At 34.9% G+C, this 72,089-nt stretch overlaps 1 protein-coding gene across 1 annotated transcript; it reads left to right on the top strand.

The window, feature by feature from the left end:
• The first annotated feature begins 18,242 nt into the window (after positions 1 to 18,242).
• On the top strand, positions 18,243 to 65,181 carry LOC131875862 (probable truncated L-gulonolactone oxidase 7, mitochondrial). The gene is made up of 3 exons (XM_059220561.1): positions 18,243 to 18,341; positions 18,771 to 18,852; positions 64,349 to 65,181. Exons 1-3 carry the CDS (start codon positions 18,243 to 18,245, stop codon positions 65,179 to 65,181), a joined length of 1,014 nt encoding a protein of 337 aa, XP_059076544.1.
• The last annotated feature ends 6,908 nt before the right edge of the window (positions 65,182 to 72,089 follow it).

The following is a 72,089-nucleotide window of genomic DNA, read 5'->3' as shown; positions in this document are numbered from 1 at the left end:
AACTGCTAAAGCTATTTGGGATCACTTGGAAACATTAAATGAAGGAGATTCCACAGTCAAAATTGCAAAACTTGAAAGCTTCCGAGTCAGTTATGAAAATTTGAAAATAGAAGAAGATGAAAGGATTTATGCTTTTATGGAAAGGGTAAATGAAATTGTTTTGGGTATTAAATGTTGTGAACGAACCTTAAGTGAAGATGAAATTGTTTCAAAAATTTTAAGAGGATTGCCACCGGCATATAAAATGAAGGTTACTGCTATAAATGAGTTAAGAACAATGCCTAATACATCAGTAACTAGGGATACATTGATTGGAAAACTTTCAGCTTTTGAAATTGAGGAATTTGGTCTTGTTGCTACTATAAAGATAGATTTAGCTTTTAAGGCATCAACATCATTTGCACCATCATTTGACAAGTCTGATTGGAAAGCCTTTTATGCAAGAGAACTTGAAGAAAGCAGGAGAGAAAATGAAGAACTTGAAGCACTATTTGCAAGAAAAATGCCTAAAGGTCTAGTTGGAAGTAAGTATGAAGGTAAAGCACCCTTTAAATGCTTTAATTGTAATAAGATTGGTCATATGGCTTCTAGATGCCCTGAAAGACATGCTAGACTAAGAGAAGAAGCTAGGAGAACATACAAGCCTAACCCTAAATATCAGAGATACAAATTTAAGAAGAATAACGATAAATCTTGTTATCTTGCTGATGAAGGAGTCATTGATGATTTTGATGAAGATCCGACAGACAATGGATGGGTTTTTGTTGCTATAATAGAAGATCAACTGACACCTACTGTTCAACCGGTAGAATAGGCCTTGGCAGCTAAAATTGAAGTTAAGGATGAATGGATCATTGATTCAGGATGCTCACATCATATGACTGGTGATAAAAGCAAATTCTTGACTTTTCAGGAATATAATGGAGGTCTAGTAAGATTTGGAGATGATAAAGCTTGCTTGATCAAAGGAAAAGGTACAATATCTCTTGATGGAAAGCATAATACTGACAATGCTTACTATGTAGAAGGTTTAAAGCATAATCTTTTAAGAGTTGGTCAATTAGTTGAGAATGGATTTCAGTTACAATTCAAGAATGGAAAATGCAAAATTATGAACAGAACTGGTTTGGAAATTGCAACTGGTAATCAAACTAGAGGCAACATCTTTCATTTGAATAAAAATGAAAAGACATGCTTGATTGTACATATTAATGAAAGTTGGCTTTGGCATAAGAGACTTTGTCATGTAAATTTTGATTGCATGGTAAAAATTAGTACTACTAAGGCAGTTAGAGATTTACCTAAGATTGTTAAACCTCACAATCTAGTATGTAAGGAATGTCAATTTGGAAAACAAGTTAGAGCATCTTTTAAAAGTATTCCAGAAAAATCCAATAATGTTCTTGACTTAATTCATACTGATTTATGTGGTCCAGCTAGAACTAAAAGTATTTCATGCTAATCATTGATGACTATTCTAGAATGTGTTGGGTTACTTTTCTTAGAGAAAAATCAGAAGCACTTGGGAAGTTCAAACTATTCAAAGCAATGGTAGAGAATGAAACCAGTAAGAAAATCAAATGTCTGAGATCAGATAAAGGAGGAGAATTTACATCTAAGGAATTTAATGCATTCTATGAAGTGAATGGAATCAAAAGAAATTTATTAGCACCCCGGACACCACAACAGAATGGGGTTGTAGAAAGGAAAAACATAACTATCTTGGATGTAGCTAGAAGTATGTTATCTGAAGCAAATATACCACATTTATATTGGAGAGAGGCAGTAAGCACAACGGTCTACACATTCAACAAAGTTCACATCAAAGGTGAAACCGGTAAGACCCCTCATGAACTATGGTTTGGTATTACTCCTACTCTTAAATATTTCAGAATATTTGAAAGTAGATGCTATATTAGAAGAGATGAGTATATTAGCAAATTTGATCCTAAAAGTGATGAAGGAATATTTATTGGTTAATCATCTAAGAGAAAGGCATACAAATGTTTTAACAAAAGATTGCAGAAAATTTTTGAGAGTACAAATGTGAAGATTGATGAACAATTCAGAGGAACTTCAAGGTATACAGACTCTGAACTGGTAACAAAAAATCTGATAAATGAATCTACATTGAACCCACCAGCATAGAATGAAGATCCAGTTACACCGATATCATCTAAAAATTCCACTGTAACTGAGGAACAACAGCAAACAAAGACACCTCGGTATGAAAGACTGAATCACTCTGAAGATCAGATAATTGGAAACAAGTATAAAGGAGTTATGACAAGAGGAAGATTGGCAAATGAAGAGGTATGTCTTATTTGCCAAATTGAACCATCATCAATTAATGAGGCATGTGAAGATAAACACTGGATTAAAGCTATGGAAGAGGAACTAGAACAAATTGAGAAAAAAAACACATGGACATTAGTTCCCTGACCTAAAGACAAAAATGTGATTGGAACAAAATGGATATTCAGAAATAAACTTAATGAAGATGGTAAGGTAATCAGAAATAAAGCAAGACTAGTGTGTAAGGGATATTCTTAGAAAGAAGGAATTGATTATAATGAAACCTTTGTACCGATAGCTAGAATTGAGGCAGTCAGATTATTCTTGACTTTTGCAGCACACAAGAACTACAAAGTATATCAAATGGATATTAAATGTGCATTTCTGAATGGAGATCTTGAAGAGGAAGTTTACATTGAACAACCTGATGGATTTTCTTTGATAGATAACAAATATATGGTTTGCAAGTTAAGGAAAGCTTTGTATGGGTTGAAGCAAGCTCCAAGAGCTTGGTATGCTAGATTGGATAAGTATCTTTTGAAGATTGGATTTTCTAAAGGTAATGCTGATAGCAACTTATACTACAAAGTGACTAATGATGACATCTTGGTTATAGAAGTTTTTGTTGATGATATAATCTTTGGAGGAGAAGTTGAAATATGTAAAGACTTTTCTATCAAAATGCAACATGAATTTGAAATGTCTATGATTGGAGAGATAAAATTCTTTTTTGGGATTGCAGATTTCATAGACTGATAAAGGTATATTCTTGAGTCAATCCAAATACTTGAAGGAGTTACTAAAGAAATTTGGGATGGAAAACTCTAAACCGATAAGCACACCTATGACTACAAATGACAAATTATCACTAAGGGATGAATCTACACCTGTTAATCCAACTAGGTACAAATCTATGATAGGAGGTTTACTGTATTTGACACAAACAAGACCTGATATTATGAATGCAGTATGTATTGTTTCAAGATTTCAAAGTAATCCTAGAGAAAATCATGAATCAAAAGTAAAAAAGATTTTCCTGTACTTACAAGGTACTACAAATCTTGGTTTATGGTATCCTAGAGATGAAAACTTTAAGTTATGTGCATACACAGATGCAAATTGGGTAGGGGATGTGGATGACAGAAAAGGCACCATTGATAGAGCATTTTTTATTGGCAACAGATTAATTTCTTGGTTGAGTAAGAAAAAAAGTTGTACATCTTTATCAACAACAAAATCAGAATATGTTGCAGCAGCAACTAACTGTACACAGGTATTATGGCTTAAGCAAAAGTTGAAGGACATAAAGGTAAAATGCAAGGAAACCATAACTATCTATTGTGATAACACTGCAGGAATTGATATATCTAAGAATCCAGTATTACATTCTAAAACCAAACATGTTTCTATCTAACTAAATTTTCTGAAAGAGAATGTTGAAGAAAAAGAAGTAAAATTGGTTTATGTGAATACTAAAGAGAAGATTGCAGATATTTTTACTAAACCTCTGCCTAAGGAGACCTTTGAATATCTTAGAGATCATCTTGGGGTCATACCCCCACTGGTAGAGACTTAGACAGTTGATGTTAGTCATCAACCGGTAGAATCAACAGAGAAATCTTTTACTCTGGCTTTGATGAGAAAGCTACTTCTCAGGGGGAGTAGTTGGTATACTGAATTGGTTGGTATTTTGTATTTGAATCTAGTTTTGTATTGGCTTTAGCATTTGATGTCAAAGGGGGAGAGATTAATATGGAAAAACACATTATCTCTTAAGAAGAGATTATTCATTTGGGGAGAGATTGTTATTTTGAGAGACTGATTACTCTCTATATCTGTATTTTGATTTCTGGTTATGATATCTTTTTTGGAGATTTTTGGTTTTTGGTATTTGGCATTTCTGTTTGGCACTTTGATGGTTTTTCCATCTTGTGTTGCCATCAATGCCAAAGGGGGAGATTGTTGGTATTTTGGTATGGTTTTGTCATTGATGTCAACACCTACTATCACTTATCAACTCTGACACTTTGAAGAATTGGCAATGTTAACCGGCAAGCAAGTGACTTATGCACAGTCACCGAGATCTAGTGCACTGACATGATATGATGTTCACCAACACTTGGAATGGCATGAAAAACACCTGGTTATGTCAAAGACATCATTTGGACACTTTGTCTTGGAGATTTGTTTATTGGCATATTCGTATTTGCATATTTGCTGTTACCGGCAAATAGGTCCAGGTTATACACCGATAGGCTTATCTATTCTAGATCAGCAAGACACGTTGTGGAGATGTTTTATTATTATTGTAAATGCATCAAGCTGACATGTTGAATTAGTTATTGCATCAGATATTGTTTTATTTGTAAATTGATTTTATTGTAATATCCATTAGAGCCGACCTACTAAAATTGGTCTCAGGTTATGATATAAATGTAAGATCTTATTTGTAAGATCACGTGTGGAATGCGAAGGAAGAAATAGTTTAGTATATGCGAGAATAAGCAGAGCTTTACACGCAGACATCATTTGAAGGTGAAGCAGGTTTTTGTGAAGACAATCAAAACTATACCAGTACTGAATCCAACATAGTAAGATGCTATTTTGAGTTGTACATCCTTATTGGATTTAACCATCCAATTGTAGTCAGTGTGACTCCTATTTGTGTTTGAGTAGTGAGCTGTAGGCACTTGGCCTTTCTGCATGTGCAAACCCTATTTGTATACACATACTATCTATAGTAGTATCATCTGATTGTGGGTAAGGTTTCCCACCGTGGTTTTTCCCCTTACAAGGTTTCCACATACAAATATTGGTGTTATGTGTTGTGGATGTTATTGTCTTTCTATTTCATGCATTAATCTTTACCATGTTGGCATATGCACACTCCAATGAGACATTGTATGTGATTGAAGGTTTTATCATTGATGGCAACCTTGCAATCCTATGGCATCGGCAAGGCATTAGACCGGCAAGTTAGTGCACTGGCATCAACAAATCACTCTACATCGGCACTCAGGACACTGGCACCAGCACAGAGAAAGGAAATATATTAGCACAGAGGCTAACAAGATTTTGTTATATTATATTTTGTTTATTATTGTAAAACTTTGTAAGCCGACTTGGCATATTGTAAAATGACTCTTATATATAAAAGAGATCATTGTAGACATTTTGTAATGAAGTAAGGAAGTGAAGAAAGTGATGTATGCGAAATATTAAGACAAACCTATTATGCGAAATATAGGTTAAAGGGTTTATGTAAGTAGCAGAGAAGCAACTGGTACTAGATTAGGCATTATAGATGCTATTATAAAGCAGTACAAGATATTGGATTTGTATAATCCACATTGTAAGTCAGTGAGACTTCCCATTGAGCAGTGAGCTCTAGGCAGTTGGCCTTTCTGTATGTGCAGGCCCCTATTGTAAGTAATATTCTCTTATTGGCCAGTAAGTGGATATTGTGGCTCACAAATCCCACCGAGGTTTTTCCCACACTGGGTTTCCTTGTTAAATCCTTGTGTTATGGTGTACTTTTCATGTGGATGTTCTTAATTCTGTTTATTGCATTATTTCTTGCATACCGGTACACTATTATAATATGTTCTGCATGTTTTAAGTTAAGAAAGTTAGTACACCGGTCAGATACTGATTCACCCCCCCCCTCTCAGTATCTGTGGGAATCCTAACAATTGGTATTAGAGCCTGGTCCTCTATTTTCAGAAGCCTAACAACTTGAGGAAGATCTTGACATCGGTAAAGATGGAAAATTTGATGAAGCAACTTGAAGGAGCTCTTTCAGACTATGATGCAGAAAAATTGAAAAATATCAAATTAGAAGATGATTTAAAGGCAGCTCAGAATATCATTCAGGCACTTCAAGAAAATCTTACTATTGCAAGAAATAAGAGAAGAGAACTTTGTGAAAATTTGCAAAATGAGAATGATGAAAAGGAATCACTTAATGACCAGATAAGCAAGTTGAAACAAGAGAACATGACAACAAAGAATGAGATGCAGGATATGACTATGAGATTTTGTAAAGAGATTGAGGATAGGAAGAAGAATGAAGAAGAGTTGACCAGAAGACTAAGTGATGCAGCAAATGAGAACACAAGACTTAGCTATGAAAATGACATGTTGAAGACAGATCTGATGCACACTCAGAATGACTCCAATGAACTGATGAGATAGAAAGAGGTCTTAGAAAGAGAACTAGAAACTGCAAATCAACATAAAGAAAAATTCAAGAAAAGCTCAGAGGAACTTGGCACCTTGCTGAAGAATCAAAAACCTAAACGTGACACTTCTGGAATTGGCTTTGAAGTTGGTGAAAGATCCCGTATTGCAAATACTCAAGATCACAGCAAATCGGTAAGACAACCTAATGCTTATAAATTCAATGGAAAATGCCTTAACTATAATAAGTATGGTCATAGAGCAAATGAATGTAGATCTAGAAATTATCAGAATATCAACACACCCACCGGTCAATGTTCAAAATGCAACAAAGTTGGTCACAACTCTGAAAATTGCAGAATGAATGTGAGATGTTATGTTTGTGGAAGATTTGGACATTTATCTAATCAATGCAGAACACAAACCAGCATAGGTTATGGGAAAGCTATTCAGAAGAATAATGTAACTTATTATGCATGTAACAAGATTGGGCATATTGCTAAATTCTGTAGAAGTAAAGGATCACCGGTAGACAACAAAAGTTCTAGCTTGAAAGGTAAAGAAAAAGTTGAAGAGGTTAAGCAAGAATTCTCAAAACAATGGATTAGAAAAGCTGATCTAAATATTGGGAATACTCCTCCACTGGTAGAACCAGTCAATACTTCACCGACAGGATAGAGTGATGCTTCACTGGCAGGACAGAGCAGTGCTCCACCAGTAGGAAGTTCTTCATCTAATTGAAGAAAGTTTCCTTGAGGGTTTGGCAATCTAATGACACATGTGCTATTATTCCCCTAGTTAGAGATAAGAAGTTAGAAATTACTTATTACCGGCAAACAATGTTAAGTGAATACTTAACCGGCATGCATTTAATGTGGTAGATGGTGAAAAGACACTATAAATTTGAGGTTTTGGCTCCATTTCATTTCACTGAGATTTCAAACCTACGAAGAGCGTGAAGATTTCGAGCTGAGGCATTTTGAGCAAGAGGCAAGAACACTTCAAGCAATCATCCATCCTAAAGGTAGTAAAAGGTATTTTATCATGGCATCCACCTCTGCAATTGAATATATAGCAAACCCTATTGTTGTCGAAGTTATAAAAAGACCTAGGCCCATATTTCAATTAGTTCCCGAGGTAGCAAAGAAAGATGATACCTTAGGTGCTTTTTCTCAAATTCCTAAGGGAGTTGTTTATGTTGAAGACCCCAAAATTTACATTCACTGTAACATTGAGGAACTCAGAGATGAAGAGATTAAAACCATGTTTAAAATTGTGATATGTGATAAATCTGGCAATGTAAAAGATGAACACAAGATCATTGAAACCCTAGGATTTATAGAGATCATTAGCATTCCTGAATTCCCCAAGGATATGATTAGGATAGTCTTAAGCAAGGTACATGGTGAATTTTTCTGGCTAGATGCAATTCACAAAATCACTATGGAAGTTGTGAAAGCTGTCACAGGGTTACTGACTAGCGGTAAAAGGCCAGACAAAACTAAGAAGGTATCAAATGACCTAGTTACAAACCTAATTGGTGCAACATCTGACAAAAGGTCCTTAAGAGTAAATGATGTAACAGATATTAATGTGAGATTTATCAACATGATATTAGGATATAAAGCTACTCATGCAAATAGACTCAATTCAGTTTCAAGCTTATGCATTAAGAGTGCTTATGATAGGGTCATGGATAATGAAAATATTGATGTATGTGAGTGGTTGAAGGATGAATTAATTGACAACTTAGGCAAGATTAAGGACAAGAAAGGAACTTTTAAATTTGGAAATCTGTTAGTATTTTTGATGCTACATATAACCAAATAGGTTCTCGGTATAGGCTACAAAGAACTTGGATATGATATACCGGTAGGTAAACAGCAAACAGAACTATTCAATAACATGGGAGAAGACAAAGAAAACCATATCCATGATTTCTTTCAAGCACTTAAAGACAAAATGAAGAAAAGAATCAGGTTATCACAAAAGATTGTTGACAAATATAAAGATGAAATATGCTTTGTAATCAAGAAGGATGGGATCTGGATGGAAGAAGTCATTCCTAGGACTGTTTGGGTAACAGAGATGGGCTATGAAACAGATGATCATATAATTGAAACTTATGCTAAAGCACTTCTGGAAGCCCCTAAAGAACCTAAGGAAGAAATATTTGGTATTGCAGAAACTATTGAAAGCCAAATACAATCAAAGAAAAGAGTGAAAAAGGTTGAGGCGGTTGTGAGAAGAGGTTCTAGACAGGCAAAGGCTATTAAAGAAAATGTGTTAAAGAAAACTGGTATAACAGAGGATGAGTTAGCAGCTCCACAACCTGAAACTCACCTATCACCGGTAGGTACATCTTCAGAGAATGACATGCCTACAACTTTCAAGAGAGTTGTAAGAAAAAGAGATCCCTCACCGGCAACCACACCCTCACCTAGGAGGACAAGACAAAAACAACAAGCAGTGAGATCTCCGGTAAGAAAGGCAACACCAAAGAAGAAGAAATTGACACCCAAGAAGAAGAAGAGCATGAATAAGGACTTGGCCCCTCTTGACATACTGTTGAATGAAATTACAGAGGAAGGGAAACTGAAAAATATAGAGAAACTATATGACACTCTGATAGCTGATGAAAAAGAACAAGTTGAAAACAATGTTATATTGTATATGGATATGTATAAGAAATTTTTGATGGAAGTAGTAGATGAAGTACCAGATGAACTATTTAAGAGACTGGAAGCAAGGAGACAGGCAGTAGTAGAACTTGATAAGAAAATAAAGATAGAAAAGCTACTTGCTGTATATCCGGTGAATTCACCCAAAGAAATTGATGACTTCATTTCTCAAGCCAACCAGTTAGTATTTGCTACTGCACACTGGCACATTGCTTTGATGGTTGGAAGAGTTAATGAGGTGACTGAGGAGACAAAAAATGCATGGGACATTTTCCTAGTGGAAAAAGAAAAACAAGAAGAATACATGAGTTACAAACCTATAAAGGTATATCAGAAAGAAAGGGACAAAGGTAAAGGTAAAGTTGGTGGACCACCCAGCATCAAGGTTAAAGACAACTTACCCCCACCTCCTTTTATTACTCCACTGGTGAAAAAAAAAGCTACAAAAGATCAACCAGCAGTTGAAAGTATGGATGTAGAGGATGACAATCCTAATCCTAAAGTCTTATATACTATGGATGTTGATACTCAAAAGATCAACATTGTGGTAGACAAAGATACAACTAATAAGACTAAAATGGCTAGTGAGCCTCCGGTAGCTGAGCAAACTGATAACACATAGGAGAAACCGACAGATGACAAAGAGAAAAAGGTAGAGACTCAAACTTAGACTGAGACAATGCAACAAACAGAGAAACAAATAGAGAAAAAGGCTCCTGAATAGGAACAACAACAGGAACAGGAACGGGTTCATAAGGAAGCAGTGCCACCGACAACTGGAGAAGTAGAAAAACCATTGCTTAGAGAAATGCAAACACAAACAGACCTACCAGAGGTCAATACAAGCTTGGTTACTTCCACTAGCGGTACTCAGAATGTTGATTCATCATCAGACTACAAATCAACTAATGTGACTGAGGTACTATTAGATTCAATTAAAAAGATAACAGACTACAACTCACAAGCTTATAAGGCAATAGATGACACAATACTAATTTTGAAGGTAATTGCTCCTAACTGTAATATAGACAATAAAGATTCTTTAGGACAACTTGATACCTTGTGTAAATATATCACAGAAAACATTGAGAAAATAAAGGAAGAGACATTGAAGGACAAAGTAGAAATTGAAAAGCAGAGATTCTTTGATGAAGCAGATAAAGAAATGTACTAGAGATTTTGACATACTTCGATCGGAACTGTGTAATTTATTAAAAGAGTACAAAACTCTGTACAAAGATACATGCAAAATAAACTTTTTGACTGTAGATATTGACAAGAAGATGACCAAGGTATAGGATGAAATCTATAAACTTGTAGATAATTTTGTTAACTCACCTAATACATTATCATTTTTTGAACAGAAGATAACAAATTTTGAGGAAGAACTACTTAAATTGGAAAGATAAAAGGAGAGAATAGTGAATAAGGAAAAGCATCTGAGATTAAAACTGAGTCCAAGATTGGACTATCTAGCATCACTGCAGAAGGAAGTATCTGAGGCACTAATACAGGGACATAAAACACCGACAGAGCATTTGCAGCATCTCACTGGTACAATTAAGAGAATAGAGACAACAATAAGAGATAGTAAAAAGTTTATGGAGAGTATAAACTTGATTTTGGTGGATCTATTTCAAATTGTAACTACCCAATTACAAGGTTGAAACTACAAACTCTACTAATATCTTGACAACCTTTGTCATTGATGCCAAAGGGGGAGTAGTGGGATGAGAAAATTCAACATCATAGAATCATATGCTCAGGGGGAGCACACACATTTTTGGTAACATTTTTGGACTTCACATTTCTGGATAATTTTTGGACACACCTTTGAAATTTCTCATGAGTGGTGCCATTAATGCCAAAGGGGGAGATTGTTGGCATATGCATAGTCCAATGAGACATTGTATGTGATTGAAGGTTTTGTCATTGTTGGCAACCTTGCAATCCTATGGCACCGACAAGGCATTATACCGGCAAGGCATTACACCGGCAAGTTAGTGCACTGGCACCAGCAGATCACTCTACTCCGACACTCAAGACACTGACACCAGCATAGAGAAAGGAAATATACTAGCATAGAGGCCAATGGGATTTTGTTATATTATATTTTGTTTATTATTGTAAAACTTTGTAAGCCGACTTGGCATATTGTAAAATGACTCTTATATATAAAAGAGATCATTGTAGAAATTTTGTAATGAAGTAAGGAAATGAAGAAAGTGATGTATGCAAAATATTAAGGCAGACCTATTATGCGAAATATAGGTTAAAGGGTTTATGTAAGTAGCAGAGCAGCAATCGGTACTGGATCAGGCATTATAGATACTATTGTAAAGCAGTACAAGATATTGGATTTGTATAATCCACATTGTAAGTTAGTGAGACTTCCCATTGAGCAGTGAGCTCTAGGCAGTTGGCCTTTCTGCATGTGCAGACCCCTATTGTAAGTAATATTCTCTTATTGGCCAGTAAGTGGATATTGTGGGTCACAAATCCCACCAAGATTTTTTCCACACTGGGTTTCCTCGTTAAATCCTTTTGTTATGATGTGTTTTTCATGTAGATGTTCTTAATTATGTTTATTGCATTATTTCTTGCATACCGGTACACTGTTATAATATGTTCTGCATGTTTTAAGTTAAGAAAGTTAGTACACCGGTCAGATACTAATTCACCCCCCCTCTCAGTATCTGTGGGAATCCTTACATACTAGTACTGTAATTAACTGATAAAATTGTCTGCTGGCATAAAAGTTTGGTTTACCAGTATTAAGCATTAAAGTTGGTTAAGTTGTTTCATTTGAATTTATTTGACAACTGATTCACCCCCTCCCCCTCTCAGTTGTCTCCGGGACCTAACAAATTCATTATGCCGATTAAATTGGTTAACCTTAGCTTCCATTTCCTCTCACTAATAAATGAACTATTACCTTAATTAATTTATTAACTTAATTTATTTTTACATAATATTTTACTCAAACTTAATTTTCTAAACCCTTACTAATCGACACATTTCTTAATTCCTTCGACCAATTAATTGATTAAGACAACTAATTCCTCTTTATTTTTTTTAGTAACTTTAAATTACTCACTAGTGGACAAAATAATTTGACTTTTTGATCTCCAAATTAAGTCATGACCCTCCAATACCTTAGATGTGAAAAAAGGATAAACACACCTGTTTTCCTATTCCCAAGGAGAACACTTTCTCTCATCTCATGTTATTAAAGTAAAATATCATCTACATAAAATTAGTATTCTACATGATTATAGCACATCCAAAGTATTAATGGACCTATATAATTATTTATTTTTACTTTTATATTATTGTTTTATCTCAATTAGCTTTCTATCGCAATTATGCTAGGGTACCATAATATTTTGGATAGAATATTGACACTAGCTGGGCTACAAGATAAAATCTATCACATTTCCTAAAAATTTAAAAAACAAAAAAAATGATACAAAACTAAAAATAACACAGATGAAGGAATAAATTCAAGTATACTACAATATATAAACTCACAATAGATTAACATATTTAAAATGCAAGTTAGAGTAACTGCCTCCAAGAATTGTGATGATGTAGCCTAAGAATAAGCGTGTAACTCCACTAATCTAAGATTAGTGGCATGTAAAATCTCAATGCAACTAGAATTGTAAGAGAGATTACACTAAGAAAAGTTCATCTCCTTGGAATATTATCTAGAAGAAGGAATATTCTACACTAAAACCCCCCTTAAGTGTGGCTTAATTGGGTATAAATAAATTGGCTATCGACAACTAGGCTTAATAAATTACCCACATACACTTAAATCTCCCTTAAAAATGGAGAGAGAGAATAAACCTAAAAGTAAAAAAATCTCCCCAAAATATAGAAAAGAGGAGAACTAGAAGACCTTCATAAGATGATGAAATTTTTGAATCTTTCTCAAATGGTTCAAGTGATGTCTTTCTAAAAGGAATCCTTGGATGCACATTTTGAATCATGTCTAAACTTTCATGTAGCAAGAAGTTCAAGAACAAATAAAATATTTATCAAATAGAAAGACAAGCTCCTTAAGAGTGTCATCTAGATATAAAACGAGTATCTCTATATACAAATAAGATATGTCTAGTATAATATAATTTCAATGAGTTTAATCCTAATGTCTCTTCTATATAGAATTATTGTAATCTCTCAAATAAGTGACTAAAAAATGCGAGGAAAAAATATATGTAGGATATGAATTTGTTGGAAACTTGAGTTGTGTTTCTTATGTTGCCATTGATATCACTATGTGTGGTAGTTGAAGTTACTCAGCTATGTGGATTTTGTAGATGGTATAGAAATGAGTGTTTAGATGTTTTTATGATGTCCAGTGGTGATATTTAGTAATTATGAGGTGTTTACATAAGGTTAATGTAGTGGATGTTTCAATATGCAGGAAATAGTATTTAAATGTCTTCATGGAAGAATACTCTGCATTTCTCCGGTTTGTGATGTTTTTGTCTTGTGGTTCTTGAAAAAATATCCACATTCTATTGATGTTACACTATAATGTTTTCACGTCCTTAGTTTCTCAAATGAGGTATTTGGTTGTGGTGGTTTGCCGATAGTGAGGTTGTCTATCAGAACAGGTCTAGAGAATGATTCACATTGCTTCGTTGTGTTAGTTCAAGTGTTGGCTTGGTGGACATGTTCATATGGTTCATGTAGTGTTCTAGTTCATATTTCTAGCGTGGGTTTGATTGACAAGTGAACTTATGTTGCTCTTTATTTATCTCTAGTAGTTGTGTTGGTCTCTAGTAGACTCAATTAATTTATCTTATTTGTCCATCAACGCCTTTTTGGTTTAGATATATATTAGAGGTTGATTCAAAATGTTGATATGGGTCTCACCATGGAGTGTGTAGATCAACTTTGAGTATTTTGTGTATGCGGGAAAAGTGGGTCGATAGAACTCAAAATGTGAAAAACGGAGCTCTAGGGAGCCTTGCTCACACACCCACAGGACTTCTTGGTGCAAGCTATGGAGTCATGAAGTATGGATCAGCTTCCCAAGGTTGGTTCCATGGTTCTCTATCTTACACGGTCCCTCAAACCAATGTTTTTGCTCTCAGATCACTGAGCAAAATGGTTTAGGGATGACAAATGCAAGAACGAGGGATGCTTTTGTTGATTTTAAGATGAAATGCATCCTAAGCTATGCATGATCCTATAAATGCGATAAACTAGTTATAAGATGACAAGATTAGCAAACAAGACTATCCTAGCATGCTATATTAGTCTATGATTAAGCTAAATGATAAGGAACATACTCTAAATTTGCATATTTAGATTAATTCCTATTTAAAAGAGAGGCTAAATGATGAGCTTAAATGATATATTAAAGCTTGGATGGATTTTAGTATAAGTGTAATGCTAAAGACTTGGATCCTAAAAATGGAGGAATGAGAGCTCTATTTATAGCAAAAATAGGGCAATGGATGGCCAGGATTGAAAGATTTAATCAAGGGTTGAGTTTGAAAGCTAGGAATCCATGTTTGCAATTGGCACCAATGAAATGGTGACAATTGTCAGCATAAGGTTGGTTGAGAGGAGATGTAAGAAGCATTAAATGCTTGAGAAGACCTCATGGTTATCCTAGGGATTAAGGGTTAAGGTTAAGTTAGGATTACCCATTAGATAAAGCTTTTATCCAAAGGATAAATTCTTGTGCAAAGGTTTAAGGATAACCATGGTCAAAGCAATAAATGCTTGATGAGACCCTTGGGTTACATGGAGGTTGAGTTTATGGAAATTCTTTAACCATGTAAGAGGGTTGAGTTAACCATTAATGGTTATGAAGAATTTGGGGACAAATTTGTAAGAGTCCTTCCAAATTTGGGGGTATTCAACAAGTTAGCTTGTTTAATGGATAAAGGCTTTAATGCCTTTAGAAGACTTTACTCCAAATTTGAGAAGTGACCTCCTCAAATTTAGGGAAAAGGGATAATGGATGGGTTTGAGTTAATTAATTAGGATTAGATAGATTCTAGAAGAAATCAGGAAGAGGGTTAGGATGCAAGTGGGAGGTGTAGGATTTTGCAAGTGGATGAAGGGATAATGGGTTTTAATTGCATTTAATTCAATTTGGTTGAAATTAAATAAATTAGATTTATTTAATTTAGGATAACTATTTTAATTAAATTTGAATTTAATTAAAAAGTGGATAGGGGTTTTAATTGAATAAAATGAATTTATTCTATTAAATGGTAAAAGAGGTATAGTGAATTTAATTGAGTAATTTACTTAATTAAATAGAGGAATACGGGTAATTTAATTAAATTAGATTTAATTAAATAGAGAAATGAACATAAAAAATTCATTTAGGAATATGGTCTTTTCTATACGTCTACATTTTGCCCCTCTTTGAAGTGACATGTGTGCACATGTTATTTCAAAGAAAATGATGTGTCGTTGTGATTTTATGATCAATGTCATTTTTATGAATTTTCATGTCGTGTCCCAGATTGGATGTGTGATGCCCCATATTTGATAAATGATGGTGATAATGCCCCCTCGGGAGATGAATCAAAATTTTGGGAAAAGTTGATTTGATTTGATAATTGTGTTTGCAGTGCAAAATTTTGGCTAGGTGAAATATTTAAATTGATTCATCTCTCGATAATTGATGTGTGTGAGGGTATGAGGGATTCCGTGAGCAAATTACATGCTCATTTTCCTAACCCTAATTTCATTTTACCCTATAAAAGGGAAAAAGTGCATTGTTTTGTCTCATTTGTGCTTGTTGACTTTGGAGAAAGAGACTTTTGGAGAGAAGACAAAATGCCTATTCCCTATTCTACATATCGATTTGAGCGCATTCGAAGGCATCAGAGGCCTGTTGCGTATGGACCATCGGTAAGTCAACCCTTTTGACCTCTTTTGGATTTTTAATTTGATCATTTTTGGTCAGTTTTTTATTTTGAAAATTTTGTTTTTACGTTTTAGCACATAGAAGTCTTAGTTTAGTGCATACGAAAAATTTAGTAGCACATAGGGTTGTAATTTAGGGTAGCATCCGAAAATTTATAGGTTAGCGCATGAAAATTTTAGGTTAGTGCATGGCCTTAGGTTAGCACATGATGGACATAGGGTAGTGCTTCGGGTCAAAAGGGTAGCGCATAGGCTAAACCTAGTGCATAGGGTCCACAGGGGGTTGCATGGGTAGGGGGATGTAGCGCGTAGGTTAGACCTAGCGCATAGGGTTAAATAGGTAGTGCAAGCATGAGATAGATTAACGCATGGGTCGGGTTTAGCGCTTAGGGTAGATTAGTTGGTGCATGGAGAAAAAAGGGTAGCGCATAGAGTTAGTCTAGCACATAGGGTAGATAGAATAGCACGTGGAGAAAATAGGGTAGCGCATGGATATAGTTTAGCGCGTAGCCAAATTTAATTAGCACATGGATCGGGTTTTGCAAGATTGGATGATTTTTGAATGTAAAAAATTACATAGGAAAAGGTTAGTTTTGCCTGGGGAGGTGGATTTTTGTTATTTACTGTGTCTGTTGTCATGTTTGGGATAATTTGTCCAATATGAGTATTGATATAACTTGGTTTAATTTGTGATTGTTCAAGTTATTGATGTAGATATTACTATATTTTTTATCGAACCATGATTTGATTTGCACCATTTTAAGTTCATATGTGTGTAGCCTGATTTGTGTTACAAGTTGATATGAATGTGGAACTTGAGTTGTGTTATAAGTTGATATGGGTTGGAAACTTGAGTTGTGTTACAAGCTGATATGGGTGGGAAATTTGAGTTGTTTTACAAGTTTATGTGATGTGGAGACTTGAGTTGTTTTACAAGTTTTGATATGGTTTTTGAAAACTTAAGTTGCGTTACAAGTTGATATGGAATGATACGATGTGGAACTTGATTAGATTTGCAAATTGTTTCATGTTTTTGATGTGATTTTGATTGTGATATCTTTGTTGTGATGTGGAAACTGACATTGGACTTGTTTTTCTTTTTGATAGGAGTGATTGGGAGTGGTTCAGTCGTAGGAGCGGTTCCCTAGACCATGGGCATTGATACCACGGTTGGCATAGGCTGACTTAGATGTGATTGAGAGATGCGGCTTGTCATCTTTGTTGGATATGCCTCAGTTTACTGTGAACCAGGGTTTACTTACAACGCTCGTCGAGAGATGGCATAGTGATACGAACATCTTTCACTTTGCTACTGGTGAGATGATGGTTACTCCAAAGGATTGTTAAAGGATATTGTGGATTCCCGTAGCAGGTGCATTATTGTCGTATGAGTAGACTGAGGAGGGTGGGACTAAGGCACTGCGACACATATTTCATGATGAGACAGTGTGTGGATATGAGATCCCTTGGTAGGAGTTCTTGGATCTCGACTATGCGCCTCTTCCGTCTATACTAGTAGGTTTCATTGGTGGATTCCTTTGTCCCAACCATAGGTCAAAGGGATTCTCTATGGGTTGGGGATTGGTGCTCGAGGAGATGGTGACCTAGGGCCGCAGGTTTGCTTGGGGATCGGCCATGTTAGCTCACTTATATAGGGACTTACATGAGGTTGTGTATCTGGGTTACGGGAGTTTGTCAGCTGGTGTGACACTCTTACAGGTATGGTGCTAGGAGCACATTCCAGCAGCGAGGCCACCAGTGGATAGAGACAGGCCTGTTGGGCGAGCCTATGCATATGGTTACAAGAGGCTAGTTGTCCAGCGTAAGCTGGGCAAACTTGAGCATTGGAGGAGGGTGTTGGATGATATCAATACGGTCATCTGGCGACCGTATATAGATTGTGAGGTCTGGGTCAAGGATGGGCTGGAGATGCCTTATGTTTTCATGAGTCAGTTTTTGATAGGATGGACACCCTTTGTGATTGACAGGTTCCAAGTTGGTAGGTTTTTGCGGTAGTATGGTTGGCAGCAAGGGATACCATAGGGGACCTGCTTGTATGTGCGTCGGAGAGAGGATATACCAGATTGGGGCCCTACTATTGATAGTGGAGCAGTTGTAGAGGAGTTCTCCAGCTTAGCGGGTCAGATATGGGACTATGCTCCTGAGATATTAGATGCGGGGATGACACATGAGTTTGCTGGTTTGTTTGCAGCTCATGCGATGGCCAAGATATCAGATCCTGAGGAGATGCGGCCTGCCTTTGATGACGACAAGGATGAGGTAGGGGGAGATGGTGATGATGGAAATGATGGAGGTGGAGGATGATGACGGGGGAGAGGATATCGGGGGAGGAGAGGAGACAGGGGTAGAGATGGGGGAGGTCAAGTGGAGAGAGCAGTTCAACAAGCTATGATGGATAGAGGGAGAGGAGGGTTGGTGATCAGAGCAAGGGAGGAGGGGAGAGTGGGAGGGGTGATAGTAGTGATGGGAGGGACTGATGAGTGGAGACGTCTAGTGCAGAGGAGGAGGACTGATGAGTTACCTCTACCTGCACCGAGGATAGGAAGAGGTATAGGGGGTACCCCTTCATAGGTGCCCCTATGGGTTTGGATCCCGACACATGTGGAGGACACCTAGATCAGGACTCTATAGTTGACAGTACAACAGCTACAGGTATAGCTATTGATGCAACAGCGTTAGATTACCCAGCTGACCCTAGAGCGTGATACGGAGATAGAGCAGCAAGGTCATGCGGAGGAGCTGGCAGGGAGCATGCAGAGAGCGGCAACAGGTGGTCCTATGAGGGACATCATGAGAGAGTTGTCCTTGAGAGTGAGGGAGGTGGAGTATTATCGATGCCATTATGAGGATGCATTTCCCAGGGAGCACAGAGTGTAGAGCTTCACGCAGTCAAGATCGAGTCGATCTCGAGAGACTGGGTCATAGTAAGAGAGCAAAGGCATGACAGGGCTGCCAAGATAGGATCCTCCTGGAGATCTAGGGGCTGGGACATCAGTGGCGAGACCATCCCCTTCAGGAGATAGTCATACTTGAGAGATGATGTCTCTATTGTATTTTGGATCATTGTTTTGTTTGTACTGGGCACATACATGACAGATTTTGTACATTTTGATCATTTTTGATATATATATATATATAGATGACACCATTTTCTTTGATCACGTGATGTGTTATGGATGCATGTTCTATATGTTCTTTCTTTACTTTATGATGATGCAATGCTTAGATAGATGATATGATGCATGATGTAAATGTATGATGTATGCTTTGAGATGTATTTTGAAAATGAGATGTATGATAATGATAATGATGTGAGATGTATCTTGAAAATGAGATGTATGATTTGATATGCTGTGAGATGTGTCTTTGAAAATGAGATGTATGATAATGATAATGATGTGAGATGTATATTGAAAATGAGATGTATGATTTGATAATGATGTACAACTAAATGAAAGATTTTTTATTTTTATTTTTTTTTATGATATGCAACTATTTGTAAATTGATATGCAACTACTTGTAAAATGATATACAACTAATTGTTTTTGGAGCATCCTCATTCTGCATTTGTCATCCCGATATAACCATATGTTATTTGATTTCGATATACTTATCATCATTGAGCATTGATTTGTTTGGAATATGTTGAAAATTTATACAAGTATAATGGTATAATTGAACCATAATGACCTGAGAAAAATTTACATGATGTTTGATTTTGCAAGATAGCAAAAGCGTCAAGGTATGATTGAACCAGGATGACCAGAGTGTGGATTGCGTATAAACAGACAAGATTAAACCATTTATATGCGTAAAGTGGAATCATGTCTTCAGTGATATTAATTGTATCATGTCTCGAGACAAGTATTTACACAGTACAAGTGATTGCCTCCCAAACAGAAGACTAAGAAAATATTGGAGTTTTCCCATGATCTCTAGCTTTGAGGCATGTTGAGAAAATGCAGAGAATCTAATAATTAAAAAGGTTCAAATGCAAAAATAGTCAAGACTTTATGCAATAATGCAACATTTAGTACTTCAAAAAATCATCCATCGTAGTGTTTTTGTGATTCTTGTTTTAGCGATCCAATGTTTTGTTCTGCGATGGAGTGTTTGGTTGTTGGATGCGGTGTTCTGAGTGTTGCAAATAGTCTTGATGTTTTGAACTTACTGCTAGTTTTGATGATTATTGCCCCTAGCTAAGTGTGCCTCTTGATGTGGATATGTACAGTGATTACCAAGCCATGGTGAGATGTGGTGAGAGGATATATGGATAAACCAGGATAGTGACTACGCTAAGTATATCTTGAATGGATATTTGCTAAGTGTCGGGTGATGGCCGATAGTGCTCTATTGTAGGGATATGGATATAGATAAAGGAGTTGTCCTCTCACAATGGCGCCTATTACCAGGTTTTCACCAGTTGTTTTTATTGTACCTTTTTATTTTGTTTTTTTTTAATTTTTCGATTTTTTAATTTTGAATTTTCTGTGCATTAGACTACTCAAGTGTAGTATTTCTTTAGATGAATGTTGTTAGTTGGTTCATCGAGCACATATCCTTTTGAAGTTGTAAGCTAATAAGCACCTGATCCATAGACTAATATGATGACATAGGGACCCAACCAGTTAGGTTCAAATTTCCCTTTCTTTTCTCAATCTTGCTGATTTCTTGGATTTTCTTTGAGGACTAGGTCACCAATTTTGAAGTTGCGAGGGATGACCTTGTGATTGTAGCTTCTGCACATACATTGCTGATATGCTTTGAGATGAGTGTAAGCATGTTGACATCTTCCATCTAATAGTTCCAGTTCTTGCAGTTGGTTGACTCGATACTCTTCGTCTAGAATTAAGCCTTTTAGAGAGACTCTGAGAGATGGAATTTCTACCTCCAGTGGTAAAATAGCTTTGGATCCATAGACCAATGAGAAAGGTGTGGCTCCTATAGGTGTACAGATATTAGTTCTGTATACCCAAAGTGCTAGATTGAGTTGTATATGCCAATCTTTGCCTGCATCATTTACTATTTTCTTGAGGATTTTTAGTATTGTTTTGTTGGATGCTTCTGCTTGACTATTCCCTTGGGGGTAGTATGGCATAGAGAACTAATGTTGTATTTTAAATTGTTCACATAGTTCTCGGACATCTTGGTTTTTGAACGGTCGTCCATTGTCGATGATGATGGAACTTGGAATACCATATCTGTAGATTAGATAGTTTAGGATAAAAGATGCAATTTGTTTTCCCATTACTGTGGTCATAGGAACTGCTTCTATCCACTTGGTAAAGTATTCTGTTGCAGTTATAATGAACTTGTGTCCATTTGAAGATGAAGGATGAATTTTGCCGACCAAGTCTAGTCCCCACTGACAAAAGGGTCAGGATGTTGTAAATGGCTATAGTTCCTATGCTGGTGCATGTATCAGATTGCCATGGATCTAGCACTTAGGACACTTCTTGGCAAAGTGGTAAGAATCTTTTTCCATTGTAGGCCAGTAGTATCCCATCCTTAGAATCTTTTTAGCAAGAGTAGTCCCACTTGAATGTGTGCCACAAATATCTTCGTGAAGCTCACGTAAAGCAGAATCAGATTCATTACGATCAAGACAACGAAGAAGAGTACCATCTAGACCTCGACGGTACAAAGTATCAGTAGTAAGGGTATAACGGGAGGCTTGTCGGATAAAATTACATTTTTGGTTTCGGGATAAGTCAATGGGTAGGATGTGGTTCTTTAGATAATCATATATTGGTCCATACAAAGGAGAATCCGCACTGGTTAAGGCATAGATAACATGGGATTCAGAGTTGTCATAGGCTGGGGAGAACAATTGCTCTACCAGGAACTCGTAATGACTCTATTGCTATGGAATTTGTAGTAATGAAGCGATAGTAGCCATGGCATCGGCTACTTTGTTGTTCAACCTTGGTATTTGCTCGAAGGTGATGTGTATAAAATACTATTTAAATTCATCCACCATTCATTTGTAGGGTAGTAGCTTGTCATCCTTTGTCTGATAGTCGTTGTTGATTTGATTGATGACTAGTGAATCTCCATAGACCATTAACTCTGTGATTTTCCATTCTACGGCCATTTTGATGCCTATAACCAATGCCTCATATTCAGCCACATTATTTGTGCATGGGAACATAAGCCGATATGATCTTGGTATAGTATGCCCTTCAGGAGTGATGAACAGAATGCCAACACCTAAACCATGTTGTGTGTAGGATCCGTCAAAGTATAGGGTCCATTGTGTGGTAGAAATAGCAAGAACGTCTCTGTCCGGAAATTCAATCTCCATAGTTTGTTTTCCTAGTAGCAGTGCTTCAGCTAGTTGATCTGCAATTGCTTATCCTTTGATAGCTCTTCGTTTTGTGTATTGGATGTCAAATTCATTGAGAATCATGACCCATTTAGCCAACCAGCCGGTAAGAGCTGCCTTGCTGAGTAGATATTTGAGAGGATCAATTTTTGCCACTAGCTTAATTGTGTGCTAGCGTATAATGTCGAAACTTTTGAGATGCGAAGACTACTATTAGACAAGCCTTCTCAATGAATGTATAGTTGAGTTCATAGCCATTCAATGTCCTGCTGATGTAGTATATGGCTCGTTCCTTTCCTTGTTGATCTTCTTGTGCCAACAGTGCCCCCAGTGATATATCTGTCATTGAAATATATAGAATAAGGGGCTTTCCACTGGTGGTACTAGAACTGGTGGGTTCATCAGATACTATTTGATTTGATAAAAAGATTCTGCACACTTGACCTCCCATCTGAAAGGTACATTCTTATGGAGCAAATGATTGAATGGTAGACTTTTATTAGCTAGTTGAGAAATGAATCACCTGATTGATTGGAGTCATCCTTGTAGAGATCTGAGTTGACTGATATTCTTTGGTGGTGGCATCTCTATAATGGCTTGTACCTTTGCTGGATCCACTTCAATACCTTTAGCTGAGACGATGTAGCCTAGTAACTTTCCTGATGTAACCCCGAAGACACACTTCTTAGGGTTGAGCCTGACTTGGAATTTCTCCAATCGATCAAAGATCTTTGTTAGGATGCTAAGGTGTTCTGCTCTGGTGAAGGATTTAGCTAGTAAATTGTCCACATAGTCTTCCATGAAGGTATGCATCATGTCATGAAAGATTGTTGTCATTGCTCGTTGATAAGTAGCCCCGACATTCTTTAAGCCAAAAGACATAACATTCCAACAATATGTTCCCCATGGACAGGTAAATGTTGTTTTATCTTGATCCTTTGGGGCTATTTTTATTTGATTATAGCCTGAGAAACCATCCATTAGTGAGAGCATTGCATGGCCCGCGATGAGGTCGACAATTATGTCGATACTGGGTAGAGAAAAGTCATCTTTTGGACAAACTTTGTTGACATCTCTAAAATCAGTGCAAATTCTAATACTGTCGTCTAATTTTGATACTGGCACTATGTTGGAGATCCATTCGACATAGTCGATGGGTCAGAGGAATCCGACATCTTATAGTTTCTTTAGTTCAGCCTTGACCATGAGTGCCACCTGTGGATTCATCTTTTGTAGTTTTTGCTTGACTAGCTTAGCTCCTAGAGAGATGGACAAGTGATGCACGATCAGGTGTGGATCAATTCTGGGCATATCTGCATATGACCAAGCAAAGTTAATTTTCTTTTCTTTAAAAAAGATGAGTAATGCCGATCTTTCCTCCTCTATCAGAGATTCTACTAGGTGTATGTTTTTTACTACTCCTGTAGTACCAATGTTGATTGATTGAGTGGGCTCAATCAATATGGGTGATCGCTCATGAAAATGTTCAGGAAGAGTGTCAAGTCGCCCATCCTTAGGTGCCTTAAAAAGGTTTTCACCCTCAGATGCGTCCTTTATTTTTACTTTTTTGTGATCTAGAGTTGCCATTGACTGGTTTTCAGCATCAGATCTTTTATTTGGTTCATTTTTGTGACTGAGAGACTTGGCACTCCCTGGTTTGCAGATATCGTTACTTCGTTCCTTGGTAGAGCCTGTTTTCGGGTTAATGGTACATAGGTAGTGGATAATAGATTCATCATCTGGGAAAATTGGTATATCATGTATTTCGGGTTTGTCCCAGTCAATGAGGTCGGGAAAGACAAGCGGTAAGGAATCATTTGGTGGATCAAGTTCTACTACTGTAAGTGTCAAGACAGAGGTTTCATCGTGATTGGATTTGGTTTTAAAGAAGTCAAGGATTTCGTCGAGGTCTTCGATGGTATTATCTTCCATATAGACTTGTTCATAATGTTTCTGTTCACTTTCCTTGGCATCATAGATATTCTATGGTCCAAATTTAGGTAGTCTATCTTCTGCGTTATGCTCTTCTTGAGAAAGGGATATGGAGTCAGTATTGTCAGTGATATCTCCAGTAGCATTTGAGCAGCTACCCCATTCATATTCATTGGAATCAGTTTCTGAGTTATCATCCCAGATTTTATCCATGTTGTAAACAGGTATGTTATATGGTGAAAATAGATCTTTGATGATGGATACCAGTTTGATAGTCTTTGCTGATTCGGTGTCGGATCCTACTTCTACTTTTTGTATTTGCTCATATACTATGCCTCCTTGGGGAGGAATAATGGTATTAGGAGATGATTCTTTTGGTTTTTGAGATATTGGTGTTTGAATATGAGCTACTGCTACAGATATGGCCTTCTTATGAATGAGGAGCTTTCCCTAATGTTGCTTATGTTCTTGATGTTCACGTGTCTTGCAGATTATTTCTGCTGAATCAAATAGTGCTTCCTGCTAGGATTCTTCTTTGTACTTCTTCTTTGCTTTCCATTGAGGTTTTGGAGTTATGCATGGTGTCTTTCTTAATAGGAAAGTGAGTTTACAACCCAATCTTGTTTTGTCTCTACTGAGTTATGAAGGAAGGTCTATGGGTTTAGTGACTCCTTTGTGTTTTTCAATAGGTCCTTTACCATCATATCCCATTTGTTGCATGATTAAGTAGCCCTTTCCATATAGGTGTGTTGGTAGAACTATATCCAAAGCAGTTGCTCTGTTATCTTCTTCCTCATCTTTGTATAACCAGCTAAGAATGTCCTTTTCTTCTGATTCATGTGCTAGAGTCCCTAGTTGGATGAAGGTACCATCAAATTTGGTGATGGGATGAGTTACTTGATGTGTCGATGTAGTGGGTTACCTGATGTGTCGATGTAGTGGGTAATCCATGAGATCTAGGTGATGTTGGTAAGTTGGCCAAACACATGGGTTCCAAAGAGTATTCTCCCATACCTTGTTCTTTGATTTGCATTTTCTGCTTGAAATCTCTAGGTAATGATTCGGGCTTTGCTTTCTGTAGATCTGTCATTGAGGATCTTTGTTTTTCCCTATTATGAGGAACCAAACTGTCCTGGGCTGCTCCCATTGCATTACAATGTTGAAATGGATTGTGATCGGTAGATATAGAGACCTCTTGTCCGTTATAGGGAAATTTGACACACTGGTGATACGTAGAAGGCACTGCTTGCATTTCATGTATCTAGGGTCGACCTAATAAAATATTGTATGTGAGGTCTATGTCTAAGACCTGACACATAGTATCTCTTTGCACTGGTCCAACTTGTATGGGTAACATCATGGTTCCTTTAGATGACCTTTCCTCATCATCGTATTCCTTTATGGTAATCTTTTTACGTGGATCGATAGACTCCTCTGAGAAGCCTAATGCATGGATAAGTTTTAAGGTACATATATTAAGTCCAGCTCCTCCATCTATCAATACTCTTTTTACTCGGTGTTTATAAACGATGACTTCAATATGGAGGGGAGTGTTATGCGGATGACTTAAGGAAGTATTATCATGCTTTGAGAAGGTGAGGTTATGAGGCCCTATCATATGAGCGACCATGGCTTGAAATCTGTCTGTATCCAGATCTTGAGGTACATTGGTTTCCAATAGCACTTGTTCCAATATGTTTTTGTGTTTTGGCGATAGTTTCAACAATTCTAGTATAGATATTTGAGCAGGAGTTTTGCGTAGTTGGCTGACTAAATCATATTGGATTTTTGGTGTAGTGGTTGTCGGCGCGGTATGTCCCTTTAGGACATATCTCTAAGCTCTGGTTGTTACATTGATGGATTCATGATCGTGCTGGTCTTTGATTGTGATGACATTTACATGGTGGTCTTCAGCTGAAATGTGATTGATGGTGTTATTGTAGATGTGGTTGATATGAGATCCACATGTATCATTTGATGTTGAAGCACCATCTTTGTTATAGTTTGGAAGAGGATTTTTAAAGGCTCTGTGGTCACCATTTGTTTTGAGACCATCTACCATTAAATCACCTTGATCAATCATGTCCTGAACAATGTTTTTCAATCTCATGCAATCGCTCGTTCAATGACCTTTGTTACGATGAAAATCACAAGTGTGAATCATTCCACCAAGGTGGTTTGATTTGGGGTTCGTAGTTGCTGATTGCAGGCAAAGAGATAATCTTGTTTGCTAGTTCTCTGAATGTTGACTCTAGTGATTGTCCCAGTGGTGTGAAGACACGTTTTTGGAAATCTTTGGTGTTGTCTCGCAAATTGTTATGAGGTCCTTGATTCGTGGTTTTGTTGTGAGTATCATTGGTGTTGTTTGCATTGGGTTGACCTTGATTGGTATTCGGTGCGTATGTGTTAGCATCTGGGTTAGCACCTTTAGGATTCTTTGTAGCTTGAGGATTTCCTAATAATGTGAGCACTGGTTGTTTAGATTTTGGATCATGTGATTCATTATCGCCTTCATTTTTGTTTCGAGTCCAGAATCTAGACTTGTCTAAGTTGTTGTTGTTTTGGTTATTGTAGTTTGATGAATTTGTTCCTTCTTTGAATAATTTGAGTGTTCCCTTTTTGACACATGCCTCTTCTACTTGAATGTCATTTTCAATCAATTTTGCGAAAGACGGTATGCATTGGAGCTTGAGCCTGTAACTCATCTCACTTTTCAAGTTGTCGATGAAATTTTCCATTTTCTCCTTTTCAGGAATGTCTCGAGGATATCGTGAAACCATATGTCACCAGCATTGAAGGAATATCATGAATGTTTCAATGTTTTTCTATTTGGTGTTGTAGATGTCTAGCATGGTTATAGCATGTTGAATGTTATAGGAATATTGTGTTATGAACTTGTTAACCAATTCATCAAATGATCTGACAGGAGGTGTAATTTTGGATAACCATTCCATTATTTGTCCTCCCAAGCTTTTGGGGAATAACCTCATCAGATAGGTGTCATCATGAGCAAATTCAAGACTCATGGTACAAAATTCTTTGACATGATCATGGGGATCACTTTTTCCATCATACTTATCAAATTTAGGTACGTCTAAGTTTGGAGGAAAAGGGATCATGTGCAATCTTCTGTCAAAGGGATAAGGACATATTTCATTTAATGAGTACCACACTGTCATCCCTTGTTGCATGTCTTGCATTTGTCTTTGTAACATTTGCATTTGTTGAGTAAGGGCAACCAAAGGCGCATTGTTTTGCCGAGGGAAGAGTTCTTCCCTTGCATTAATCTTGGGTTGAAATGGTGTATGGAACGGTATGTTTTGCTCAGGGATATGTTGCTTAGGGATGTTTTGTCCTAGTGTATGTTGTTCTGGTATGTTTTATTCAGGAATATTGTGTCCAGGATCATGTGCTTCCCCTTCTCATTGTCGTTCTTGATATTCGTAATGTTGAGATCTCGTTCTAAACACGTCTGTGTCAAAGTCTTCAGGGAGTTTAACCCCTTTGCTTGTGAGCATGAGCAAGTATTTTTCCTTGTCATTTTCCATGAGTCTTTCCACAAGTTTTTGGAATGAAGCACTTTCTTGGCATTCCTGAAGAAGTTCTTCAAAAATTTCAGTATCCTCTAGATGTGGACCTTCAAAAGGATTTGATAACCTTCGATTCATACTGGATTCTGCTTGTGCCTCGCTTTGTTTGTTTTGAGAGCGAGTAACAAGCATTTTAGTAGAAACTTTCTATGATGAAGGGGACAAAATCCTGTTTGATATGTTGCTCAGGAGCTGGTGGTTCAAGTCGGGGTGTGTTGTAAGTGATGCACTCATCGGGCAAGAATGCTGGATTGATCTTTCCTCCCCAATTTATGATTTGATTAAATGTGGATTTTTGACAATATGCCCTAGTCTTTAAAGGCTCTTTGTCAAATTCGTTGGATTTGTTTTGGATATAAAGTTTAACGTGATGAAGGAATGTTCGATGAGATTTGAAGAGTTGATGATTGATGTATAAAAATTTGTTTCTTTTGATAAATTTGGAAAAACTTGGTTTTTGTTTCTTCAACGTGGTGTTATGATAAATATTCTTTCTTCTTAGAATATGGGGATTAGTCATGCATAAGTGAACAATGGTTTCCTTTGAATTGTTTTGGATTCAGTTGATCTTGCTTTGAAAACTCAAGTTTTACTTTATCGGAGTGAAGGTTTAGATGCCCCTTCATGACAAAGCATGTCAAATGATATGGATAAAGTCTCCTGATATGGAAACCTGATTTGACAACCTGAGGTTTTAAACAAGTGTTTTTGAAATGAAATCAGTGAGATGATAAAGGACCCCTTTGTCACTTGTGATGATGTTTCTTCATTTTGATAGGATAGATATGTTTTACAACATTGGTTTGACACAAATTTTTCTCAAGAAATAGTTTTTAAAGCTCTATTTTTGATACTTTGCTTTGACGAAAAATGATGCTGATGGGAAGAGTTTTCCATAAATGTTTTTTAAATTTTCAAAATTCCTCATTGTTTTGCCCCCTATTTTTCTGGTTTTGGTTACGCGCTAAAACAAAGACAAGATGCTATACCAAAATTTCTTCACGCGCTAAATAAAAGACCACACATGCTAAGCTGCCCCCAGCGACGCGCTAAAATTTTTGACTGCTAAAATTTGTTTGCTATTTTTCTTGAAAAAGCTATGCGCTAATATGGGTATGCTACGTGCCAACTGTTAAACCTTATGCGCTATTGTTTGACTCCTACGTGCTAGGCTAATGCTCCAATGCGCTAGGCTATTTTTTGGACGTGCTGACTGTTTAATGTTGTTTTGAAACTTTACGTAGAACACTACTATTTTAACCAGAAGCACTAACTGGATGCCCTGATGTGCTAACAAATGTACCACACGTGCTAAGAAGTTGCTCTCACGCACTAGACTGCCCTGATATTTTCCTTTGGTTGGTTTTTGGCAATTTTTGGATTTTTGTTATGAGTTTTTTAGTTTTGATGGATGATTTTCTGAAGTAGTAAATGCAAGCATAGCACCAAAGAGACAACCATTTTGCTTAATCTAACAAAAAGTGTATGTTCTGTGAGGATGTGTTCAAATCCCCAATGTTTTAACAGGTTTGGATACAAATAATACACTTCAAGAAGACTCTTTATTCAAAGGTCATAAATAACATCATAGCCCACTAGTCTCGATACTCCGTTAGCTCAAACAACCATGTCACCCCCTAGAGGGCGCTCATTTTTTTGCCTTTTTCCAGAAATTAACTCAAAGTGAATTACTTCACAATTGAGTAGTTATCTTGGGAGATATATGGTGAGTGATCTTGGGGGCGGATTCTTCCCCACCCTTGCACTATGATGTTATAAATGTCTGGTTATTGACTTGGCTCAAGGTTTCTATTTCTATGGTTCGTAATTAGGCTTCTTGTTCGGCCGTCAGTGATAAACTTCCTCAGGAGGCTTCCCAACCTTTAGAACAAAGGCTTTACGTATCTCAAGGATACTGGGGGAAGGCTAATCACTGCAAGAAACCGTTGAAAAGGACTTTCGTCACTTTCCACTTTTGATTATAGTGGGTTGGAATACTTGGTGTCAAAGTCATTTCCCACTTAGGTCATTCCCTTCACACCGGCCATAAATGGCTTTAAGAGTTGATTTCAACTCCTCGGGAAGGCAGGCCTGCTAAAGGTTGTATAATTCTTGAAGAACAGAAAGCTTAAGAGTGGTTTGGATTTTTGATCACCCAATTAAGGGGAGAGCATATACCTTCCACTTTCGAGACAAGGCAAACAATCTTCTTTTTAGCCTTCAAGACAATTATTTGCTAACTTCTATTTGGAGATGTTGCTCCAAAAAAACATGGTGTTTATTTTATTTCCCCAAAACAGTGATTATCTAATCTAGGAAAAGAACCGAGTCAACAAAGGAAAACTTTGATTTGGACAACAAAAGGAAATCGACAAAAAGGGGAATAATGTCCCTCTTTGATTGTAACAAAAACTTTTAGGTGAGGTTCTTTCCTTTGCAAAAATTTAAAATGAATCCTTTTATACACCAAAGGATGGTGAGGTTCTTTTTAAAGCTTACTTTTGTAAAAAGGAAAGTTTGTATTGTTCTTTTTAGAGCCCAAAATAAAGTTTTCCTCCTATGAAAGCAAGAAAATTTTTGATTGTGGTTCTTTTTATAGCCCAAAAATAAAGTGAGTTCAATTCTAAGAAAAAGAAGTTCAAATTTCAAACTAACTTAACTAAGTTAGTAAAAACTCTAACTATCTTAATAATCTTAAGACTAAGCTCCTATATGCAATAAAATCATTAGAATCCTACAACATAACAAGTGAAAGATGTTAGATAACTGGTGGACTTCAGCAAATCTAATTTTTATCCTCGGTTACAAATTTTATTTTTCTTATCTCTGTCTGTCTATGATGCGCTACATAACAAACTATATGCGCTACAAAATAACAGTGATACACTAAAAGAAGGCAGAGATGCACTATACTATCTTCAGGATGCGCTACTCTGTGTTCTGGAGGCGCTGCTCTATTTTTCTCCCACGCTGAGACCTACAGGAAAATATTAGTATTATGATGCGCTAAGGAAAAGACTTCACGCGCTAGATGATGGACCCAATGCGCTGGACAGTAAGCCAGATGCTCTAGGGAATGTTTCCCACGCACTGATTCTTGTTTCCCACAGACCTGCAAAAGTGGTTAAATTCAAAAACTGATTTGATATATGGGGTGAAGCCCCACGGTGGGTGCCAGAAATGTATGCGGGAAAAGCGGGTCGATAGAACTCAAAATGTGAAAAATGGAGCTCTAGGGAGCCTTACTCACACACCCACAGGACTTCTTGGTGCAAGCTATGGAGTCATGAAGTATGGCTCAACTTCCCAAGGTTGGTTCCATGGTTCTCTATCTTACACGGTCCCTCAAATCAATGTTTTTGCTCTCAGATCACTGAGCAAAATGGTTTAGGGATGACAAATGCAAGAACGAGGGATGCTTTTGTTGATTTTAAGATGAAATGCATCCTAAGCTATGCATGATCCTATAAATGCGATAAACTAGTTATAAGATGACAGGATTAGGAAACAAGACTATCCTAGCATGCTATATTAGTCTATGATTAAGCTAAATGATAAGGAACATACTCTAAATTTGCATATTTAGATTAATTCCTATTTAAAAGAGAGGCTAAATGATGAGCTTAAATGATATATTAAAGCTTGGATGGATTTTAGTATAAGTGTGATGCTAAAGACTTGGATCCTGAAAATGGAGGAATGAGAGCTCTATTTATAGCAAAAATAGGGCAATGGATGGCCAGGATTGAAAGATTTAATCAAGGGTTGAGTTTGAAAGCTAGGAATCCATGTTTGCAATTGGCACCAACGAATTGGTGACAATTGTCAACATAAGGTTGGTTGAGAGGAGATGTAAGAAGCATTAAATGCTTGAGAAGACCTCATGGTTATCCTAGGGGTTAAGGGTTAAGGTTAAGTTAGGATTACCCATTGGATAAAGCTTTTATCCAAAGGATAAATTCTTGTGCAAAGGTTTAAGGATAACCATGGTCAAAGCAATAAATGCTTGATGAGACCCTTGGGTTACATGGAGGTTGAGTTTATGGAAATTATTTAACCAAGTAAGAGGGTTGAGTTTACCATTAATGGTTATGAAGACTTTGGGGACAAATTTGTAAGAGTCCTTCCAAATTTGGGGGTATTCAACAAGTTAGCTTGTTGAATGGATAAAGGCTTTAATACCTTTAGAAGACTTTACTCCAAATTTGAGAAGTGACCTCCTCAAATTTAGGGAAAAGGGATAATGGATGGGTTTGGGTTAATTAATTAGGATTAGATGGATTCTAGAAGAAATTGGGAAGAGGGTTAGGATGCAAGTGGGAGGTGTAGGATTTTGCAAGTGGATGAAGGGATAATGGGTTTTAATTGAATTTAATTCAATTTGGTTGCAATTAAATAAATTAGATTTATTTAATTTAGGATAACTATTTTAATTAAATTTGAATTTAATTAAAAAGTGGATAGGGGTTTTAATTGAATAAAATGAATTTATTCTATTAAATGGTAAAAGAGGTATAGTGAATTTAATTGAGTAATTTACTTAATTAAATAGAAGAATACGGGTAATTTAATTAAATTGGATTTAATTAAATAGATAAATGAACATAAAATATTCATTTAGGAATATGGTCATTTTTATACGTCTACATTTTGCATTGGGTGATATTTTTGGGCCAACTAGTTAACATGTTTCAATGTTGTTCTACAAGTTATGGTTGATGCCAATTTTGAAGGATGTTCTAGCATGTGTAGTTCATTAGAACCAACTTAGGAAGATGTGTTGTGATGTATTTGGGTCCCCTTTATCTCCTAGAGTGGAACACATTATGTATTTTTAGTTCAAGTGTCCAATTTTATGCGATTCATGTATACTTTGTTTTTGGCCGACCTACTTGAGGGTTTTAATATATAACCTTGTATAAATAGAAGTGCAGATGTGTGATTTTAAGAGAATGTTGTTGTGAATTAAATGTGAATCATATACAAGTAGAAATAGTGTGAATTTCAATTTTTGATGAGCATTGATGATCATATCTTCAATACAACAATATGATGAGACAATGAATGAAGTCAAAGATGTTTTCCATGATACTATTCTCTTGACACATTGGTTCAAGAACAAATTATAAAGAGATCATTGTTCATTATAATTCATCATTCCATGTACCTACTAGAAGATAGTGAGTCCTTTGGAAGAATATGAATTTATCTATATATTTCCTTGGACTACTGTGCTTTAGTAATGTAAGTCCTTTGTATCTTGCCCTAAGGTCATGCACCTTAGTTTTGAAAGTCCAATCATAAGCACCTTGATCTTAAACCTAAAATATTGTATTGTAATCAGTTATTCATATTGTGAGTGTGATTCTCATTGTGGTTTTTTCCTTAGTTTTTCCATACAAATATAGTGTTCTTGTGTGTGTTGTGCTTTATACATTTTAACAATATTTTGAAGTTTAAAGGATAACAAGTAAATTATTTTAAGGACTAGGTCGATTCACCCACCCTCAATCAATCTTGTGGTGTGTTCAACAAATGGAATCAAAGCAAGGTTCCTTTGAGATAAGCTTAATTGCTTGAGGAAGGTTTGAGATGGCGTAAGAAGTCTATTTGAAAGAACCAAGGTTTGATGGCATAAGTTATCCTTCTTGGAAGTTGTGCATGAAATGTCATTTGATCTCTTTGCAACTTGGAATATGGGACACCATCAAGAATGGTTATACTATTCCATAAGGTGGTCCTACTACTCTAGATGAGATTAAGAAGCCTGAAAATAATGCCAAGGCAAGAAATATACTTGTTAGTAGTTTGAGTGGTTTAATATTTTAAGATAAATGGATGTACAAGTGTAAAGAAATTTTGGGAGAAATTGAGCAACATTTATGAAGGAGATGAGAAGACCAAGCAAGTCAAATTGTAGAATCTAAAATATAGATTTGAGACACTGAGGTATTATACTTGTGTGAATATTATTTTCATTGATGACAAACCAGTTATCTGGTTTGGTCCGGATGTTGTATGTAGTTGGTATGTACAATTTTTGCTATAATAGGGTGATGTGCGTTCTGGTATTACTATGGGAAGCGCATTTTGGTATTGTTATTGGAAGTGCATTTTGGTATTGCTATGGGAATTGTTGTAGTAAGATATAGTTGATATGATGGAGTAATTTCTGAAAGATCCTTGTGTAAAGTGGAAAATTTGAGCTTAGTAAATTCACCACATGAAAGGGAGAAATTACCAAGGCAATTTTCACTTGGAGGACTTTACATTCAAAAGAGGAGATGAATCCACTATATCCAATCCTAAATGAGACAAGGACTAAATACTGAGTGGATTGGATTGATTTGGGTTTTCCTCTTTTGTAAGTTGAATTACTAAAAAAGTGTAAAATGTTGAGATTTGAAGGAAAATATGCGGAAACATTGAGCTATAGGTTTGGGATTTCGTCGTGCACTTGAAACTAAGTAATATTAGTTGATTCAGAATTGCCTTATGAAAACTTCCAAAAACAACAGGGACCATGTAGGATGGCCCCTCTTGATCCTCTGAAATTTCTGATCATCGAAAAGGGTTTTTTTGTCTCTGTGTCTGAAGATTATTTCCAAAAGTATAGCCGCACGCTATTTCCTGCACACATAAGGAAAGGGAAATAAGTTGGGAATAGGGGCTTTCCTTTGGTTAAACCCCAGTTTGGAATCAACCTTGAATGAAATATTGCAAATACTGAAGTAAATAATGGAAAGGTATACCTTAGATCTGCAATGACTAATAATAATGCTTTGCTTCTTGAATGTAATCATATATGTTGTATGGAATGACATGAACATGAAAAAACCCTAATCACACACACATGCTTGCAAATGAATGATGTAATGTTTCTCCAATGGATAGATGAAGAATATGCAGCCTTGAAGAATACTTGATGGTGAATGCTTGATTACTTGAATGCTTGGATTTTGTCTCCTTGCCTTATGATCATCTCCACCTTATTGCCTTTATTATCAAATGACAGGGAAAGACCTCCTTATATACTTTCATGTCATCAAACATATTAATTTTCTGACATTGGTTGACATGGGGAAAAAATTTCACGCTCAAATTTGAGATAGGGACAACGGTTCAAATTAGGGCCCAATTGAGGAGGACCATGGCATGGCATCATGGTCTTGGTGAGGACTAGGGTGCTATGCCCTAGTCCTACCAAAATTTAGCACAAGGACAACGGCTCTCAACAAGGTTAAATGTGAAAATATGATGTTTATTGCATGGGGGAGGCATAAATAGGTCTCAATCAAGCATGAAGATGAGAGCACTAAGGTGAGGGCCCCAAATATTGTCAAAATTATAAAGGGTGTAATTTTTGGACACTACATTTAGCCACCACTTTAGTGGGAGTACGATCTTACACAAATACTCATGGTAAAGTAGAAGAAAGAGAGATGAAGAAGATGAGGAATGTGGAGCAAAATCACAAGGAGTATAAGATATTGATAATTTCAAGGAACCAAGCTCCCAATCTTAGGATCTTAACTCACTCAAACATATGAAAGAGCACACAAAACAGGAACTGAAAAGACAAACAAAGAAAAAAGATGCAAAAGACACATAACAATAGCTAAATACCAAAACAAGACCTCAAGTCAACTAGCCGAAGAGACCTTGATATCTCAACAACTAATACCATTCTTGAAAAATGCCATCTCATGAGCACAAGTGATCACATAAAAGAGCAAAGCAAGTATCATCCATGAACTATCTAATAGAAAAACTATGAGTTCATGAGAGGAAGAAGAGAGAGCATGAATACACGCTAGATGTGTTTATCCAGATGATCCATGAGAAGAATGATGAGAAAAGTCATGGACTACTCGCTCCTAGATGTTTTTATCTAGGTGATCCATGATCAGAAAGGAAATGGACTACTAGCCCCTAGATGTTTTTATCTAGGTGAGCCATGTTGCGGAGGAGAGTAGGAATAGTCTAGATGTTTTTAGCTAGTTCCACTCATCCTCATGCATGTGTGCAAGTGATGTGTGGTTTCAAGTGTATAGCACCCTGTGTAAGAGTTTTTACTTAATTTTTTATTGTGCTTCAAACTGTTTAAGACATGTAATGATGCATATTTTGGAATCCAAGAAAACTAAGAGGGGGATGAATCAGTGTTCTACTAGTATGATTAATTTTAGTCTTATTAAAGCATGCATACACAAACCGGTATATCGGTACATACACAATTGAAAGAAGTAAAGCAACCAATAAGCCAGTCACATAAATGAACACCATAACACACAAAATTATATGTGGAAAACCTCAAAGAGGAAAAAACATGGTAGGATTTGTGACCCATAATATCAATTCACTCGCCATATGAAGAGATATTACAAAATATAGGGGCCTGCACTTGCAGGAAAGCTTACAGTCTAGAGCACACTACTCAATCACAAAAGGAGCCTCACTAGCTACATATAAATCTAGAATTCAATCCAGAGAAATGAGTGAACTGCTAAGGTAACATCTTCTATGCCAAAATACATTTCCGATTAAGTTCCGTCTATTCTAGTCTGAAACCCTAAACCCTTTACCGAAATAACCCTTTACAATAATATCCTTACATACATGATCTCTTTGATATATTTCGCATTATATCACATCCATATATTCCATCATCTCTATCTCTATAAAATAATCTAATCCAACTGACCTATATACCCTATACAATTTATCATGCCTTATGTCGGCTTACAAAGATATTTACAATAATAGATTACATGTCAGCCAGGCAACATAAATACATGACCTTCAAAATAAATTGTCAATGCTAGATCCAAGAGATGTCGGCCTCTAATACTGATAACCTTATTCAAAACCATGTCAGCCTGCATTGTCGGTAATCAAATAAATCCTTCCATCCTGCTGGTACTGGTGAAGTGTCTACCGGTACACAACTGAGCCAAAACATGAAGCCAGAACAAGATACCATGTTGCCATCAATGACAACATAGTGAAACCAACCAATTGAGTGTCAATTTCCAACAACATAAAATAAGGATGAAGCATGAGGATTCAACAATCCCATATAAATGAAATGAAGATTATGCACGTGGATGCAATAATCCCATGAATGATGGATAAAATAGGGATGAAACATGAGTATGCAACAATCCCATATTTCAATAAGTAATAGTAAAAAATGCAATAATGAGGCCACATAAATGCTCCCTCCTTAAGATGTCAACATAGTCCTATGTTGATGTCTTAAGGTAGATAGAAACAAGGATACCCACCCTTAACATCAAGGAGATATCCGCCAATAATGTTCATTCCAAGATAGAAAGAAAAACTCCTGAGTAGGCTTGTTTCTTTAAGAAAGGAAGCGATAACTGTAAAAGATATATCTTGCAACAAGTGTAAAGGGATCCTTTTTAGGGATGTGTGATTAACAAAGAATGTAAAGATTTTTGCATAAAGATATCTACCTCCAAGAGTAGAGGAGATCTTTAATAAAGATGAAATCTTGGAAGGATAAGAGGACTAAGAATACACACCTTCTCCAAAGTGGATTCTTAGGATTGTAGACTTTCACTAAGGAGAGATTATTCATAAAAGATGCACCATTTCAAACATAGAATGCAGACAAAATCATAAAAAATGACATCAAATTATGAAAGATGCAACTCAACAAAGGAAGATGGGAATCTTTAGAAATAGAGAGAGAGAGAGAGAGAGAGAGAGAGAGAGAGTTGAAACATTATTTTTTCCCCCCAAGCATGGAGACAAGGACACCAATGAGATCTTATCTATAAAAGGAACACTCTTCTAAAATAAGAAAAAGATCCTTAGCAGGGATGTATATCACAATGTAGAAGGGTTCATTATAAAAGATACTACTAAATAAAGAGAAAATTTTGATGAATGATTATAGACTTTCGACACTAAGGAAGAGATCCAATTAAGGCTATGCACTTATAAGGAAAGGATAAGATCCTTATTAGGGATACTTGTTCCAATAAGAGGAAGGAGACCTTCAATAGGGTTATACGCCTCCACAATCAATAATAGATCCTTAATAAAGGCCCTACTTCACAAAGGGAAAGTGAGAGAGAATTATTGAAAGGTTATTCTTGCCCCCCAAGAATGGAGACAAGAATAAAAACTACTATTATGTTGCTACCAAAGTATGATTGCACTTAAAATTTTACCACCATGAATGCCAATGAGCCCCCAATAAGAAAGCTACCAATGTCACATAATGAGGAGCAACATAATAGGGACTTAAATGTTATGTAAAAGGAAAATTGTGAGAATCCAACTCATTGCCATCTAGTATTTGAATGGTACCAGTTACAATAAGTTATTGAATTTTATTTGCTAAATCATGACATTCATTAGTGGCATGGCAATGGATTTGATGATAGTTGCAAAAAGAAGAATCGTGTTGATTTTTCTTACTATTATTTCTTTGATTCTTTAAAGGGACAGTAATCAAGTTGGCTTTAATAATCTCAAACAAGATATTTTCTTATTGTGATGAGAAGTTTTAAGAAGACATATATGTATTAGACAATGGAGGAGGGGATGTCAACATAGGAGGACTTTGGAAACCTAAATATTCTTGGGAAAAGTTTGGTGTAGATTTCTCATAACCATCAAAACTTTGTTTCACACATCCTAAACCATATGCATTATGTCCATGCATATATGTTGAAATTTTTAGAGGAAAGGGTTCATTCCTTGTATCAAAATCTAAAGATCCCTCATCATCATCAAGACATGTTTTGGAAGGAGAGGTGAGATTTGATTTAGAAGAAGTTTGGATAAATGACACAAAAGGCTACTTCAAGGATTCCTCATTAGATTGAGCGATTTTATACCCATTAATGGAAGGCATAAAGTCTATTGTACCCCAATTCTTTGCTAAAGAAGCATCATTGATAGGAGATTGTGTTATTGAAGGAATCATAATGTTAAGGGGAGAAAGGAATCCTACTTTATCATGAACAAAATCATAAGGATTAGGATTAGCCTTGATTGTGTGAAGTTCATTGTGATATATGAATTTGATTGTGTGATGAAGAGTATAAGGGACTTCTTTCATAGCATGAATCCACGGTCTACCTAAAACAAGGTTATAATTAATATGGTTGGGCATGACATAAATAGGAGTAGGTAAAGTCACAGGTCCTACTTTGATAGGTAATATGATAATGCCAAGTGTCTCTCTAGGAACATTATCAAAGCCATATACACAAAGAGGGTTGGGTTGAATAGAAGAATGATCCCAATTTATCTTGTCTAATAAGTCAACACAACAAACATTAAGTGCTGGCCCATTATCAATTAAGGTACCTTTTATGTTTTGATTATAAATGCGAGGAGTAATCATAAGGGGGTCATCTCTATTTCTAACCTCTAATGCAATTCATCTTGTGAGAATGTGATATCATTTGGTTTAGAAGAAGGATGATGAACCACTTTATGAAAGGCTTCTTGAACCAAACCATGGAATGAAGGGAAGTTTGAATCAAGTCCCAAAGGAAGATCTTTGCTAAGATACCATGGAGTTTCTCAACAAGATCCTTATCAATATCCTTCTTAGGGTGAGAGGGGAAAGAAAGAGAAGTGAGAAGAATATTAGGATCTTTATTTTTAACACAAGCATTAAATATTTGATGTATTTCATAACCATATTTTTTTTCTAATTGTCTTTCCATAGCATCTCTTTCACATATGTAATTTTTCACTTTTAGAATATTGGGAGGTTCCTTGGGTTTAGGCTTCTCATAACTATAAACATGAATTGTATTGACTTGATTGATATCTTTGTTCTCCAATGATACATATTTAGAAGGGAGAGCATTTAGGAAATTGCTAATGATTTCATCCTCTTGCACCAAATTATCCTCATGGGGAGGTACATTTTAGGATAAATATCATTCTTCAAAGATTCATCTTTAGGGGGGATATCTTTTAAATAAGAGCTCATAACCTCTTCTTGCACCAATGTGCCCTCATCGGAAGGACCAAATTTGGGAGAGGGTAAATCAATTTCCATCAATACTTCTTCTCTAGGAGAGATATAATGTATGGAAGGTAAAGTGACATCAAGGTATTTATGATATCATCCTCTTGCTCTAAGGTATTCTTATATGAAAGGCACTTTTTAGGAGAAAGATCAAAATCAATTTTCAAAACTTCATCCTTAAGAGGAAGAGTTGTAAAATGAGTGTTAATAATATTTTGTTTCACCAAAGTATCCTCATGAACAAGAGAAGATTTAGGAGAGGAATTATCATGGTTAATTAGGGTATCATCTCTAAAAGGTAAAGCTTGATAAAGAAGATTGTCCAACACATCAACTTATTTTAGCACAAAAGATTCTTCATAAATAGGATTGATAGAAGGTAAATGTTCATAAAGCAGATTGTCATGCATGACAATATCCTTGCAAATTATTGGAGATTTAGAGGATGATTTAGAGGGAAGGATGAAATCATCAAGATTTTCTTCCATCATATCACTACTAAATGGCTTATGGATTATGTTGATTAACCTTTGGCAAAAGGATGGTTTAGAAGGCATAGGATAAAGGAAACCATCAAGGGCCTCCTCAAGTTTCTCACTACTATATACTTATTCAAAAGGATAGTCATTGTAAGCAAATGGATTGTCAAAGGAATGATAAGCTTGCAAAGAGTAATTTGACATTTTGAAAAGAAATTCTAACTATTGCAATGAAATGAATGAAAGAATGCAAGCATACACAATGCATAAAACAATTTTTTTTTTTTTTAATTATTATTTTTTTTTAATTTTGAAGAATATGAAATGAAATTTGAAATTTGGAATTTGGAACTTGCAAAATAATTGAATAATGTAAAATTTTAGAAAAATCATTATTCAATTGAATAAGCAAATTGATTGAAAGAATAATAAGCAAAAATAATCTCTTAATTTAAATTTAAAATTATCTAAAAGAGATTTAAAATTTAAAATTAGGGCCTTGTACAAATAACCTCTTAGTTTTAAAATTTAAATTTGAAATATTGAAATTTGGGATTTGAAATAATCAATTTAAATCTAAAAATTAGGGCTCTTTCAATTAACCACTTAATTTTAAAATTTAAATTTGAAATTGTCCATAAGAAATTTAAATTGAAAATTAGGGCTTTGTAAAAACAACCTCTTAATTAAAAATTTAAATTTAAAATTAGATCTAGGATTGAAATTTAGAAATTGAGATAATCAATGCGAAATTGGGAAATACACAAGGTTAATTTAAATTTAAAAATTAGGGTCTTTTTAATTAACCACTTAATTTTAAAATTTAAAATTGAAGTTGAAATTTGATGCAAGATTGTAAATTTTAATTGGAATTAAAATTAATAACCAAATTTGAAGTGTGAAATTCAAAATTTAAACAACACACAAGCTTAATTTTTTAAAATTTTAAAATTAGGGTTTTTTAAATTAACCACTTAATTTTAAAATTTAATTGGGAAATTTGACTTGTAGATGAAAATTTGAATTTTGAAATTTAAAAATTATTCAGATCTGAAATAATCTATCCAAATTAAACAAACCACAAACAAAATTATGAATTTAAAAATTAGGGTTTTAGTGAAATTAACCTCTAAATTTTTAAAATTTAAAAGGAAATCAAACTTGTTATTAAAAATTTAAATTTTAAAATGCATACACTCAGATCTGAAAAAATAAATCAGAATTAATGGTGTAAGGAGTCGGGTTCACCAAAATGTAAAGTGGAAAATTTGAGCTTAGCAAATTCACATGGAAGGGAGAAATTACTTAGACAATTTTAACTTGGAGGGCTTTACATTCAAAGGAGGAGATGAATCCACTTGATCCAATCCTAAATGAGAAAAGGACTGAATACTAAGTGGATTGGATTGATTTGGGTTTTTCTCAATTGTAAGTTGAATTACTGAAAAAGTGTAAAATGCTAAGATTTGAAGGAAAATATGTGGAAACAATGAGCTATAAGTTCAAGATTTCATCATGCACTTGGATCTAAGTAATATGAGATGATTCAAAACTGCCCTGCGGAAACTACCAAAACTAGCAGGGACCGTGTGCAGGGATCGGGATGCCCCCACTTGGTCCTCCAAAATTTTTGATCGTCAAAAAGGATTTTTCCGTCTCTGTGTCTAAATATTATTTCCAAAAGTACAATCTCACACCTATTTCATGCACAGATAAGGAAATGGAAATAGGTTGGGGATAGGGTCTTGCTTCTGGTCAAACCCCGGTTTGGAATCAACCTTCAACGAAACATTGCAAATACTAAAGTAAATAATGGAAAGGTATACCTTAGATCTGCAATGACTGATAATGATGCTTTTCTTCTTGAATGTCATCACATATGTTGTATGAAATGGCATGATCATGACAAAACCCTAATCACACACATGCTTGCAAATGAATGATGTAATGTTTCTCCAATAGATAGATGAAGAATGCAGCCTTGAAGAATGCTTGATGGTGCATGCTTGAATGCTTGAATGCTTGGATGCTTGGATGTAGTCTCCTTTCCTTATGATCATCTCTACCTTGTTTCCTTTATTATCAAATGAGAGGGGAAGACCTCCTTATATAGTTGCCTATCATCAAACATAATAATTTTTTGACATAGGCCACCGACATGGGGAAAAGTTTTCCCGCTCAAATTTGATATAGGGCAAAGGGTTCAAGTTAGGGCCCAATAGAGGAGGACTAGGGTGCCATACCCTGGTCCTACCCCAATTTAGGGCAAGGATAAGGGGTCCCCGCAAGGTAAAGTGTCAAAATGATGATGTTTATTTCATGGGAGAAGTATAAATATGTACCAATCAAGCATAATGATGAGAACACTAAGGTGAGGGCCCAAAATGCAATCAAAGTTACAAAGGGTGCAATTTTAGGACGCTATACCTTGTACCTAGAATTTTGAGTTGTACTTACATAAGTCCCGGTATCAGTTATGTGTTCTGGTATCAACTATTTTGGTTATGGTGGATGTATCTTTTATTGTCTCTTGGTTTGATATCTATGGTATGCACAAAATGCACATTCTTGGAGTTTGGAGTTTTTATGCTTGAGTTTTGTGATAATGGGTCAATATCTTTGGGTCTGGATAACCTTGTCCCATTCCAGTAATTAAGGTATATGCATCAGTAAATGAATCAGGAAAATGGAATCATTTAGAAATATTGCAGAGGTCAACTTGGTTATCATGATTATCGTTTAAAAATTTATTGGATAACATTTTTAGCTAGGTAGACACATTATCCTGGTATGTGTGTCCTCCTGTATATATATAGGTGTATGTGATGTATAGATGTGTATGAAATATTTCTGTGTGTGTGAGTGTGTAGCAATGAATATAGCAAAGAAGAAGAGTGTGAAGTATGATTTGTGGATAATGAAGGTAGTTGGTGCAGAACCAATGTGCAGATACTGTTGCAGTAATCCTTGATCAGATCTACTGTAGAGGATAGATATACAAAGATCTTTCAGTGGATCTATTGTAATGCTTGAGACTTATGATCTGAGCTTAATCTTGGAACTAATCTCATGCATTTGTAGATATAATCCCTTTTAGTTCAATATTTCCTGTTGTAGTGATCATTCTGGTAGTAAGTCATCTTTGTAAATTTGCAATGAGCATTTTGGCAGTAAGCCATCTTTGTAACTTTGTAGTGAGCATTGTGATAGTGAGTCATTTTTGTATTCAGGTAGTGAGCCACCCCTTTTGTAAAACACCATATAAATAGTTATATTGTCTTGAGAGTTAACACTCTTTATGATTTTTCCCATTTGGTTTTTCCACGTATAAATTTTGGTTTTCCTTTTGTGGTTGTGTTTCATGTTTATTTTGCATTTCTATTTCATGCATAGCATGCTTAATTATTGAGTTTGAAGTATCAGTAAAAGGTTTAAGTTTAGTAAAAATTTTAGAATCTGTGGGAATTCTAATTCACCTCCACTCTCAGTATTCTGGTCTCTTCAACCAATCCAACAATTGGTATCAGAGCTTTGGTCCCTTATCTAAAAGCTTAACTGCTAGAGGGAGACCCATGTTGGTTGAATCATGGAACGTATGTGCATGACCGAATAATTTTAGTTGGATGAAGACTTGAAGACAACTCTTGAAGATTTGAAAAGTGTTGAATTAGAGAATGAGGGATTAAAAGAGAATGTGAAGGTAGAAAATAAATGTGTGTAGAAGCTGAGAGAGAGAGAACTGGAAATTCAGATTGAGGCATAAGGAGGTTAACAATCAGTTGAAGTAGGTGAATGAGACTGTTAAAGATTAGATGTAGAAGATTGAGGAGAAGGATAAACTAGAGGAGACCCTAAAAGAAACAATCAAGTTGATTTATAAGGAATGTGAGAGAAGCTAGAACAAGAAGTGAAGAAGCTGAAGATAGAGAATAAGGTTTTTGTTAGTAGCAAGCCCTTGGAAGACTTAATCAACACGCAGAAAGCTAGTTTGGACCCGATTGGACTTGGATTTCAACTTGGTGTATATTTGGATAACAAAGACAAAGGCAAGGAAGTTAAAGTTGAAGTTGAGAAGAATTTAGAAGATGAAGGAAAATCCCAAAATTAGATTATTAGTGCAAGAAGGCCACCGATTCATCAACTTAATGCACAAAGGTACCCATCTTTTAATGGTTATTATTTTCAATGCAATAAATTTGGACATAAGGCTGCAAATTGTAGAAGCATTCAATGTTATAGTTGCAAGAGGTTTTGTCATAAAGTAAATCATTGTAGAAACCATGCTATGAGTTAGAATCATAATCTGACTAAAGAAAACAAGATGAATTACAAATTTCATGGTTATTATTATACTTGCAATCACTATGGTCATAAAGCTAATAAGTGCAGATATAGATCTCATTTGGTGCAAGCAGTCTAGACATTATGCTAATCAGTGTAGAAATAGAAATGTGACTTGAAATATGTTGAGAAGAGTGTGATTAAGAATGATGAATCAAATAAGAAGGAAAATTTGGTCTAGAGAAAGAAGGAAGTGAACAAAGAAAGTAAGCTTGATGTACCGAAAACCAGTGCAGGTACCTCTTCCTCGAGTGAGCACATTGATTTGGCTCAAGGGGAGTTCTCTTTTGAAAGAAAAATCTTTCATTCTCCCCTGTCTAAGTGGATCATGCCATTGATCCAACATGTCTGTGTTTAGAGGCTATCTGATAATCGAAGGTATTTTGTTGACATTAGATAAGATATTTCTTGGTGGAAAAACCCTAAAAGAAGAATTTTGAGATAAGTATTGACTTTTTCAATTCATTATTTTATTGTCAATGATTTGTTCTTGAGAATATTGTGAACAATAGATGACCAATAGAGCTAGAGAGAAGAGAACTCAATGGTGGAAGGCAAAATAGTCATCACAAAATCTAGCAGTGCATAGTTTCAGGTTTTGGAAAAAGTGTTCTTGGATGAATTTGACCGAGAGAAGATAAAAAATGTTGAAGTTAGTCTGAGTGATGTTGAGTTGCAAAAAGATAAGGAATTCAAATGCAAAGGTCTGAATCTATGGACTAAATTTTCATGGTTTGATGATGTGGAGGTTACCAGAGTGATCTTGAGTTGTGTGCATAATTATAGCATCGTGTCGGACAAACCCTATCCAATCATGATGGAGACTATATCAGTGATCACCAGCTTATGTGACAATAGAGATGTTCTGGCTAAAAATTCAATTAAGAACAGAGAAGTGGAATCCCTAACTGGCGTAAAGGGTGATCGGTAAGCCTTAATCATTGATAGGATTATCAACTCTATGGTGAGCTATGTTTCCTATGATATTTCTTAGAAGATCTATTTTAGGAATATGGAATATGACACTTCAATAATTGTAGTGTATATGGCACATATGCTTGTGATGGAAAACAAATCATTCAACTTGTGTGAATTGTTGAGAGAATTGTTTCTATAAAATATTAAGATGTCAAAAGAGATGGATTATCCCTTCCATTTTGGATCATTGCTTGTGTGTTTGGTTATGTATTGTTTGGGATCTCTTCTAGAAAAAGAGAATATAATATGGGAATCTGGTGTCCTATTTATAAGTTAGATATTCAAATATTTGAATAGTTTAGATAGTAAAAAGGAAGCATGCAATGTATATTTCAAATATTTTCTATATATGTGGAGTGTTGGCCTAGTATCCCCAATTTTTTATTCTAGAGGATCTTCCTCCAAAATGAGAAAAAGAAGATAGTCTATTTCTATGAGTGTTTCAGTTTCAAATAAAAGAAAGAAGAATCCCGAAGAGGAAGATATTGTTGTAATTGTTGATCTAGAGTCCCTTGGTAAGTTGGTTATTGTAGAGAAGGAAGCTAGAGAATCAGATGATGAATCTAATTTGTTGGGGTTAGTTGGTAGCATGGATGGAATCAAGAAAATCGGTAAGATGTGGCTGACCTCATTTGAGTTAAATTATAATTGAAAATGTTTTGATGAATCACTTGATCTAAAATAGTATCAACATTGAAGATATCAACAATTTTCTTCTGGAATCTCTGAGTGAAGTTCTTAAGGAGAAGTTATCTGAGCAATCTATTGAGGCTAGAGTTTCTGAGGAAAAAGGAATTGATGTGTAAAATTTGTTAGAGGAATATGATGATGTGAAGAAAGCTTTATCAATGTGCATTAAGGGATTGAGAGATTGTATCCATAGTGCCAACAGAGTCTATAGGTATTGTATCTCTTGGTCGGTGGCAGTAGTGAAGCAAGAAGCCAAATTTGGTGCCATTGAAGATGAATTGGGTTCAATAGGAAAATATTTTGATTTTATGGAAGATAAGGATGGAGAGCAAAGGAAAAGAATAAAATCTCTTCAATTTTAACTCTTATATTTGCAGAGGCAGAGAGAAGACTTTATAAGTATGTTTTGAAAAGTGAAAGAGATCATTGAGGCAAAGCTAGAGTACTTTTCAGCATTGCTTGATAGTGTGGTTGAGTATGAGTAGAACCCATCTTCTTTGAATATTTTCTCCCATGTTGTTGATTTTCTAGTAGAGTGCAGGAATCTTTCAGTTAGCATTAAATTAGCCATAAATTATTGGGAGGTTCTTCTTCCTAAACTGAAGGATAAATACAAACTTATCTTTCTGAAGAAGAGAAGCTAAAGATTTAGTCTGGTTTGGTGCTTAGTTTTATCATTTTTTAAGTTGTGTATATACTTTATTTTTATTTCTTTTCTATTTTTCATCAAAGACATCCTTTTCCCTTGATGTCAAAAGGGGGAAAAAAGATTAAGGTTTTTGGAGATGTATGAGTTAGGGGGAGTTAAGTTATATATATATATATATATATATATATATATATATATATATATATATATATATATATGTTTTGGATATATTTTGCCATCAATGACAAAGGGAGAGATTCTTAGACTTGTGTGAATATTATTGTCATTGATGTCAAACTAGTTATATGGTTTGGTCTCGATGTTGTATGCAATTGGTATGTATAATTATTTCTATAAGCAAGTGATGCATATTCTAGTATTTCTTTGAGAAGTGCATTCTGGTATTGCTATGGGAAGTGAGTTCTAGTATTGCTAGGGGAACTGTTGCAGTAGGATATAGTTGATGTGATGGAGTAATTTGTGGAAGATCCTTATACCCAAAATTTCAAGTTGTGCTTACACTAGTCCCGGTATCAGTTATGTATTCTGGTATCGTCTATTTTGATTGTAGCAGATGTATCTTTTCTTGTCTTGTGGTTCGGTATCTATGATATGCATAGAATGTGAATTCTTGGGTTTTGGAGTTGGTATGCTTGAGTTTTTTGATAATGGGTTAGTATCTTTGGGTCCAGATGACCCTATCCCATTCGGGTAATTAAGGTATATGCATCAGTAAATGAATCAGGAAAAAGGAAGCATATAGAAATCTTGCAGAGGCCGACTCAGTTATCATGATTATCAGTTAAAGCTTTATTGGATAACGTGTTGAGCTAGGACAACATATTATCTTGGTATGTGTGTCCTCCTATATATATAGGTGTATGCAATGTATAGAGGTGTATGAAATATGTGTGTGTGTGTGTGTGAGTGGGTAGCAGCAAAGATAATAGATAAGCAAAGTGTGAAGTGTGATTTACGGATTGTGAAGGCAATTGGTACAAAATCAGTGTGCAAATACTATTGCAGAAATCCTTCATCAGATCTAATGCAGAGGATAGTTGTACAAAGATATTTCAATGGATCTACTATAATGCTTGAGAATTATGATCTGAGCTTAATCTTGGAACTGATCTCATGCATTTGGAGATGTAATTCTTTTTAGTTCAATCTTTCTTGTTTCAGTGAGCATTATGACAGTAAGCTGTCTTTGTAACTTTGCAATGAGCATTCCACATATTTGTAACTTTGCAATGTGCATTCCGATTGTGAGTCATTTTTGTATTCTTGAAGTGAGCCACCCCTTCTGTAAAACACCATATAACTAGTTATATTCTCTTGAGAGTTAACACTCTTAGTGGTTTTTCCCATTTGGATTTTCCACGTATAATTTTTGGTGTTCCTTTTGTGGTTGTGTTTCATGTTTATTCTACATTTTCTATTTCATGCATGACATTCTTAATTAATGAGTTTGAAGTATGAGTAAAAAGTATTTTTTTGTAAAAGTTTTAGAGTCTATGGGAATACTGATTCACCCCCCCCTCAGTATTCCAATCTCTTCAACCAATCCAACATGAGGATGTCTGAAGATGAGAACATTTAAAGTTACATGCAACAAGTGAATGAGGTAATCAATGCAATCAAAGGCATCAGAGGAGAATAGAGGAAATTGAAGTTGTATGAAAAGTAATGAGAACAATGTCTAAAACCTATAAGCCTTTAATAAGTTTAGAATTGAAGAAAGTCATGATATGGATAAATATACCTTGGATCAAATCTCTAGATCGCTCTCTACCTTTGAGATTGCAAAGATTGATGAGTGGTGGAATGAGAATAAGGAAGAAACATTCAAAGGTACCAAAAAGATTGAAGATGAATTAGAATGAAGCAATGCAAATGATATGGATGAAGTGGAAGGAAAATTTGTGAGAAGACTAAAGAAAGGATTCGGTAAATACAAATGTAAGTTTCCCTTTGAATATTTTAATTCTAGAAGAACTGTTCATTATGCTTCTATATGTACTTTCAAGGAGGATAACGATAAGAAGTATGAATAAGATTGAAGATTAACTTGAATAAAGAAATGCAAATGACATGGATGAAGTGGAAGAAAAATTTGTGAGAAGACTAAATAAAGGATTTAAGAAATACAAATGAAAGTTTCCCTTTAAATGTTTTAATTGTAGAAGAATTGGTCATTATGCTTCTCGATGTACTTTTAAGGAGGATAATGATAAGAAGTTGGATGATGATAACAAGAGAAAAGATAATTATAGGAGGGATGACATAAAAAAAGGGTAGATGGCAGATATAAGTCTAAAAAAATGTTATTGTTCAAAAGAGACCTACTCCTCTAAAGATGGAGATGGTGATGACTCAAATGAAGAATCATTATTTTTAGACATGTAAAAAAATGATAGTGAAAGGTCTGGTACTCCACATGATGAGAATATTAGTGAAATTTCAATGATTGTGAAGATTTCACTGCATGCTAAAGTGGAACCTAAAGCTTGGATAATTGATCTGGATGCTCAAATCATATGACAAGTGACATAAATAACTTCATAGAATTTGAAAAGTATGATGGTGGATGAGTAAAGTTTGTTGGTAAGGAGGAAACACCTATCTGTGGTAAAGGAACCATAACCATTGATGGTAAGAATAAGACATATGATTATTATGGTAAAGGTTTGAGACATAATCCTTTGAGTGTGAGTTAGATGTGCAGTAAAGGCTACAAGCTCATATTACATGGGTTTAGATGTGAGATTAGAAAATTTAAGTTTTGAAAGATTGGTTGCAAAAGGAATAAGAACAAATGGGAATATATGCTATGTGAAGGAAAATAGAGGAAGTAGTTGTTTCCTAGAACAAAGAAATAAATTTTTATTATGGCACAAAAGGTTGGGACATGTTAATTTTGATAACATGATGAAGATTAGTTCAAATCATGTTGTGAGAGATTTACAAAAGATTATCAAACTTTATTATATAGTGTGTAAAGGATGTCAAATGGGAAAGAAAACAAAGAACATATTCAAGAACAAGGAATATTCTACCACAAGGCCTTTGGAATTGATTCATATAGAACTATTTAGACCTAAAAGTACAAGAAGACTCAATGGTAAAAGGGTACAATAAGAGTGAATCATACAAATACATCTTATGAGTTATGGCATGGAAGAGAGCCTACTAACAAGTATTTTCTAAGAATATTTGGAAGTTCTACATAGGAAGAGATGAATAAAACCTGGGAAAATTTGATGCAAGATCAAATGAAGGAATATTCTTGGGACACTCTACAAAGACAAAGGCTTAATGATTTTACAATAAGAGTTTGAAGAATATTATGGAAAGAATGAATGCCAAAGTGATCGAAGAATGTAATTAGGCTGGAATTAAACATAAGGTTGAGATAGAGGATGCTTCTATTGTTGTGAAAGAGAAGAAAGTTATAGAAGAAAAAGAAGAGACAAATGTAGAAGATAAGGAACCTAAACAAGCACCTAAGATAACTACAAAGTATGTGTGAAAGAACCATTTATAAATTTAGACCATTGGAGACAAAGAAAAATGAGTTTTGACAAGAAGAAGACTTGTTAAGAATAGTGAACAAGAATTTTTTTGTTTTCTCTCTTAGTTTGAGCCAAAAAAAGTTTACAGAATCTGGCAAGGATGAAGGTTGGATAAAATCAATGGAAGAGGAGCTGAATTAGATAGAAAAGATCTAGTCATGGGAAGTGGTGCCTAGATTAGTGCACAATAATGTGTTAGGAACAAAGTGGGTTTTTTAGAATTCTAGCATCCTAAAATTTCACCCCTTGCCATTTTCGACCACATTTGGGTCTTTGCTTTAATGTTTGCGCCCCTCAGCCTAACCAGAGACCTAATTATGCTCACATGTAAAAAAATTCATTTAACTTAGTGATGCACATGTAGATGCCACCTTGATCTTGCCCCAAATTAAGGCAGCACCAGGGCGTGGCACCCTAGTCCTCAGTAGGACTAGGGAATGGCACCCTGATCCCCCTTAATGGAGACCTATCATTGGGCCCCTCCCCCTGACCTATTTCAATTTTGAAGCAGGAAAATCCCTCTATGTCGGCTCATGTTGAAAAATTAATTAATTCATCCTATGGATAGTATATAAGAGGGATTTCCCCTCTCATTTGAATATTATGAAAATTCAATCAATCATCCAAGCATTCAAGAGATCAAGCATTCAAGCATTCAAGAGCAATTGAGCATTTTCAGTCTTTCTTCAAGCTTTGGAGCAACTATAGAGTGAAGAGCTCAAGTATTGAAGAGGAGATCATCATTTTAATTCATGAAATCATAATTCCATGTGGAGTCAAGAAAAACTTCACAAAGAGGCTTAAGCATTTCATTTTCAATCAATTCAACATCCCCTCAAAGAGGATAATTTCTACTTTCAGTCATTCCAATTAAATTATTTCAACTACTTGGTTATTTCAAAATCAGGGTTTGACCTAAAGGCAAAGCCCTATTCCCAACACATTTCCCTTTCCTTCTGTGTGCAAGAAGCAGGTGTGCAACTATACTTCTAGAATTAAGCTTTATTTGCAGAGACAAAAAAACCCTTTTTGACATGCGGAAAGTTCGGAGGACCAAGAGGGTGGTTGACTTGGTGCAAACACACTGTCCCTACTAATTTTGATAGATTTTGTAGAGAAGCTCTGAATCATCTCAAACTTCTCAAATCTAGGTGCATGATAAAATCCCAAATCTATAGCTCATTGGTTTCTCATGTTTGTCTTCATTTCCAACAATCAGTCTTAATTCAACTTCTCAACTTACAAAAGAGGGTCAAACATATTCCATTTCAATCCATCTACTTAGCATTCAGTCCTAATCTGATTAGTGATTGGATCTAGTTTATTTATCCCCTCTTTTGAATGTAAAGGCATGTCTTTCCCAATCAAAAATAGGTGATTTGGTGGTTTCGTGTTCATTGTTGAAAATTTTCAAGTCACCTAATTTTCCCCTTTACAAGAATAAGATTGGAAAAGCCATAAGAAATAAGGCAAGACTGGTTTGTAAAGGCTATTCACAAATCGAAGGTATACACTTTGAGGATAATTTTTCTCTAGTAGCAAGGATGGAATCTATAAGGATTTTTCTTATATTTGCTCCATCTAATAAATTTAAGGTATATCAGATGGATGTCTAGTCAACATTTTTGAATAGAGAACTTGAAGAAGAGGTGTCTATTGAACAAGTAGATAGGTTTAAGTTGTCCAAAGATTCGGATATGGTCTATAGACTCAAGAAGCCACTCTATAAAATCAAATCAGCTCCCAAAGCCTGGTATGCAAGGTTAGATAGATACTTGTAACATAACTATAAGAAATGTATAGGAGATTGTAATCTTTATTTCAATGTTGAAGGTGATAAACTATTAATAGTTGTTGTGTATGTTGTTGATGTCAGTTTTGGAGGAGATGATAGTGTTATTGAAGAAATATAGAAATAATTTGAGATGTTAATGATTGGTGAGATATAATTTTTCCTTTGTCTTTATGCGACATTTAGAAGAAGGTATTTTCATTTCTCAAACTAAGTAAATCAAGGAGATATTAAATAATTTTGGTATGGAGGATTGTAAACTAGTTGAAACTCCTATGACTATTGGTTGCAAGCTAAGTAGGGATGATGGATCTCTAAAATTTGATCAAAAATGATGTAGACGTATGATTGGATGGTTGTTGTATTTGACTATTTGAAGACAAGATATTAGCCCAACAACATCTAGGATTTGTTTACTAGCTGACCAACCTTGTATAAATCATCTTTGTTTTCTTTCCTCGGGATATTATCCCCACCAATGGTTGTATGGGTTATTTGGGTGGAACGCAATAGGATAATCTTCAGATAGCAGGTATCCAAGTCAAAATAAATTATTATAGAGGTATCTAACACATATGTGAAAATCCTCAAAACTATAGGCTCACCCATTAAAGACTGGGACACTCATTTGGTGAAGCTTTGTGAGGACCTAAAAGTCTCCTACAAAAATTCTTCCAAGGACCATAGTGATCATAAGATTGATCAAAAAAAAATTGCATGGATCTCTCCTCATAAAGAGCTTCATAAGATAAACCTTAATGGATCTTTGTGTGGTAAACTAGGCTTATTGAGATGTGGTTGTGTTATTAAATACTATAAAGGTCACATAATGAAAGAAATACCTTCTAATATCTTTCCTACAATGAACAATTTTATAGAGGCTTTTACACTTCTAAGAGGTATTACACTAGCTAGGGAGATTGGTATTAAGAAAATCATTACTGAAGGTTATCCCCTACTCATCATAAATGTGTGTAAGTAAATAAGAGCTATCAAGTAGAATATTTCATACATACTCCAAAATGCTTGGGAAAGTCTAGACCATCTTGACTCTTTTGAGATCGCTCATACCTATAGGGAAGAGAATATGCTAGCTAATTGGTTAGCTAATGAAGGTTGTACTCAACTTGTGAATTCAAAAATGATCATGAGTGAAATAAGAAGATTTTTTTAATTTTCTAGCAATGGGTGAAATTCTATAGAGAGAAAGAGAAAAACTCTAATGCCCTATATCATAAAATCATTTGTAGTATTTTTTTTAGGAATATAAAAGAGCCAAGTCTTGATGATTTGGTGGACCCCTATTAGCTATCCCTAAATTGCAAAGAGTGAATGTCATAATACTAACGCTAGTGGCAAGAAAAAGGTGAGTCTGACAATTCTAAATTAAAATCCCTCAACTTTAGCTCCAATAAACATAGGGCCATGTCCAATCTAGGAAACGTTTTTGACAAGACCATGTATCTAAATGTATGCATATGTGTTAAATAACCACTTTTGGGGTCCTATACACCTAGATGCATGAAGAAGACAACTAAGGCTACATGGAAAAGTAGGAAGGTATTATTCTTGATGTGGCAAGCCCTCGCAAAGCAAGGATGGAATTCCTATTCCTCCATAATCTAACATGCTTTAAGCAATCCCTTTTGGCATAAGCCAAATTTAGGTGCCAAATTACTAAATAATGGATAAAGATGATGATATTTATTTAATTGATTACAATATAATCATTGTTACCTCACTTCCTAAGAATCGACAACATTTCCAACTAGCTCACATATGTAAACTTGCAATATTTATTATTTGTCTTGTGATGTAAATTGGTAAATATTTTAAATCTCTTTAAATTGGTGGGATAATCCCTAGTTTTGACAACCACTAGCACATCCATTACCTAATATGTTGCCACATTAATCCCACCCTTCAATTTCTTAGACTGTTCAGGCATGTGTTTCCACCCTTGAGGTAATTTAGATCAGGCATGTGTACTCTTCTCTTACAGTGATTTCTTTGCACCCTATGTTCAAATGACATGGGATTTATTATGGTGCTATATAGGGTAGAAACCTCTCCACTTCCCAATGCATTTCCCCGCAAAAAGTTTGGAATTTTGGTTAGTGAAGTAGTTGTCTTTGTGCTCAATTATTTTTTATCTTTCTCTAGCTTTGCATTATGGATATATCCCCCATCAACAAGAATGCCAATTTACCCATCCCTAATGGAGAAATTCTAGAATCGAGGGAATATACATAGGTAAAGATAAGTAAAATATTTTCCTTCAATATCACCATGTTGAGCATGCTATCAAAGTAGTAATTGAGGTTAACCTATTGGATTTCTACCCTCATTTTCTTTATCCTACTCAAGGGGTTCGTATGTTTATTTCAAATGCCTTGGACCTCACACAATCCTTTTATATAGTTTCTAATTTGGTTTCAAATGTTATAATAAATTACCCCCATAGCACCCTAGCCTCTACTATTAAGAGTTATGATCTCCATTTGGGCAAATCTTCAGTAAGTGGCCTATTTTCTTAGAAAGACCTTTATAAATTGTCTAGTTTTCTTTGTGTTTATACTGCTCTCAAATGATCCCTTAACTCCAAAGATGATGAGATTCTCCTAGATGCCATCTCAAACCATAAAAGGGAATTGGGTGAATGGCTGTGAAACTCTATCTTTAATAAGTATAAATTTCTTTTCCTCTTCATTACCCACAATCACCATTCCCCAGCTTGTCCTATAACCTTTTCTATGAGGAGACCTAGATTATCCTAAATAATGCATAGCTACATGGTACATTGGAGAACCGCCCACTCAACAGGATATGAGGAGGTGATAACATGGAGGGAGCATGAAACAACGCTCATGGTTAGTAGGAGGATGCTCCTACTCATGGTGGAGACTTCATGCCAGTGGATGGTTTCGTTCATGGACAAGAAGAAAATGTGGCTAGGTCTAGGTTTGCAGAGAATGGCCATGCCTTTGACTTTGATATTGTGTTTGGTGCAGATGCTAAAGAGGAAGTGCAAGACTCTAACACCATTATAGACATGAAAATGGTGGATTAGAAGTCCTATTACATGAGAATTTTTTTCACTTGTGTTTTTAATTTTTTATCAATACAATATAGTGAGGTCAATTAAGTTTTTTATTATGGAACAAATAGGTTTTGAAGGGACCCAAAACCCTTTAACAAAGGTCTACATAAAAAATAAGCATTGAAAAATAACCATTAAAATTTAGCATCCCATACACAGCAAAAGACCAACAAAAAACCAAAATCTAGCAAAGAGACAATAGAAAGGAAGAAGCTAGTACAAATTTTTAAGGGCCTCCACGGCTTTAGTTTCCAGTTGAGTCATGTTTAGAGAAATTTTCTTAAGCTCCTAAATTTTTTGGTTGGCAGATTTCTTCTTCAAATTAGCTCTCGTTCTTTTACAGGGCCCTAATCATTTCCTCATATTTTTTGTCCAAGGCATCCACATCCATAGTAGTTCCTTCTTGATGGAGGAATTCAAGCTTTCCAACCACGGTGTTTATGCTCTCAATATAATTATTCACCATTTTATGACTCTAGGTGACCAAAGATATCAAATTCTCATTAACTTTCTCGAATTTGTTCTGCATCTGACTCAATCTTCCCTCAAACTCTTTCTTGAGTTAATCATCCAGCTAAAAAATTCTACTATCATAGAATTTCCTCATATCACTTACGATACCCACTATTTTCTGAATGGAGTACACAATTTACTTTCTCTAGTCCACCATCCACTGTTCTGCAGCTTGGATTTCTTGTTTTCTATTAATTTCCCAAAATTTCACATTAAGGTTCTTAATTTCAAGGAAATCCCATTTAGAGATCCTAAAGTTATCCATAGTAGCACCGCAGGCCATGGACATGACATCATGTGGGTTCTCCCTTTCCTGACTGAGAAAAGAGGAGTTGGCATTGAGATCCTTTGGGAAAGGGGGTATATCACTCCTAGAAGGGGCTAGGAAAAACATATTTGGAATAGAATTATGGGAGAGATGAGAATCAGAGTTTGAAGCAGAAGCAAGGGAAGCTCTGCCTTGTTTAGATTTGTGACCAATCTTCAAAGAAGACTCCGACCTAGATTCAAACTCTTCCATATTAATATTCCCTTCTTCCTCATCAGAGGAAAGGCTAACATGATCGTCTTCCTCAAACTCACTAGAACCTTTAGGAACCCAAGTTGAAGGAGAGGGCAAGGTTTGATATGTTCATAGATTACGAAAAGCAAGCCCCCATGAAGGACAAATAATTTTATTTTTTTCTATGGTCCTTAATGCTGGCATTGATGGATGCCATCAAGAAGGGGGAAGTAAATTTTCACTTTGTGCCTGAAGTGCTTAAGAAAAAAAAATGATGTTGGTAGGCCCTGGTGTATCTACTATCAAGGGTAAAATATTTCATTAAAACAACAAGAACAAAGTTCCAAATAGATTTGATGTTACCCATGTCGTAGCTACTTTTATCCACTTTAGCTGGCTTTGCCCTCTCCTTCTCATTTCCGGGAAATCTTTTGACAATGACATCAGACATTTTCCTATCTCTATAAAACTTCATACCTTCCATTGATAGACCAATGGCCTCAATAATTAGCTTCTCATCAACCTCCACCTTTCTGCCCTCAATTTGGATTTTCCCATCCTTCAAACCCTTGGTGAATTTCTTCATGACATTAGCATGTGCTCCCTGCAATCTTTTGATGAATGGGGTAAGACTACCACAATCCACAATGCATCATATCATTTTATTCTTCCCAATATCCTTGTAGTTTAAGGGTTCAATCCTTTGCCTTTCACCTCCCATGGTATCAACAATGGCACTAGTGCACAAGGCAAGGCAATTCCATAATGGGCCACAAAATACCTAGAAAACATGTGACGCAACCAGAAATAACACAAGAATGAAAAAGTTAATCATAAAATTCGAGCCATCATATTAAGGAATGACATGATCATTTATTGTTATAGCTTGTCTCGCCTAGGCCAAATCATATAGCATCAAGGCCTTAACTTTGGCCAATAGACTATCACCAACCCCCACACTTTTTCATCATTACTCCTAACTATCAAATTAGCAAAGTGGTCAGCCAACCCATTAGCTTCGCGATAGGCATGGGAAATATTAAAGTTTTGCAATGATTTTAATATATTCCTAGCTTTCTCAATCCAACTTTTGATGTTCCAAGAAGGTTTTTATTTTCCCATTAGGCACTGGATAATGTTGTTAGAGCCCCCCTCAAGCCAAACTGAATTAGCCTTAATTTTTTTAGCCAACATTAACCCATGGTAGGCACCCACAACTTCAGCGAGGTGGTTTGTTTGACATCCCAATGGGAGGTTAATTAAGTTATGGAAAGGTTTTTTTAATTTTCCTCTGGGTTTTTTTTGCTAATGGCCCTATTTTCTTTATTGCCTAAAATTATATCGAGTTCTCCTTTTGCAAAATATAGAGACTCGGTTTGTTGTATAAAGGGAAGGGGAAGCAACTCTAGGTCTTATGCTTAGAATTCTATTGAATTTTGTCAGAGATGTGTGCATGGACATGACAATATACTCAGATGGTACCTAATTCAAGTTATATCAATAAATATAGGATATATGTTAGACAGTCTACATATTGCTATTACACTCCATACTTTGTAATTTTGTTTCACATATTTCAATCTCAATTTCATGGAAATCCCATTTAGAAATCCTAAAGTTATCCATAGTACCATCACAGGCCATGGAAATGACATCATGTGGGTTCTCCCTTTCCAAACTGAGAAAAGAGGAGTTGGCATTGAGATCCCTTGGGAAATGGGGTATATCACTCCTAGAAGGGGCTAGGAAAAACTTATTTGGAATAGAATTATGGGAGAGCTGAGAATTAGAGTTTGAAGTAGAAGCAAGGGAAGCTCTGCCTTGTTTAGCTTTGTGACCAATCTTCAAAGAAGACTCCAACCTAGATTCAAACTCTTCCATATCAATATTCCCTTCTTTCTCTTGCATTTTCCTACATAATCCACTTGCATGCCTAAACCCCTTCTAGAATTTTCTAATCACTTCTAAATAACCTAACCCCTTCTCTAAACTTTGTCACATTCCTAAGCAAAAGGGAAGTCACTTCTCAAACCCTCAAAGTCTTTGATAACCATTAAAGACTTTCAACCTTCAACCACTAAATGGCTCAAAGTCTTTGATAACCATTAAAGGCTTTCAACCTTCAACCACTTAATCCCCAAAGTCTCCAATAACCATTAATGATTACCTCAAACCCTCCCACATGGTTAAAACATTTGTTTTGACTCAACCTCTACCCAACCCAAAGGTCTCATCAGGCCATTAATGCTTTGACCATGATTATCTCTTAAACATTTGCACAAAGGTTTATCCTTGGATTAACTCTTAATCCAGTGGGTAATCTTAATTTGGACTTGACCCTTAGCCTCTAGATAACCATAAGGTCTTCTTAGGCCTTTAATGCCTCCAACCTCTTCTCTCAACCCAATCCTATGTTGACACTTGTCACCATTTTATTGGTGCCAATTGTGCACATGGATCCCCAACTTTCAAACTTGGCCCTTGATTAAACCATTCAATCTTAACCCTTCATTTCCCCATTTCTTCTATAAATAGAACCCTTCTCCTCAAGCAAAAGGAAGCATTTTAGAGTATTGTTGTTATACTGGCATTAGCATAGAGCTTTTTCATAGCATCACTATCTACTCTTGCATAGTATTTGCTTATCATATTCAACCATCTTGAATCTCCATATGGCATCCATGGCTAGTGCTAAAAGCTGAGAGCTACACTCATTTGGGACTTGGAGAGGAGAGGAACAAGGGAGGAGCAACTATGAGCATCTTGATTAGCTATTTTATTCTATGTTTATATGCTTTCTATTTCATGCTTAATATCTCTCTTGATATGCCTGTTTAGGATAATCTTTTGTTGCTAACACTAACGTTTGTTTCTTGTGCTCTTGTGTGTGTTGCCATCAAACAGATTTTCTAATCCTTTTTGCAGAGCATCAGGTTCTATTATAATATAAAAATTTATCTAATTAAAATATACCATAATAATAAAAAAGATAATCCAAATACCTAATTATTAAGTATGATCAATGTTTTAGGTGAATTGCACAACCCAAATGACAACATTAGCCACTTATAAAAACCTTCTATAGTATTGAATGTTATTTTTTATATTTTAGTATCCTTTATTTATTTCTTATGTTAACTAGACTTTACATCATATTTTGTAAATTATTTATCATGTTTTTGATCAAGGGTAAACAAGTTTTGAGGGGGCCAGAAACTCCGTACAACAGGTTTTGAGGGGACCCAAAACCCCACAAGTTTTGAAGAGACCCGTAAATTATTTATCATGTTACAACTAATATGTCTATACATATAAACCATATTTACCCCTTTAATACTACTACTATTATGGGATAACAATACAAACAAGTGCTAGGCATGAAAAATATATTATTAGGTTCTTAATATCATCATCCCTCAATATTATTTTATCATTTATAACTCTATTAGGAAGCTTACAACTAGGTATAAATTGAAATCCATGTTCTATTTCTCATTTTGAAGTAACCATTTTGGCTTGTCAAATAGATTAGTAAATTGACATATAAACTAATATATATATTTTTCATATTTTTTCTAATATGTAATTCATGAATGGATTTGATCTCAACAACATCATATTCTTTCCTATCCCTTAAAATGACTACTAAATATTTGTCACTAGAGTTGATCAAGTCTTGACCATGTACTAAAATTATGATACAAGCCTTAGATTTTCCCTTTGTAATTAGGAAAATGGGAAAACATCAAAGCCCAAATTATGTAACCACGAAACCTAAAAAGATATGAAAATTTATCCTAATACATTCAATGAAAGAATGAAAGAAAAACACCAATTTTGAGTGTCTACACCCTTATAAGGCTCAATAATGTGTTATTGAGCTTCTTTGATCATAGCCTACACTTATTTTGTTTCTATATAATATGTCACGTTTATAATAGAGTTATGCTCTTTCAAAGACTACTCCACGAACATTCAATGGGATAACATAAAAATCCACCTCATCCTTTAAGTATATGACAATTCCTCTCTTTATCATATAATGTATATTGATTAAAATAAAATAAAAATATCCCAACTCTAATTATATGGACTCAATCGTCTCTTACTTTGTAGACCAGACTAATTATTTCTTGAAAAAAAATTCTATTAAGTGATATACCTTTCATACTTTGAATTGTACTTGATATTGAAGAGCTTCATCATTATATTTTCAAATGGATAATAATTTGTACCAATTCCAGTACCTTTCATTAGGGTGAAACATGAAAAACAATCATCCATGCTAAAGTTGAACTATGTGTTCTTATAGATGAAACTTTCAATTCACCTCTTTTTGTATAATTATTTACTACAATTTTATGAAAATTCTTCTTCTAACTATTTTGGTGGTTTTAATAATATTTTTTCTCTTCCATTTTCATTTCCTTTCTCAAGTATTCACTTTGTAGTATTTATTTCTTACACTATTAATTTTGATATAAAAAATATTTTTCTTCATTTTTATCTCAATATAGTGGTCTTGTTCACAATCCCCATAAATATTTAAATTCCATTACACCATAAAAATTATTCTCATGCAATCGAGTAACTCTTTACTTCATCAATTCCTCTCTATTCATCACATCAATACCAAGTTGTATTTAATTTATGTGGTACTTACTCATATATTGTTGGACACTTTAACCTTGTATTTCATTGTAAAGTCTCTATTTTATGTATCTCTCCTCCTCACGGTGCTAAAGTAAATTTTTTTCTTAAATAGTTTCTAAAACCCTTTTATTAGGATAGAAATATTCATAATTACAAATATATGAAATCAATCTTACCAAGTGAGTGCATGATCAAAGAGTTTCAAAATGCGTGAAGGAGACTCATTGACTTGGTTTTTCCATGTGCAATACATTAGACCAATTTATCCACATTAAACTCACTATGTTGAAAGGCTTACATTCAACATACCAAGTGAGTGCATGATCAAAGAGTTTCCAAATGCGTGAAGGAGACTCATTGACTTGGTTTTTCCATGTGCAATACATTAGACCAATTTATCCACATTAAACTCACTATGTTGAAAGGCTTACATTCATTTTTATCTCCTCTAAAGGAAATTAACATTATTTTAGCCTAAAAATATTTATCCTTGCTCAAAAAATATTTCTTGGATTGCTCTACCAATTTTCTACCTTTCTAGACCAAAACTTTAGGCTATAGTTTGAGCAATATTATCTATTATGAGTATCTTTCTCATATGCCTAGAGATTAATGAAACATCCTCTTACAATTTTTCTAAATTTTATTTTCTACCTTTATATACCAAAAATTTAGGCTATAGTTTAGACAATATTATCTACCATGATTATCTTTTCCATATGCCTAGAGATTAATGAAGCATCCTCTTACAATTTTTAAAAATTTCTTTTTTTTTATCTAAATCTCTATCACGTTCTTTGGTCTTTCTTATTTATGTTTTATTTCACCCCTTAAAACTAATTCTTGACTCCAACAAACTAAATAATACTTCTACTTGACCTAGTAGCATGCATGAACTAGAATGATCAACAACCAACTAAAAGTATCATGAAATTCTATTCTATTGCAATTCTACTAGATTCATAAGATAAGAGGCCCATTCATTCCCTTATACTTGTAGACTTTTATAATCCCATTAAAAATTAAGGTTAATGTGTATATAAACAATGACGATCATACTTAAATTGTAGTATTAAAAACATAAGTAAATATATGTTAAATAAATTGATAATATCGTAGAGAATGTATGCCAATAATTAAGAAAATAAAAGTTACAAATGAGAAACCTTGTAAATTAATAAACTCTCACAAGAGTGAGCAATTTTCTCCTCAATCAACTAAAATATTGTCATGTGTACATTGTAGTAGGTTTGCATGATGCCAATATAATATTTTCCAATTTACAAATAATCTTTAAAAATTTATAATGGTTCCTATAATCTCAAATAATTGTCCAAAATCCATGAGAACATATAAATGAGCATATAATGAATATCCCTTTTATCATAAGTAGAATGCTCTTACACAACCTCCTCCCAAAACTCTAATAGAGATAAAAACTACTTTTCAACACTTGTAAGAGGAAAATGATTGATCATACCCTTCAACTTCCATTCCTATCTTTCAATATTGACATAACTTTCACTTGTAGTAGATAGGTTAAATTAAAAATGTCACAGTCAAGATGAGTGTACTATAACGATTATATTTTCTTAGTTGTCAACAATTTTCTTGGCCATCCAGACTAATTACTATTCTATTATATAATATAATGTTTCTCTTATTTTACAATCATTTGTAATTATGCAGTATTGTAGATCACCCCATAGCCTCATTTGACCTATACATAAAGAATTAAACTTCTAAAATTGATGATCACTAATATCCATATGATGGTAAGTCTTGAAATGGTTTTCAGATAGATTGGATGCACTTTGTTAATTAAATATAGAATGACAAACTATCTAATGGGTTACTTGTTTTGGTCTATATTTCTTGATATTAACTATTTGAACCAACCCATTTATTTCCTAATAACAATATTTGCATTTTTGTATATTAGATTTGAAATTGGCTAACTATTTTTTATCATAAAGAAACCCCAAAGCATGTGTTGAGTAAATAAATATGCAAAGACTAGTATGGAAAGATAATTATAAATAACATGTTGGAAAAAAATTGAATTTGTTTTCTATTTTAACATTTTTTTTTCAAATTTGAATGGATGTTAAGTTTAATAGATTTATTAATGACATAATGATAGAGATAGTATTTCTATAGACTGTATTAATGATTGATCTATGTAAGAATGTTATAAATATTTTAATATTAACAGTTTAGATCATACTTTGTGATTCTTCATTAGGTTGAGGAAGAACATAAGATATGTTTTTGACAAATTCCCTTAAAATAGAGAAAGAGATTAAAAAAAAGGAAACAAATATGAAGAAAATGATTATAGAACAAACTTCAAAGAAAAAATTCAGTTAAACACAAAAAAAACTTTTAATTATCTAATTGAAATGATATTGTGATTCTCTTACTAAGGAATATAATGCTAATAATAAAGTGACATTGTATTAGTAAAATAAACATCAAACACCATACTAAAAATATATTTAAACAAAAAATAGGAATGAAAAATATATGTAGTATTTTAATATTATAGTAATAATAGTAATGAAATTTTAATTCTCTTAATTTAGATAGGAGTTGATGTTCTATTTTGAATGATTACATATATTAAATTCATGATAAACCAATTCTTCCTCTTCCTAACATATTTACCTTTGAGTTCTCCCATTCCCCCTATCCCATATATACTCATGTTCCCTCTTGGCCTTTTCTCCATGTCTTTCCTAGTAATTCTAAGCTTTCCTTATTGTCTCCTCTTGACTTATGTGCCTATTTTGTACATCTTGGTCTCCCATTTTGTAGCAAACCATATGAATTATTTTTCTTGATTTGAATTTGGATGGATAATTTTAAGAATTTGTAAGTATTTCAAAATTTATTTCTTTAGCATTTATGAAATATGATATACAATATTAAAATTAAAATATTTCTTGGATACAATTTTCAATATTTTATTTTAAATAAATTGATATATAAGAGCTAGATGATATGGTAATAATTTTAAAATTTTAAAATCTAATATTCAAAGTTCTTGTATAACAAATTTAAATAATATTTCTTTTCTAGTTTTTTCCGTGCATTCATCTAATTATTTGATCTTAATATGTAGATGAAGAAATTCAAGAGAAAGGATATGTTGAAGCTATATGCAGTACACTCACAAATAAGACACTTGATCTTGCAATTAATGGTAGTGGATATTTAAATGATGGGAACCGCTTTACAGGGTATCCAATAATAGGATTCAATAACAACATGCAAACATCTGGCGGATGCCAAGCAGGAAGATACTCTAAGGCTTGCACTCCCACATCAATTTTAGATAAAAATGAGACAGTTTGTTCATGGGATCGACGAATATACACTACCTTATACTTTGGTTCAGAATTGAGAGTTCCTATATCTTCTTTACCTAAAGTAATCAAGGATGTGAAGAGTATTAGGAATTTGAATCCTCAAAAATTATCTGACATGACTGGAATATTTATGCGTTCTATTAAGAAATCTGAGACATATTTGGGACCTAACGAGGATCTAGTGACCCTAGACATGATGAATTATAGGTCAAGAGAAGTTGGTACACCCAAGTGGAATGAAGATGTGTATGAAGAGATTGAACAAATGGTTATTGAGAAGCATGGTGGTATGTTACATTGGGGTAAATCGGGGGGTTACTTGTTTCAAGGACTAACTAAAAGGGCAAATAATTTTAAAAAGTTCTTGGAGGTGAAGAAGAAATTTGATTCATCTAGGACATTTTCTAATGAATGGACAGATGGTTTGTTTGGGATTGGAGGAGGAAGTCTAGAAGTTTTTAGAGATGGGTGTGCATTGGACAAGCTTTGCAAGTGTAGAGAGGATAGACATTGTGCTCCGAAAAAAGGATACTTTTGCAAACCAGGTAAAGTTTGGAAGAAGGCACGTGTTTGCACAAAAAATTAATTAACAATTTATAATTCCTTTATGTGTGGAACATTATTGAATTTTATTAAATTCATAAAGTAACAAATGTATTCTCATATTAATAAATGTATGCTCTCCAAGATAAGTTGTAACTTGGTATTTCAAGTTTTATGGAATACCTAAAATATCATTTGGTTATAAATTATTTTAACATTTATTATGGTTTAGAGTTTGAATAGTTGGATTTTAATTTAAATATTACATGGATTATACTTTTTTAAGTTAGAGTAATTTCAAATTTGAAAATATTTTTAAAAACACATTTCAAATTTTATTTTTTAAATTATTAATATTTTTAAAAATTTGTGAAAGATAAATGAATTAAATAATTTAATTATTTTTTAAATATTTTCCACTTGATTATCTTAATTGTAAATAATAATGATAGTTTTTTATTAAGTTAAGAAGATTTTTTTAAAGGACCCATAACCTTTTACAAAAAGATAGAGCATTAAGCATAGAAGGACAACAAGGAACAACCCAAAACACAAAAAACTAGATAGCAATTGACCAAGACAACAAGTAGATGCTCACAACAACAAGAGAAATAAAACATAGTAGAACTAAGAATTATCTTCATTATTTACAAATAATAATAATAGTTATTAAGTGAAGTAGAATAACATTAAGGAAAGGAAGTAAGATAGGAATATAGTAAACATAGATTTTATTAAAAATATTGAATAAAAAAATAAATTCTCGATGGATAAGATGAGGGTTCTAGTCAACACAGTTTCTTAGTTTTGAAATGGGTTAATACGTGACACAATGAATGAGTGGCCCATCTCTATCAACCAATACCCTAAATCTCTAAAATTATTATGATATACATTACATACTTAATTTTATGGGCAATAAAATTTAAATAAATTCTTTAAAAATTATAAGAATTAGAGAAAAGTAGGAAAAATTAAAAAAATATGATTTTTTAAAATCAATAAATTATAATATTAATAATAATACAATTGAGTCATTAAAAGACAAAAATAGTGTTCATAGGTTTGAAACTCAACTTATATGTTGTATAAGAGTGAGGTATATTAGGTCATGGTTGAGGATTCATACCATTTGACCCTCTTCTACCTAGCACCTAAAGACATAGTATGATGTTCCTCATCATTTCATTGCTATCTCTCCATACCCTAATGACTATAAAGGGACAAAGAGGAAGGTAGGAGTGGGTAAAAAGAGAGAAAGAGAGAGAGCAAGGAGTAGGGTGCCACCCTAATGACTACAAACTTATCCTAAAATGTAATGATAATTAAATTGAGAGATGATTAAATAGATCGATATCTCTAAATAAATGTTCCGTATATACACACACACATGCATACATTCTATGTATGTATGTATGTATGCATGTATGTATGTATGTGTAATGTCCATGTTTTATATCTCTCGACAAAACACACTAACAATTTTATTTATTTATTTTTACTATAGCGACAAAGATGTGTACACTAGTTAATATTGCACAAGCAACTCCATCATCCCATGATAATTGAGTATAAGAGATAAATCAATTAGAAGTGATGTGTGGGGTAACATTCACATACACACTAGTTTGATAATAAGGTCTATATATTTTCTAGGATGAATTAATTAGTGAAATTGTTCATATTACTACCTCAAAATTCATTAAGGACTATAATGATATGCACATATTGAGCTTACTATTCATTTGGTATTGTAATCTCTCTCTATCTCTTTATATATATATATATATATATATATATATATATATATATATATATATATGATCCCAACTTGTCACTTAAATGCAATTCTCTAATTTTTGATAGATTTTCATTAATATTTCTATATTCCCAATTTAATAGGTTCTAAACTTTTAAGTTAGAATTCTCATATTTTAAACCTCTCCCTCATAGATCTTATCCTCATTATGAAATGATAGCCTTCACTTAAAATGTTGTCAATTTAAAACACCAAACTACACATATTTATGTACTCTAATAACAATATCACAATTTTAGAATTTAAATACCCCTTATAAAACCACTTGTAATAGCTTACCTACAAAAATAATATATTATAATTTGCATATTGTGTATGTGCATCCACATATATCAATAAGTAGTGTTTACTTAATAAATGGACCATAGTTTTTTAACTTGTTTGCTTAAAAGTTGAATATGGCAAAGGGAGGTGAAAGGGGAGTCCATCTTTATTTATATTGTTGATTCTAATATTTTTTTTTTCTCAAGTCATGATTAGACTCACTATATTTCATTAAAATGATCATATAATAAAACCTCTTCTAACCTTTTTATTATAAAAAATGTCACTTATTTCTTATTCTAAAAGTTCTTATAATTGGAATCATCAAATCTTATTTATCAATTTTCTGGTCAACACTAAAGGAATAGCTTTAATAATACTCCTCACAAAATAGACATACATATCTTCCACATGGGTAAAATATTACTCTATTTGATACAATATAATAGAACCGTATATATGGATATTACCTCTAACGTATATTATTATATGGGTATTAACTACCAATTACCTTTTAAGAAGGGACAAACTTAACTTTAAACCTTTACTTAAAGTAATCCATATCCATTTTAATTCCTACCGAGTAAATAGAAACCAATACTTCGAGCCCTAATTTTTTCAAACAATTATACTAACACTACAATTATGGTTGAGTTCATGTATTGTCTTGATCTGTTATTGCTGGTTTGTAAGTCCAATCTCTTTCCTTCTTGCAATCAAGTACGATTACCATTCTTTATCTTCGTAATTCAGCTTTGCCAGTGATTCCTTGGATTCAACCCATGTACAGTGAAACCCTGGCTGAATCTGATTCAAAAGAAGTCAAACAGGTGATTTTGCGGCGGTGCAACCAAAGAATTTGCGTGCAAGGAAACTATTCTTGAGCAGAACACTAAGAGGAGTTTGACTCATGCCGTTGTTTTACTGGCCAAGCAGCTATGAGGATGTCTTTACAGATATAACCTTCTCAGCCAAATTTACATAAAATATAAATATCGCATGAAATAATATTCAAACAAATTAAAACAGAGAGGAAATAAACTATTCAATATATTAGGGATTAGACTTAAATCATGTTAATTTTAAACCAGTAGCAAAACAAAAAACTATAACATAAACAAAAACACAACAACACAAAGTTTAACGTGGTTCATCATTACTGGCTACATCTATTAAAAAGCAGGGAAATATTATATATTAATCGTTATCAAATACATGGCCTATGTCCAGTTATTTATACAGGCATCAACTATCAACGAAGAGTGAAGTGAAGACAAATGATCATAGGACCATTGGGCTTCATATCTCCAACAATCTCCTTCGTGAAGACCAACTGACACAACCATGATCAACGACATCCATGCTTCCATTCCAAAACTCCCGAACACTGCGAATTACTTTTCTCCAAATTAAATCGGAAGTAAAAACATCTTCTTTGACTACTTCACCTGGTAAGCCATAAACAGAAACACTACTTCCAGCAGGTTCAAAAATCATTCTTGTATCATTACCACTGCTCCTGTGCTCCCCCGTAATAGTAAATCTAAAAAACTAATAGCTAGTGCTTCCGCAAGATCAATAGGCTCCTCTAGTTTGTTCTCCCAAACAAATTCTTCCACCAATCGCCCCACAACAAGATGAACATGCATCATAACCAATGCAGATCTGGGACAAATCCTCCTCCCCACGCCAACCGACATCAACTTTATCTCTTTCCTCCCCGTCAGGTCCACTTCATCACAAAGGCCTCTGTAACTGCATAGAAATGAATGTCAGGCAGATCAAAAAGATGATCAATATTATCATTAAGTTGAATATCGGCATCCAGGCAGATCATCTTGCTGTATTCATCAAACTCCCAAAGTTGAACCTTTGAATAATTGATGACATAATAAGCCATGGCAAACTGGACTTGATTCTCCAGAGGATAAATTGGCTCGATCTCTCTCACAATACACCCCTTCTCACTTAGTATTCTCCTATGATCAGCCGGGACATCTGGCAGACCCACCACAATCAAAGGATAAATGCTGCCCACTTTGCACAGGTCCTTCACGAGCCCAACCACTCCTTTAACATAATATCCACTCCTTGCAAGAAAAAATACATACGTGGATTTGGAATATCCACTACGGAGGGCATATAGCATTTTCGAAACATCTTCCTCACCTTTTGAAGAAACCGGAGTGGGTTTTGCAAACAACGCCCTATAGTATTTAGCAATTCCGAAATCTTCCAACGCAGATGAGGCGGCCTTGGGATGGAAAAGTGGACGAGGGCTGGAGATGCCAATGAAAATATCGAGGAAGGTGGAGACCTCAGTATATTGCGCAGGAAATAAGTTCCGTCGGGCCTTTCGTCCTGCAATGTCGATGATCATCTCCAGAACGTCTAAGTGCTTCACCCCCAAAAGAAGAGAGTAATATACTGAGCTACTGTGGTTTGATTCTTGCTGAATCTGCTTCCATCTTGCATCCGATTGCATGCACTCACGAATTTGGATTTGAAAAGCATCCATTCGAGCCACGTGGTCAAATGTGCAGGCCTCGAAAGGACCACGAATTATGTAATTCTGAATACGTGCGGTTTCATATATCGATGGACACTTCTAACACTGTATATGCAACAATTTCAAATAATGATAAGAAATTGGCAGAATATGGATGAGAAGTGGCAAGAACGTTTAGTCCGTTATCCTCGCAACGCCTCACAAAATAAGAAAAGTAATCTTGTCATCTTCACCACTGACAAAAATTCTATCGCCTCCTCAACTGCCATGACCCTTTGGCTCCATTCTAGGTCCCGCAAATCACTAGCAACAATCTAGGTGGCCATTTCCATGTCGGTGACGCCAAACAAGACACACTTTTTGTAGCGGATGAGGCTTATCAGATTGGTGATGAAAGAAACTTGACCGGCAATTTCGGTAGGGTTGTTGCACTGATTATCAATCCCTTCCTCCAGTAATCGAACCCTGTTTTTGTAATCTTTACCGTTTTCTATTGCCACGTGCTCGAAAAACTTTTGCAATCTGACAGAATCCGAACATCTCATCTCTTTACCGATTCCAGATTTTTGTTGCTCGCTCTCTCTATTACCTCTTTAAAAATTACCTTAGGACTGTATCAAGGCCCACCTTCATAAACAAGGAAACCTATCTAAACAGTAAATTTAAACTGTACCGTGGGAGAAGCTAAGGGCCAACGCATATACAAACCCGAATTTGGCATAGGGGAAGCAACACAATGGAGATGGGATGTGACAACGCCCTTCCTAGGAGAATTTGCTTCAGACTCGATACCATAAGAAAACTCCTCCACGAACTCGTTCATGACCCTAGGCTTTACCTTTTCTAGAGCAGCATCTAGACCCAAGAGGGGCAGATTCATCAAAATCCCTCTTGACTCCACAAAAACGTGCAAAGGTTTTTTTTGTTATTCTGCTCATAATCCTCGTCAACACAATCATCAATATCCATCCAATCATGTTGGTGAACCATATCTCCCTTCTCTCCTTGTGACCCCTGAAATCGCTTGGAGCGATGCCCATTGTCCTTTGCTCCTATCAATGGCCACTTTTGCTTCAAAACAGAAAACTGTCTTTTATCTTGTACTACGTCATCCAAATCGATAGGCTCATAGGCTTCTATGAAATTATCTGCACAAAGGTTGTCATCATCATGGGAGTGCCTCTTTATTTTTGCCAAGGCCATGCCATCTGCAGAGCCCTCTGAAGCCACAATTTCTCCCAGGCTTCCTTGCTCTTCTACCTCACTCCAATCTGCACCCTCCTCATCTCGTGAGTCAACAGTAGATTCAACTTGGGTCTCCAATGGCATATACTCTTCCTTCCGCAATCTCTTGAGTTTATCTTCTTCAACACCAACCTCTTTTCCAACATCTTTCTGCTCAGAAATTCAAGCGTCTATACAGGGACTATCTTCAACTCCAACCGAGGCATCACGACATTCAACCTTCACCACACGAATGCCAATAAATTCTTGGCCAATAACAGTTTGGCCAATAAGTGTCAAAGCTAGTTCAAGAGGAGAGCAAATAAGGATCCCAACATCCTTCTCTTTCACGGGTTTCTCCTCTTCAACTAAGTTCCCTTCTTTCTTCCAGCCATCCCACCAATGTACACGATGCTTGAAGCACAGTTTTACATGGAATGTAAAACTACCATAGAAATTATGAATTTTACCTTGTCCTTCTTCCTCCATCTCTACTCAAGCCAACCGTGGCTCTGATACAAATTGTTAATTTTAAATGAGCAGAGAAGACATAATAATCAACAACAAAACAAAGAGACTATAACATAAACGAAAACACAACACAAAGTTTAACGTGGTTCACCATTATTGGCTACATCCACTAGAAAGCGGAGAAATATTATATATTAATCGTTATCAAATACATGGCCTATGCCCAGCTATTTATACAGGCATCAACTATCAACGAAGAGTCAAGTGAAGATGAATGGTCATGGGACCGTTGGGCTTCATATCCCCAACAAATCACACACATTAAGCAATATGTTAAGTCTAGATAATGTTAGTCAATTCTGAGTGTTTATCATTTTTAAGTTTAGAAGTGTATTCTTAGTGTGACCATGCACCCTAAGCAACATATTAAGCCTTGAAAATGTTAGTCCACTTTGAATATTTAACACTTTTAAGCTTAGAAGTAGAAGCTTAGTGTGTGATTTAAACTGTTCCTATATTAGATCACTCCAACAGTAACTCTGAATCACCAACGTCCTCCTTGAACTGTTGCATATTACAGTAGCCTCCATCCTTTCTCCAAGCCAACCCAATACATTTGGGGGAGGATAAAGATATGGAGATATTCTATGTTAATGACACTCCA

This window comes from Cryptomeria japonica, chromosome 5, assembly GCF_030272615.1.
Source record: "Cryptomeria japonica chromosome 5, Sugi_1.0, whole genome shotgun sequence".
NCBI lineage: Eukaryota > Viridiplantae > Streptophyta > Pinopsida > Cupressales > Cupressaceae > Cryptomeria > Cryptomeria japonica.
Note: the sequence above shows the minus strand (reverse complement) of the source record. Positions and strands in the feature narration are given on the sequence as shown.

Bases quoted from the DNA above. Each gene is read 5' to 3' on its own strand.
- LOC131875862 (XM_059220561.1), top strand. From the start codon at position 18,243: ATGACACATGAGTTTGCTGGTTTGTTTGCAGCTCATGCGATGGCCAAG. The intron at 18,342-18,770 runs GTAGGGGGAGAT...TAGATTACCCAG, and splicing joins TTGATGACGACAAGGATGAG to CTGACCCTAGAGCGTGATAC. The intron at 18,853-64,348 runs GTGGTCCTATGA...CTTAATATGTAG, and splicing joins CATGCAGAGAGCGGCAACAG to ATGAAGAAATTCAAGAGAAA.